Consider the following 70871-nt stretch of genomic DNA (forward strand, 5'->3'; position numbering starts at 1 on the left):
ATAGTTTAAGTACAGGCCGAAAATTTTTAAAACTAACTAAAAATTTGTGCATTGTGCAAGAAGAGAACTAAATGTTCCATACTAAAACCTTAAGACAAAACTTAAACTTCAATTCAAGTTCTTTTACCCAACAATTTAAAAACAATTAAAAAAGATGAATTTGAGTTAGAGACACCCCCAACAAACTCAAAGAATATTTAAAGAAAAGGTAAGTTGAAATTAGAAAGTAGAAGGAAAAATCAAGAGACAAGGAAGAGAGATTGAAAGAGAAGTTTTTTCCACAATGATGTTTGGTTACAAAATACAACACAAACTAGAAAGAGAAAGGCTTTGGTTTGGCAAAGAAATTCAGGCCATCAGGTGACAGAGCAACACAAACCCATGATGAGTTCAAAATCTCTTTCTCAGATTTTAGCCTTTTCTTTCTCCTTCTTCCATTATTTTTGGCAGAGGCTGAGAAAAGTTGCAAGTGTGGCAATACCATACAATACCCAAGAAGAAAAAAAGGGGTAAAAAAAAGGAGGAAAGAAAAAAAAAACCCTCCTTGGCTGGCAATGGCCCATTTTCTGGTCTCTCTACTTTTTGCTGTCCCCACATCACTGCCATTTCCACCATTTCTTTCTTCTCTCACCTTTCTTTTCCCATTCAACCTTTTAACCCCATTTCACTCTCTCCCCTTTTTCTTCTCTGTTCTCTCTTTCCCTTTCTCTCTACCTCTGTGTTTGTCTTTCTGTCCCTATCTTTTGCTTTCCCTTTCTTTTTCTTACAAGAGAGACTCATAATGACGACCCCTCTTTCTTAGAACCTTAATGGAAGAGATTTAGAGGGGTTTCTGTTCTTTTTTCTTTCTGATGGAAATGGATTGCAGCACTTTGACTGAGTCTGGTGGGTCTTCAAATTCCTCACCACCAAATTCATCAGCTGAATCACTCAATGGTCTCAAATTTGGACAGAAAATTTACTTTGAAGATGTGGGTATTGGAGAACTTCCCAAATCAGGTGGGGGATCTTTCTCATCTTCAGCTATAATTGCATCAACACCAACCAAGAAACCTAGGGGAGGAGTTGTTCAGGCAGCTCAGCCCCCTAGGTGCCAGGTTGAAGGCTGTAGAGTAGATCTAAGTGATGCTAAGGCTTACTATTCCAGACACAAAGTTTGTACTATGCACTCCAAATCCCCTAAGGTCATTGTTGCTGGTCTCGAGCAAAGGTTTTGCCAACAGTGTAGCAGGTCAGCTGGTTTCTCTCACTCTTGGTTTTACAAAATCTTCTTTTTCATCTGTTCTTATTGGTGGTCTGTGATTTTTTTTGCTTATGGTTGTTGGGTATCCTTTTAGTATATGCTGGAACCATCCCTTTGGTTTTCCTGTGATCTGTTAGTTGGTGGGTTTAATTTATAAAATATTTTGTACTTCCTTTCGAGTCTTATGAGTGGTGATTAGATTTCTCTCTAGTAAATATGACTGAAGGATTCGTTTCACTGTTTTTTTTTTTTTTTGTCATTTCTATTTGTTTCTGTCCTATTTTGAGTTTCGTTTTTGCTATAAGCTTAGATTCATCTTGTTCCTTGTACCATTTTGGTCGAATCTGTAGATGCATATTAATTTGGAGCTGTAGCATGGGGTTGAATGCAGAGTGCTTTATGTGTTTATAGTTGGTTTCGTTTCTCTTCTATATTGACAAGGTTTATCTTCTTGTAATTAGAATTCTAGGGGTTTGGGTGGGGCCAACCACAATGATTTTCTTTCTTTCTTTCAAATATTTTAATTTTTTTTACAACATCCAAATTCTTGTTTTTGAACCAAGCAGACCCTACAGAAAAGGTTATGGAGCCAAATAGCATCCAAGACTAATATATCTGTTTTTGATGTCTTTAGCTATGTTCTAATGGGATATTGTCAAATCCACCTTTAGCTTGATATCAAATCTGGAGCGGGGATGCCAGTCAGTAGACTCAATACAATGGCCTACCCCTCATCATTCTGTTTATTCTTTTTTGTGCAACTGCCTGTTTTGCTTTTCCCCCTTTAACTTTTTGAAATTCTCATTATCCAGAAAACCATACATGTTTTTGTTGCAGCCTCCTTTAGGACGTTGGAAACGAATATTTTAATTTATTCTTATTGTTTTACAAACAGTTGTATGATAGGAATATTAATACAATAGAAGCAAGTGAACTTGATATTCTACTCAATCCCCTAAAGGCCAAGGAGGTTACCAAACTTCCTTCCTCTTGGTCAATATAAAAACAGAGGAAAGGAACAAATACCCTTTGGAGTTGGACTTCAGCGAGATACATCAAAGTCAAAAGGGTTTTGATAATATTCTTCTGCCGATGGCAGTGGTGTCCCTCTGGACCTCTAGTCTGTCTCTATTAAACTTCATTTGTGATAGAGACAAGGGGTCTGTTTCACGAAGAAAAACGTAGTGGATGTGGGATTTTGAATCTGATATTCCTTAGGTAAACATAATTGTTCTGAAATTATTTTCTTAAGACCGGTTGAAGGAAAAAATTATCTCTAGGGCTGTGTTGATAGGTTAGGTGTAGTAATTTGTATGATGTTTTTAAGTGATACCGATGCCTGTGGTAAAAATTGAAAAACGTTCGTTGGTGCCTGGGCACAAAGCATTGAGCCAGATAGACTTAGGGACTCATATACACATATAGTATATATGATTAAATAGTATTACTTCGTAAAAGTCTTTTGTGTTCATGGTTGTTTCCAGTTGTAAAGTTCCAAATATATTAGGTTGCTAAGAAACAGAATGATAAGAAGGAACAGGAGACAAATGCTTAGAGACGAATACCGATGTGTTAGAAAATGAAGAAGAAAAGTATTAGGGTGATGAAAAGAATTTAAGAGTTGTGAACTCATCAGTGCTTTTCTTTAAGTGCTTGGAGTTGTAGTCGTTGAAGCTTAACCTTTGTGCTCCTTTCCATGTATATTGACCTCTCCTTGAACTTGATGCTTCAAAGAATTTTCTTCCTGGGTCATTTGAGCAATAAGCCTTTCTTTCTGTTAGCTATGTTTCCCAAACTTAGACCGCACAATTAGTTTAATTCCAGTTAACTAGGTGAGATCCTCTATTGGAATCCATCTCTTTCCTAACAAATCTCTTATCAACTTCTCAATGCTTCCATAGTAAAGCTAAAAGTCCATAATGCATCTGTAGAGTCTCTTAGCTATATATTTTGGTTTAATTTTAACGAAATGAATTCCTGGTGTCAACTTTTCTATCACGTAACAAAAAACCTGGGGCAAAATCAAACTTCGAGAGTCATGCCTCACTACAGTAAACCCTCTCCCCTTTTTGTTCAAGTACCTGATTGCCTTAGTAGGCTAACTTTCTGGATTCTGGTTTTGTTGAAAACTTTCTTGATAAGTTTTCTTGGGGGGTGGGGGGGGGGGGGGAGCGATTGAACTTGTTCAATATTTCAAATTTTTTGAAGTAGTTTAAGGGCTTCATAATAACTTGTTTAGATATTGTGTTTTGGGGATCGATAATTTGATGGAAATTGGAAGAATTTAGGCATCTCATAATTTATGGAGAGAGAGAATATAACGTAATGAGCTATAAGATAAACCAAGTAATTTGAGGTATATGAACACTCCTCTCTTAATATATCACTAAGGCCTAACTCCTCATTCACTCACCAATTGCCTAAATTTCTCATTTTCTACTCTCTCTCTATATAACCCGTAGGAAATCAAGCTAAATGTAGGAAATCAATCTAATTATGCAATTGTAAATTAGAGAATTAATTTAGATTATTTCCTTTTAGCTTGTAATTTTATTTTTTCTTTATGAGTGTAGATTAGCTTAATTTCAGCACACTAATTGATAATCCTCTTGTATATATTGAGTCTTTCTCAATCACTCAAGTAAATAAGAGAAAATATTTTTTTCTATACCTAGCTTCATGGTATTAGAGCCAAGGTTCTAACCTAACCAACCGTCTTCCAAATCAATTTCGCCGTCGACCAATTTTTTCGTCAGCCCTTTGTCATTTAGATCAATCCGAAACTGGTCCGCTCGTGCTGTTCAATCCGATTCACGCTGTTTGCATCACAGATCACAATCGGACCGTTTGCATCACAGTCGTGCATCACCTATCACTGTTGCCCTTCATCCTCACCATCCCTGTTCATCCTCGCACGAAATGACCATCCCTACAAGGTTGAAGCCCACACCGTAGCAGCCTTCGCGCGACCTTCATCCTCCAGATCTGGGCCGATTCCTACGCTTCAGATCTGTACCTCAACTCCGGTGCCACCGCCGATTTTAAACTAATAAAGATTTTAAACTAATGACAAGGGAAGAACTTCAAGTTACCAGCTTCACCGAGAACAACAATACTCAAATAACATGTCACAAACTCAAAGGCCCTAATTATCTTCAATGGTCCCAATCTGTGATGATGTTTATATATGGTCGTGGACGAGAAGGCTATACCATGGGTAAGGCAACTTCACCTAAATCCGAAGATCCAATGTTTCGCATATGGAGGGCTGAAAACAATCAAGTTATGAGTTGGTTAATCAACTCCATGACTACTGAAATCAGAGAGAATTTTCTCCTATGTTCAACCGCCAAAGAAATTTGGGATGCTGCTCGATACACTTTCTCAAATCAAGAGAACACTGTTGAACTTTTCCAGATTGAGATCACTCTTCAAGATCTCAAACAAGGTGACTTATCAGTTACAACTTATTACACCACTTCATCTCGCTATTGGCAGCAATTGGATTTATTCGAAAATCATGAATGAAAATGTTCTACTGATGGTATTCTCTTTCGAAAAATTATGGGGATAAAAAGGATTTTCAAGTTCCCTATGGGTCTTAATAAATCTCTGGATGAAGCTCGTGATTGAATCCTCGGTACTAAGCCATTACCTAGTCTTTGAGAATTTTTTTCTGAAGTTCGAGAGAAGAGAGTCGAAAGCAAGTAATGATGGGCCCAACTGAGCATCCTCTTACTCCAAGTGGATCTGCTCTTATTTTCCAGCAAGATCCTAATCCACTTGCTCTTGTTGCTCGAGGTGATAGTCAACAAGGCAAAGGACGACTATGGTGCGACCATTGTCATAAATTGGGATATACCAAAGACACTTGCTGGAAATTACATGGAAAACCTACAAATTGGAATCCAAATGCCGCAAGATTAGACTGCGAAACTAGGGCCAATGCTGTTGTCTCTGAAACTTCAAACCAATAACCACTGACGAAAGATCTGTTGGACATGCTTCATCAATTGCTGAATAAAACAGATCAACCTTCAGTAAGTGGTTCTGAGACTGGGCAACTACAAGGTAATCAAAAGCCCCGTGCTCTCCATACTCAAACCCTTCCATCTGAATGGATAGTGGATTCTGGAGCATCAGATCATATGACAGGTGATGGATCTTTATTTTCATCTTTTTCTCTCCATACGGGAAAACTTTCCCTTCGAATTGCTGATGGTACACCTGCCAAAGTAACTAGGATTGGCAGTATTATTTGTACCACAATTGGAGTATGATTTGTTATATGTGAGTAAGTTGAATAAGGGCTTGAATTGTGAAACTAAATTCATTGCCAACTCTTGTATTTTTCAAGACCTGGGATCGGGGAAGATGATTGGCAATGCTGAATTATGTGCCAGATTGTATCTTCTCAAAGGAATGAGTTCCCCACCAACAACAGAATGTAGTAAACTTGCAGTTCAATCTAATAATCAGTTTGCGTATGTTTCTGAGTCTTTAAATAAAGAGAGTCTTGTTATGATGTACTATCGTTTTGGTCATCCCAACTTTGTCTACCTCAAGCATCTGTTTCCAAGTTTATTTCTCAATAAAAAAAAGTCAGTTTTTCCAATATGAAATTTGCCAACTCTCCAAACATACACGTGCTCATTTTTCACTTCATACTTACTGCTCATCTCGACCGTTCTCTCTCATCCATGGGGACATTTGGGGACCTTCAAAAGTAAAAAATATCAATGGGGCACGTCGGTTTCTTCTTTTTGTTGATGATCACACACGTTTAAGTTGGAAATTTCTCATGAAAGATAAATCTGAGACTAGCCAACTATTCACAGTCTTTCATAAAATGATTCAAACCCAGTTTCAAATCGATAACAAAGTCCTTAAAATTGACAATGCTCATGGTTTTTTCAACTCTACTCTTGGTCCCTGTCTTCAATCTCATGGTATAATTCACCAAAGTTCTTGTGTTGACACACCCCAACAAAATTGTGTTGTTGAACGCAAGAATTGCCACCTTCTTGATGTAGTTCGATCCATATTGCTCACTTCTCAAGTTCCAAAAACTTTTCGGGATGAAGCTGTCTTAACGGCTACCTATCTCATAAATTGATTGCCCTTTCGCATTCTAAAATTCGACACACCGTTACACAGTCTACTTAAACTATACCTTATCTCCCACCTCGTATCTCCTCTACCACTGAAATTTTTTGGATGCAAGATCTATAAAATGCATCTTCCTCAGGTACTCTCCAAACAAGAAAGGTTACAAATGTTATCATCCTCCAACTCACCAATTCTTTCACACCATGGATATCACATTTTTTTGCAAAATAGTCATATTTTCCCAATTCTGCGATTCAGGGGGAGCATTCTGATCTGAATCACAAAATTGGGACTGTATGCTTGACTTTCCTCTAATCTCATCTTTTGAAAATGATCACGTGCCTTCTTTTGAGTAAATTCCTTCTGAAAATGCTCACGTGCCTTCTTCTGAGCAAATTCCTATATCTACCTCTAAGCCTGAACTACAAGTATACTCACGAAGAGCAAGGGAACCTGAGAGAAATGAAGTACAATCTACATAAGTTCAGTAAAGCCAAGATCTAAATCAAAATCCTAGTGTCTCTGAAATGGTACACGAGACTTCAGAAGATGACATGGACATACCTATTGCTCTAAGAAAAAGTGTTCACTCATGTACTCAACATTCTATACAGTACCACTTATCTTATACTAATTTGTCACTACTTTTTAGAGCATGTGTGACGTCACTAGATCAGGTACAAATTCTAAAAACTATACAAGAAGCATTACAGAAACCTGAATGGAAAACAACTACTCTAGAGGAATTGCAAGCCCTTGAGGAAAATGAAACATGGGTTCTTACAGATTTGCCCCTAGGTAAACGCACAGTTGGATGTAAATGGATTTTTTCAACCAAACATAAACCGGATGGCAATATAAGGAGATTCAAAGCTCGCCTTGTGGCCAAAGGATTCACCCAAGCTTATGGGATTGACTATCAGGAAACCTTTGCTCCAGTCACCAAGTTAAATACCATCCGGGTACTTCTTTCTATTGCTGCTAATTGAGATTGGCTATTATTTCAACTTGATGTAAAGAATGCATTTTTAAATGGTGATCTAGTAGAGAAAGTGTACATGAATATACCCCCGAGATTTGAGGACAAATATACTAGAGCAAAAGTATGTAAACTCAAGAAGTCTCTTTATGGATTGAAACAGTCACCTCGAGCTTGGTTTGAAAAGTTTACCACTGTGTTAAACAAGATAGCTATACTCGGTGTCAATCTGATCATACTCTATTCATCAAACATTTCTCCCCAAGTAAGATCACCATATTAATAGTATATGTTGATGATATAATTCTTTCAGGAAATGTTTCTAATGAGATAACTCGATTGAAGCAACTCCTGTCAAAGATATTTGAGATCAAAGACTTAAGATATTTAAGGTACTTTCTAGGGATGGAGGTAGTAAGATCAAGCGAAGGAATTTCTGTCACTCAACGAAAATACACTTTAGACCTTTTAAAAGAGACTGGAATGAGTGGTTGCAAACCAACTGATACACCTATGGATGTAAATTCAAAACTTGGAGTTAATCCCGAAGATGAATTAGTTGATAGCGATAGGTATCAACGACTGGTGGGAAAATTGATATACTTGACTTACATCTGACCAGATATTAGCTTTGCAGTTAGCGTGGTAAGTCAATTTCTAAACAAACCTTCTAAGAAACATATAGAAATTGTGTATAGAATATTGAAATATCTCAAATGCGATCCTGGAAAAGGCCTTACGTTCAGAAAAACCATGACTAGATCACTAGAAATTTACACTGATGTAGATTGGATTGGATCCCCTATTGATCGTAAGTCAATGTCGAGATATTGCTCCTACGTATGGGGAAACTTAGTAACCTGGCGCAACAAGAAACAACAAGTTGTGGCTCGAGTAGTGCTGAAGCTAAATTTCGATCATTAGCATATGAAATTTGTGAAGTAATTTGGCTAAAATGCCTTCTCACTGAACTTCGAATTCAGACTGAAGGTACTATAGAAGTACTGTGCGATAATCAATCTGCCATAGCCATTGCAAAAACTCCAATACATCATGATAGAATGAAGCATGTCGAGATAGATCGTCACTTTATCAATGAAAAGATTGAGACAAATACTATCAACTTGAGATATGTGTCGTCCCAACAAGTCGCCGACGTATTAACTAAGGCTTTGCATCGAACAAACCTTGGTGGACTAATTTCCAAGCTTGGAATGACTTGCATATACCATTCAGCTTGAGGGGGAGTGTAGTCAAGCTAATTATACAACTGTAAATTAGAGAATTAATTTAGATTATTTCCTTATATCTTATAATTTTATTTTTTCCTTATAAGTATAGATTAGCTTAATGCACACTAATTGATAATCCTCTTGTATATATTGAATCTTTCTCAATCACTCAAGTAAATAAGAGAAAATATCTTTTTCTATACCTAGCTTTATAACCAAACCCCAAAACAACATTCCTTAGTACCAATATACCCTTATAATATCCCTAATTTTCTTTTAATTGCATCCTTATGAAAAATCCTATTAGGACTCTCAGATTTTACAAAGTTGGTGACAGATGAAATGTAACACCCCTGGCCCAGGATTTAGATCATGATTTGGAATTTGGATTCGGCATGTGATAGCCCTGATATCCCCTTGCATCCCTTCTGTTCTAACAACATCATCCTTGCTTATCTTGAATTGCTTCTAAGAGTGAAGATTACCCCCACAGATCAACATGGGTCATTTCAATATACTTTGTCCTCACTCACTTGCTTCCTATGATTGAGCCACTGAAAAGAAAGGTGCTTCTTGTTGTTATGGGTGGTAACTTTCAATTCTTTCAAATCTTTCTTAGTCATACTTTCATATCCCCAGGATCCCTTTTCTTCAAATGTGATCCCAACTCTAGCGTTACATGACAAAAAAATGGCTAGCTTCATACTTGAACCTTGGACCACTAGTGACTAGTAATTGAGCCCCTCCAAACCACCGAGGCTACTAACCTATTTGGCTGGTTCTTGACATTCTTGAATCATACTTAGTCCTGTCAAATCACCAATCAATCCAAAATTGTAAGTCGATGAGTTTTGATAAATTTGATTACATCAATACTTCGACACTTCTCTCACTTGTGGGCTTGAAAATATATAGGATGCCCAACATGTAGAAATCAATGTTAGATCACCAATTAACCCGAAAACTTGAGCTAATGAGTTATGGTAAATTTAATTATATCAATAATTCAACAAGACCATCTCTTTCTTTCCAGACCCTAGTTTAAGGATAAAGGTAAGATTTTATGGGCTAATGGTATTAGAGCTTCTTTCCGAGTAGTTTGATTCGAAAGAAATTGGAGGTTATTCAAAGGGATGGATGACCCATGAATTGGGTTGGGTATAGTTTATTCTTTATTACCTCTTTTTGGACTTCTAATCGTTGACACTTTTTTAATTCGATCACACTCTGGCGTAGGCTTTGTACCTTTCTTCGTTTTATGCAATCTTATTTCTTATTAAAGAAGAAAAAACACTTATATTCAAATAAGATCCATCACAATGAAATGTAATCCTTTTTTAAAAAAAATTATTATTATTATAGAAAGCACGATATTTCAATTAATCAATGAAATATACAAAAGAAAGGGGACGTAAAAGCAGCCCCACATTTAAGAGAGGTTAAAAGAAAGACCTCCAATTAGTCAAAGTATCTGCGATAAGTAATTACAAGAGGATTTACTAAGCCAACGCTGTAACAAAAAGAACACTGTCCATAAAAGATAATTTCTTTCTATCCTAGTACACCACAGAAAAGAATGAAGCTAAGCCAAAGAACTCCAGCCTTTTATTTGAACGAATGATTGAGGATGTATTTAGACAAATCATTGAGGAGAGAGAAGAGGTTAGCTACAATGAGATCAAAAGCACAAGACCAACCTTGTATTTAAATGGACTATCAGAAGCACAAGATTAAGGCCCTATATTTTTGTTTTCATATGCTAATAATGTACGAATAATGCTAGATTACAAGGAGTATTCAGTACTATTAAGGGATCAATTGGCACAACTAATTGGAGCATTCTTCCTTAATAATGAGAACCAAATGGAGTAATAAAAGATCTATCTTTAGAAGTGGACAAGTGACTTTGGTAGGATGAGATCTTGGATCTTTACGTCATTTGGAGGAGCTTTTTGGAATCTGTTGTGGCTCAGGGTTTGGCATTCCTCCCCTCTTTGAATTCACTTTTTCAATGAAAATAGTTTCTTACTGAAAGAAGTGATGTAGGATGAGTAGTTGTTCATCCACCAGATTTTGGTTTCTGACTCGTTATAAATGAAGGATATGGTTGTACAAGCAATAAAACAGATCTTGTTCAAGTAAGGACGTGAAATACGTGAGTAGTGGTAGATGGAAGAAGGAAGCGATACAATATAACTATATATGGGAGAGGAGAGGATGTGAGTCTACCAAATAAGCTCAAGAAATACCAGATCACTCAATCATTTTAATCTCAATATTGAATCAAATTGATGAAGCAAAGCCACAATTATAGTTAAAGAGTTCCAATACATAAATAAAAATTATGAAATTCAAAGCTTGGGTGAATTCAACCTGACTACAGTGTGCGGTTTCTTTTTCTTGTGGGGTTAGAGGGTTATCCGAAGAACTGGTGAACCACAAAAGCCAGCTTTTGGTAGCTATTTTCTTATTTATTTATTTTTTAACATTTTTATTCCATATTTTTTAAATATGTATCAAGAACAGCTCCTTGGAGGCTAATCACCTAATGGTCTGGATAATTTTTCTCTATGGTCTTTATTATCTTTATCAAAATTTCCCCTCGTCTCTGATATTACTTAGAATCTGAAATTTTAGTATATCTGATGTGTTATGTTTTTCTTCTCAAGTAATTTACCGAAACTGATTGCTGACTTGGTTTTTGCTAGATTTCATCAGCTTCCTGAATTTGATCAAGGAAAACGTAGTTGTCGCAGACGTCTGGCTGGTCATAACGAGCGACGTAGAAAGCCTCCACCTGGGTCACTATTATCCACTCGTTATGGCCGCTTCTCTTCATCTATCTTTGGTTAGACATTGCCATCACCATCCTTTCAGCTTCACCTACCAAATTTTTTTATTAACTCAAGCTTTGTGCACAGACTAACCATTTGTTTGCTGCTTGTAATGATAGAAAACAACAATCGAGTTGGAAGCTTTCTAATGGATTTCAGTGCATATCCAAAGCTAACAGGAAAAGATGTATGGTCATCGGGTACGAAAACATCTGAACGGGTACCTGGAAATCAAAGCATGACTTCCATGGGGAAATACATCCCACATCCCTGGCAGAGCAACTCTCAGAACAATCCATCTGAACTTCTCCTGCCAGTTTCTGCAGGTGGAACCAGTTGTTCTGGTCCTGGGAATCCTTCTGGAGAATGCATCAATGGAGTTACTGACTCATCCTGTGCTCTCTCTCTTCTGTCAAACCAAACATGGGGCTCCAGAAACCGAACAACGGCTGTCGAGGTAAATGCCTTGTTGAATGCTGAAGGTGCACTTGTGGCTCAAACAACAGCTCATGGTGCTGCCAATCATTTTCCGACCATGTCGTGGGGTTTCAAGGGGAATGAAGCTCCTGCTAGTAGCTCCCTGGACCTGACATCTGATCTGGGTCTCAATCAAATTTCACAGACTCTCACCGGTTCTTTCTCTGGTGATGTCCAGTTTCCTCATCAAGGTAGGAGGCCATACATGGAACTCGGGCATTCAGGTGCTTTCGACTCGACCCAGCATCTACATTGGTCACTTTGAAGTGTTGTACCTCTTAAGTCCCCAATGAACTCACTCCTCTTTTAGGCTTTGAATAATTGGCTCGATACGTTGAAGTCGAAGTCATTGTCTATGGCATTTCCATCTTGTTGGGTTTAACAAATCTGTCTATTTATGTGTTAAGACATACATCAGCAAGGCTTGAAACCTTTACTTTACCGTTGAATGTTTATTCTGGAACTGCTGGAGCTATTTTGTTTAGTCTCTATTTATCAACTGCTAGCTGCTAGCTACAAAAAGACCATTTTAGTTCTGTCCATGTTAATCCCTTTTTAAGATACTTTCATTGTCTTTTAATGTGCATGCTAGTTTAGTTTAGTTTCCTTTTTATAAGTGTAGGGCTCTTCTCTACTTGCAACATGTAGAGCTGACACATTGAATATGCCTCAAAATGTACTATGGAGTAAGACTAGTTATCAATCATGTCTATTTTTGGTTGTAATGCTAATTAAGCTTTTGTTTGTCTTTCATGTTTAAGTCTACAAAAAATATTCTGAAATACTTTTCAATTATTTCCAAAACATCTTCCCAACTTGATAGATTAGTTGTGCTACTGGTGTCTCAAGTTTGAGTTGCTTGGACTTATTCAAGGGTGAGAGCAAATGCCACATAATCATTTTGCGAGCTTTTATGAAGTATATGATTGCAATTTACAAACCAATTGGTTAAAATATATCTTCTAATTGACAAGTCGAACATTTGGAAATAGTACATCTTTGTATCTGCTTATTGTCCTCGTTAAAAACACAATACAAACTAACTTAAAAAAAGATAAAATTGGTACAAAATTTCCATATCATTCTTCTTAAAACAAACTCAAGTAGTACAATGCATAAAGCATCACATTTCTATGATAAAGGCAGGGAGGATTGTTAAATTCAAAATATGGCAAGAAGATTAACAAGCCACTAAATTTAAATAAATGAAGATGTTCTCTGGAAGAGTATTCAACATATACGTCACAGCATTTTAACCGTCAAATTTGTGCAAGCCGCTGCCAGGTAGGAATTCAACATTACCGTTCAAATTCTCTCGTATTTTGCACTCAAAAGGACACAGTATGAGGGATCTTGGCCCAAGTATGATTGTATAAAGCCGACTCGCTGTTGTGAACTCCTACTTCTATGCCTCAATCTGAACAAACTTGTTCTATATCTGGTTGTCCATTGACAAGGATAAATCATTCCAAAAGTGAACAATTGCTATTCCGATTTCTGAACAGCATCTTCAGATTGGATTTCTTTCTGAGAGACTATATCGTTTGTGTTGAGAACATTGACAAAAAAGGCATACTAAAGCACATGACGCAACCCTAGATATGAAAGGGAGACTCGTTCAACAACAGAGGACCTTAGGAAATTTTGCGCTGTGTCCTTTATTTTATGGTGGTTCTTCCATTGGACCGACTTCCAAAAAATCCATCTCCGGCAAAGCGTATGGAGCAAAAGGAAGTTAGTTCAGTGATCATCTTCACTTATTCCAGGGCAGTTAGATAGGAGGGAATCCACTGAGTCGTACTGGCATCAGCAGCCGAATGATATTAGGGTAAGTAAAGTGCCTCAAACTTGAACAATTCTCTTTAAAGATTGGTGTAATACACTCACCTGGTATCCGCAGAAAAGGCAATATCGATGTTCTTCTCTCAATTTCATCAAAATATTCTCCAAATCCTGCATCCATCACAAAACTATTTTATTCCAATTCCCAAGCAAACTCATTCGAGTAAAATAGTGCGAGAATAATGTGTAACGGCCTAACAGGCAGGCCATTAGGTCTAGAAAAAGAGCCTCATCATAAAAGATATTGAATACACATAAATGATAAAACTTAAAGGGGTGTCGCCAACTACATAAATCGGTGTTAAATAACTCAACTCCACTGAATTCGATAGTGTTCACGATTGAAGTTTACACACTTATCGAGAAACTCCATCTTCACAACTCTACACCCTAAACATAGACTTCCTAACTCCAACATATGAACTCCAAGCTTCATAACCCAATTTGACACCCCAAACACCCCCTTAAAGTTTTATGGTATCATGCTTATTTAAACAACATGTCATTTGTTATATAGGTTGTATATTTTGAGTTCTAAAGTTACTAAGGTGTAGAAGTGGAAAACATGTGAAGGTCAAGGAACCCGTGTTAGGGGAAATAAGTAACGTGTGTGGGCCTCTTTGGTATTAGGCTATTTAGATGGCCAAGTCTGTGGAGGGCTGTTTAGCAAATTAGTTGTGAGAGGACGGTTCTTTTTTTTTGGGCAATTACTTGGTCATTCATTCTATGTGGAGAAGAGTGGTGGGAGGCTCTCAAGTCTCCCAGCCGTAAAAATTGTTACAAATCATCAGATAACTATTTGATTTTTGAAAATTGTGGCTATTTTTTTACAACTATTTACCATTGTTTTCATCCTTTCGAACTATATATTTTTATTATTAACCAAATTCCGAAAATAAAACCAAGTTTTTAACAACTTGTTTTCTCAGTTTTCAAAATTTGACTTTGTTTATGAAAATAGTCCCAAAATGTAGATAACAAAACAAATAAGGTGGAAGTAGTGTTTATAACTTATAAGTTAAATTTTCAAAAATAAAAAATAAAAAATTAAATGCCAAAAACCAAATAGTTATCAAATGGGACCTAAATAAGATTGGTTCATTCCTACTAAGATTTTCATCCTATAGAAATAATTTTTCTTGCTTGATGTTTCTTTATGAGCATCCACCACGGACGGTCTAGAAATAAGATCCAAGAAATGAAAATCACGAAAGGCATTCAATTGATTGGAGCATTTGGCAATGAAGTACCCTGTAAACCTATTTAAAAAAATATACCATGGTTTGATAGGCCTGCCTTCCCCAAGACACTGCAGCTTAATTCATGCTAAATGTGCAACTCTCCACAGGCTACTAAATTTGTCTTCTCGTACTTTAGATAGGGTAATATTTTTTAGAGTTTACAGGATATGAGGGAATACAATGACATCCAAAAACAAGCCAACAAAAAAGAAGCCCCATTAAAGAAAGGGACTCCAACCAAGAACAATAAGACCTAACAAGACCTAACGTATACTTACAGAAGAATTTTGCCACCAAGGCCTAGAGAGAAACATAGAGCTTGACAGAGAGACCAAACATCCCTCTCTATACCTCATATCAATGTCAAACTATGCAAGCCAACGGTCCATTATAGGGTAATATGATGTTAACTAACTCTAGCTTCAGAATGCTAATCAATTTCAAACTATGAAAGATCAATTATCCTCACTTTTAGGCCTACAAATATCATAGAAAATAGAGAAGCTTTATTTGAAACTACAGGTGGGTGGAGAATGGTAAAATTTGCCGAATAGAACTGTACCTCTTCTGTTATAATCTCTTCCTCTTCTTCTTCTTGTTCTCCTTCCTCCTCATTGTCCTTCTCTGGCTCCACAACTTCCTTATTCTCCAACTGATCAAGTGCTGCCTTCGCCCTGTTGTAATTGATCACAATTCTTCGACTTCGCCATTGCAACTTCTGTCGAGACCCAAATTCCTCCATCAAGGCCTCCTGATGGCTCCTCTTTTTCTCAGCTCTAATCTCTTCTTGCTTCACCTTCTCCTTAATCGGATCTTGCCTGCCAATTCCAGCTCGTGACCGTCGAATCTCAAGCCCCACAGGCTCTGCCAGTCCGGATCCCTCCTTGCCTAAAGCTGCGCCAGGAGTGTACCCCATTTGCTTCAACAATTTAAATCCAATGTTCGATTGTGGAATCGGAGCCTCTATTCTGGCCAATGTCTGTTCATCCTCTTCGAGTTGCTTCCGTTCTCTATCCCATTTGCGCTGTTCTTGCCAATTGAAGGTTTTGAGCTTCTTATTCGATGATTGAACAGCAGGGGTTTTAGTAGCAGGAACCTGTAATCAAGTTTCCCTTTAAGCCCTAGGAAAAATTAAAATAAATAGAGTATCTAACCCTAGAATTTAGATTAAATGAGGCAGAAATCCGTTCGACAACTCAATAATTAGCAGAAGAACTAAGCAAAGCCATCGATGGTTACCTTTTTGGACATGGATTTCGAAGAGCTCGTATCTTCTGGAGGAAGCAACTTAGAGAGATCGCCCATGTAGTCTTCTTCTTCATCATCAGGTTCATTGGTTTGCCTGAAAGTTGATTCCGCCATAGCTTGGGAGTTTTGGAAGCTCGGACACATACGCTGCAACAATTTTCGGCTTCCCTAAATTGAGGCCAATATGCACAAGGCGCTGTGCCGCTGTCTACCCTCCAGGCGAGATTCCTTTTAATTAAATCTTTCAAATTAACAATTTAGTCCTCAACGTTGGTTTCTAAAAATTTTAAAAATTTTGTCTTTAATTTTAATTTCGTGACAGTAATAATTTAATTTTTATAATTTTAAATTTGTAACAATTTTAATTTTCATGGTACAAATTAGTGTAAATATTTAATAAATTTTCTTACCTAAATAAATCGATAAGCTAATTGATATGGGATGTTCATGGATTGGGTTAGGTTGAAAGACCCGACTCAATTGTTTGGATTGCCCAAATAATCTTTATTAAAAAATAAACCCAATCCAACCTAAATATTTTATGGTTAATCGGGTCATTTATTTAAAATTTTGTTATAAAAAGAAGCAAAACATAAATATGTAAAAATCTAATTTAATTATTTTCATATATTAAATTAAGATTAACTACTCAACTCCAATTTATATAGGGCAAGTTTTCTTTCTAAAATGCAAATAAACTATTTTTAAGAGTTGTTGAAAAATAAATTATTAAAAAAAATATTGAAATTAAATAAAATTAAAATCAATATATGTATAAATAATTATGTTATAAGTAACAAAAAATATATTTTAAAATTAATAATAAACTCAGGTTGGTTCGAGTTATATTAGATAAACCCATGAACCAATCTAATCCATAAAATTTTCATTTATTTGAACCAACCCAATCCAAATGAGTTGATAACCCAACCTAAATCACATGGGTTGGGTTGGTCGGTTTTTTCAGGTCATCGGGTTTTTTGAACACCCCTACTCAATATTCTTATTAAATACAAAATCTACATCATAAAATAATAAAAATTGACATCAATTTTTTATGAATTCTTTTTACATTAAGGATTAAATTGTTACAAATTTGAATTTTTTTATGAATTCTTTTTACATTAAAGATTAAATTGTTACAAATTTGAAAGTAGAAAAACTAAACTATTAATATTAAATTCAGAGACTAAGTTGTTACAGATTGAAAGTACATAAACTAAATCATTACAAACTAAAGTCTAAGGACTAAATTGTTACTTTCACAAAAAGGTCAAGGACCAAAAATATTTTTAACCTAAATTTATTTAACTATATTATATAAAATACTCATTTATCTAGAAAAATCTCACTGTTGTTTCAAAGATTGTAATATTACCTATGAATCTATGATAAAAATAAATCATTTGTGCCACTAACTTAAAAGCTAACTTTCATGGATCAAATTTACAGACTAAAAATAATATATTAACATGATTAATAAATATTTCAATGGGATGGATTGTTTATAATGTCTTTGCAGAAAATTAACACAAGAAACTAAAAGTTAAGGGTAAGAATTTAGGGTTAGTTGATTTTTTTTCCATCTATTTTTTTTAAAAAAAATATCTTAAACTTGTAGATATCAATTTCGACCATAAACTTACATAAGTTTTGAAATTTTGGCCCTCCTTTCAATTTAAGTTAATTCATAAATACCTTAATTTCGATGAAATAAAGTTTTCGCACAAAATGAAAATTTACTAAGAGATAAATTAATTATTGAATCACATTTCCAAAACTCATAAAATTCAATAAAAAAAATTAGTTCTATTGTTGTTTTTATCTGAAAAAAAAGATTATTAACTCCATATCACATATGTTGAGGTTACCTCAGCTAAAGTCAATCCTAAGGTACCATTAGGGTATGTATAGGAGCCAACGCATCCTTAAGAGAAATGTCAAAACCTTTAGTATTGGGTCATCAGATCAAAGCTTGATCCCTATCACCAAATGGAAAATATTTGAGTTGTTCTTAGTCACGTATAGTTTGCTCCATCGAGGAGTACACCAACATCGTGGGTATGACATATATCCCAAGTGGATGTTAAACAAAAGACTCTATAAATAGTCTTTAACTACCACCTTAAGGGGTAAGTAATATTTCTGATGTTTAGCCGAACTAAATATTTTTTGTACAAACTTATGTGTCAGAGTGTGTTCGACTCGACACCACAATGGTGTGAGTTGTCTTGCAGATTTGCCTAGACACACTTGTCCAAGACCGCTAATAGAAAACTTTCAGGAAAAATATATACTTGGTCCTCTAGGTTTTAGATTTAGTTTCCATTTTGCCTCTAAGTTTCAAAATGTTATACTTTTAATTATTAACTTTTGAAGTTAATTTTAATTTAGTCCAAAATTTGAAGTGTGTATTTAGTGAAAAACAAGGGTTAAAAGTATAAATCTTGAAATTTAGGGACTAAATTGAAATAAAACTCAAAATTTAATGATTAAAAATGTAATATTTTGAATCACAGGAACTAAATTGAAATAAACTTAAAATCTAAAAACTAAAAGTGTAACATTTTGAAATGTAAGGACTAGATAAAAACTAGACTTAAAACCTAAGAATGAAAAATGTATTTTTCTCAAATTTTTTTTAATGATATTTAAAGTGGAAGCTCGTAGATAGTTAAAATTGTAACATTTTTTAAAGTTTAAGGTTAAAATTGTAACATTTACTTAAATTAGAGTGAGAATCGATGAAATTTGTAATTTAAAGTTTGTGATAAATTTTGGATGATTATTTATTATTATCACTATCTAGATCATGTACCTCAACTTTCCACTATTACGCATCCTTACAGCATTTTCCAACGGCCTAACCGTTACAGCCGACGTGGACGCCAACTCATCAAATTCCCTCAATTGCAAAAACTTCGTCGTCTTCATCGCCGCAGTATTGTACGTTTTTTTGCAGGCGATTTTTTCACTCTCTACTCTTGTTCGGACAAATTCCTTTTCTCTCTGCAAGAACCAGTCGGGAACGCCTTTGTTTCGCTCTCTCTTTCTCGAAGGTACAATTTCCAAACCCTAACTTTCTCTGAAGAACTTTTCCGGTGCCGCCATTTTTCCTTCTGGAAGTACTTCCGGTTGCAGACAAAGAGTAACAAGAAACAACTCTTTCTTCGGCGTTTACTACTTCACTATAATGTCTTAATCTTAATCTTTTTATAGTTTTCTATTCTTACTTGGAATTTCGTACTGGTATTTCTCCTCTGGTTTAATTTTTTTGATTTCTTGCTTGTGTTCGATTCTTTGATCCATGGAAACAGAGAGATATCAAACTACACAGTGATTGTTTTTGGAGAAATGCTCCAACAGTGTCTGCTTACGCATTTTAGTGTTGTCATCTATTCGACGATTCTGACTTCACTGGCTTGGGCGTTCACTAATCCGCCGGATGGTAACTATTTCTAATACATCTTTATTGCCTGAATGCAGGCTGTTAATTTGAGTTTCTTGGCTTTGAGTTAGGAACAAGATTGGAAGTGTACGCTGGTTTTTCTGGTTATAGTTTCTTGAAATTTCTGATGGCTTCCTGATCATAAACTATCTTGTGGCGGATTATATGAAAATTGTAGTCGGTTAACTAAAATGTAGTTTATGAGACATCGCCTTGCTTGCGAATCATATCACGAAGCTTTCTAGTTATTTTGTTACCCGTTATTGATGAATCATACTGTGTACTGTACAGTTATAGCTCTTCAGGATCTGTATAGTGCTATGAACTATCCACTAGAGCTTAAAGGATGGAGAAAAGAAGGTGGAGATCCTTGTGAGGAATCATGGACTGGAGTGTCTTGCTCCGGTTCGTCTGTAATATACCTGTAATGACATAATGTTGCCTTGAACTTTATATCATTAGCATATTCTTGACATCATGTTTCCTTCTTTGATCGAAGTGCTTCTATGAATATTGTCGGGTTCTGCAGTAAACTCCATGGACTAAATCTCACTGGAAATCTCGGAGGGCAGCTCAACAACCTAATCGATTTGAAGCAACTGTACGTTAATTTTTGGTTAAAAGAAGAATTTCCAGTGCTGCTAATTACTCTGTGATTACGTCTGTTCAATTCTCTCTTTAGGGATGTTAGCTCTAATAGACTTACGGGTGAAATTCCACACAACTTGCCTCCTAATGCGACTCATATGTAAGTTGTGTGTGTTGTTTTTTCATTCATAGTTTGTTATGTTCTTAAAATTCTTATATGTTGCAGAAATATGGCATTCAACCATTTAAGCCAAAATATTCCACATACTTTATCTTACATGGGAAATCTCCGACATCTGTAAGTTGATATTTGACTATCATTGGGTTAATGTTTAATGGTCCTTCATTCTTTATCCATATTCTTTTGCATGCAGAAATCTGAGCCATAATACTCTATCTGGTGTGATTGGAAATGTTTTCACTGGTTTACAGAATTTGAGAGAGATGTAAGCTTCCTTCTTTTCACTACTAACGCGATTTCTGCCTTTAAATTGAACTGATATGAACAGACAATTCTATCAAGTGAACTGCTCATTTGCATCTTGCTGCATGTCGTTCTAATTTGCCTCAACAAAATTCCATCGACTTTTTTACAAGTCGAGTCTTGTATTCAGATTAATTCATAATACTTTGGGGGTATTTAAAATTTTACATACAATCCTGTTTCGGTCAAGAGATTCAACCAATGATATATTCCTCATTCGCAGGGATTTATCATATAATGACTTCGCTGGAGATTTGCCAAGTTCATTTGGTTCCCTGACAAACATCACTAGACTGTGAGTTTCTTGCATTTGATTATTTCTTCTTCTTTCGTAATACACCAATTTGAACAAATATTTATCACATTAATGCTATCTAGACTAGGTTCTTGCAGAAAAACAAATTCACTGGATCAGTTGCCTACTTGTCTCGTCTTCCATTAATTGACTTGTATGTTATCCATGGCTTCCTCTTCTCCGTCCTGTGTAGAATCTATGACTTATTTCATCAAGCTATTTTTTTATTCACTCATGCATCCCTTCTTCTTTCAGGAACATCCAAGACAATTGTTTTAGTGGCATCATTCCGGAAAATTTTAGAAATATTCCAAATTTGTGGTAAACTTTTCAAATTTCGTCTGATTTCTTTTGCCTAAACTGACCTTGAATTTTACTCAAAAGAAAATTTCACTTGGCCTCTGTTTAGGATTGGGGGCAATAGGTTTCGTCCAGAAGTCAATTCTCCACCTTGGGACTTTCCCCTGGAAAAAGCACCGATGGAGCAGAACATCAGTGGTCCTCCAACAACCAAGTCGAACGCCATCCAGAATTATCCCTCTCGGGGTGTAGTGAGGCATGAGAAGAAAAGGCTTGGTCCGGGTGGAATTGTTCTCCTGGTAGGCGGGTTAACATTAGTAGTTACCTTTGCAGCTCTCTTTTTCGTATTTGGCATGAAGAAAGTTCATGAAAAGAAAATAAATTTGAAGATTGGCAATATGTTACCCCGTTCTCTTCCTCTGGGCAAAGCTGAAGGTGAATCCTTCTCCTTATAAGGTTCTTGCAGATTTTTGCTCTTTCATTGCCAAATGTCTTCACTTTGTGGTATTGGTGATGTTTAACTATAAATAGATCGAAGCTTATTAGCTAATCCTTATAACTAATTGAATGTTTAAAGAAAACCCTACTATACTGGTAGATATCTGACATAGATTAGCCCCATAGGTCTTTGTTCTTTCCTAATATCTCGACAGATATATTTCTGATTTCAACATACTACTTTGGTGTCTTTCGAGGTCTCAGAGTTAATATGTCGCAGTGGAAATGGGAATGTTGATACTTGAAAAACGTAATAGTTCAATCATACAAAAAACATTGTTTTTTTTTTTTTTAATTCGTCTAAGATTTGAAACGGAATATTTGTACTTTGGGTACCCATTTTTTTAGTATGATGAAAATGCAAAAGCTCTCATAGTAACATGGGGACTCGTTTCCCTTTGTGAGTTTGGCTCCAAACTTTTGATACGTGCCGAGGTAGTTACAAATATTGAAATTCATTTTCTCAGTCTCTGACTGCTTGTTCTGTCAATGTCAAGCACGCCTCTGCCTCTGGACTAGGATTTTTTCCCAGATCTTAAGCAATTCTTTTCTGTGGTAGATGGTTTGTCTACTGCAACAGAAGAGAGCTCACAAAGCTTTCCCCTGAGTTCTCTACTCATGGGTGGTCCAAGGCCTATACCTTTATTAAATCACACGAGAACCGAGAAAGTTTCTGGAAAAAAAGGTTTTTCAAAGAGATGCAGGCTCCCAGTGAGAACAAAAATTTACACTCTGGCAGAGTTTCAATCCACTACAAACAACTTTAGTCAAGAGAATCTTCTGGGAGAGGGATCTCTTGGTGCTGTTTATAGAGCTGAATTTCCTGATGGCCAAGTAAATATAATAATTCCAATACGAGCAAAGTTTGACCTGACCTCCACAAACTTTTTTCTGACTTTTAATCTCTAACCAGGTTTTGGCTGTGAAAAATATCAACATGGCAGAGCTCTCATTTACAGAAGAAGAGCAATTTCTGGATGTGGTATGGACGGCTTCCCGTTTGAGGCACCCAAACATTGTTACACTGCTTGGATATTGTGTAGAGCATGGACAACATATGCTCGGATATGAATATGTTCGAAATCTGTCTCTTGATGACGCTTTACACTGTGAAGCATACATGTCTCTCTCATGGACTGTCCGTCTCCAGATTGCTCTTGGAGTTGCTAGGGCTTTAGAGTAAGTAAATTATTTGATCATCAAGTTCATATTGTCTGACCTTGGACTAATTAGAAGTCCCCCAAACTTAAGAGAGCCAAAGATTTTTAGTTCATCTGCGATTTTATGTTATTCTCTGTGATGTATAAAAACTTGTGGTTCATACCTTAAAACCAGTTTCTCTTACCTTGAGACAATGTTTTCATTAATAGTTGTATTCTTGAGGCTTTTAACTGTTTTCCTTTCGGGTTTTCAGTTATCTGCATACAAGTTTTTTCCCTCCATTTGCTCACTGCAATCTGAAGGCTGCCAACGTCTTACTGGATGAAGAACTGATACCTCGTATTTGTGATTGTGGGCTGTCTGTTTTGAGGCCACTTGTGACCAATAGAGTTAAAACGAAGGTATAATACTGATGAGAATATGTTTTTTGGATTAGAGACCTTGTTTATAAACTGGACAGGGATGCGGTAAATATCCACTTCTACAATTTTAAACTTCTCATTGTTTGCTTATGGTATTTTTCTCATGAAAACAGGCTTCTGAGATTGTCAGTGGCGATAGAGGCTACCTTGCACCTGAACATGGTCAGCCAGGATTTGATAATACCAGAAGTGACGTGTATTCTTTTGGAGTGTTGCTTTTGGAGCTCGTCACAGGGAGAAAACCATTTGACAAGTATAATTCATCCAAACTTCTCTTTGTTTTCTCTTCCTATTCATATTCTTGTTGCAGTCTCAGTATATAATTTTGTTCTTCTTACTCAGTTCGAAACCAAGGAAAGAGAAATCGCTGGTTAAATGGGCTTCATCTCGACTTCATGACAACGAGAGTTTAGAACAGATGGTTGATCCAGGCATCAAAGGAACATTTTCCTCCAAGGCTCTCTCACGCTTTGTCGATATTATCTCCCTTTGTGTGCAGGTAATTAGCAGTGAAGCACAGGCCATCTAATGAATTTTTAATGTGCCTTAGTTTATGTCTAATATATGTCTACCATAGTTTAACATTTACATAGTAAGGTGGCTGTATTATTTGAGGGTTTTGGTAGACTTATTTTAAGTAGCTTCAAGCATTCGGTGGTATAAATGTTGAATTGACATAATTAAGGATAGATGAGACAAAATTGAAAGTTAAGAGTTTTATTTGAATTTTTTGGGAGGCTTAAATAGGCATAACCTAAAAGTTTAAAAGCCTATTGATATTGTTTAGTTTAAAGACTTAATAGACACCATTCTAAGAATTTAAAGGTCAGTTTCTTATTAAATTTAAAAATATAAACCTGATAGATTAAAAGTATACATAGTTTCTGATGTATATATCAATTTCTTCTAATAATTCTCTTGTGTATTTCAACTATGGATGATCAGCCTGTGAAGGAATTCCGACCACCAATGTCTGAAATAGTGGAACATCTAACAAATCTTCAAAGAAAGATGGAAATGGTGAAACGTGCTACAGCAGATGGAACTGAAGTGGATCATTTTGAGAAATCTTTTCGTTCTACCAACACTGGCTTCGTAAGTTCACCAGCATACAGCTATGCTTCCACCTCATTTTAGAAGGTTAGTCGATTTTTCATCGACTAATATTCTTCCTGTGTATAGACTCTCTAGTAAGAATCTTCTCTGTCGTCTCATGTACAGACAGTTTTGACTTCATGGTTAAAGAGTAAATCAATTTTGTATTCTTTGGAGAAATTGTATATTCACTCGAGCAAAGTTTTGGCGTCTTATAATACTTTTTTCTTATTATTTTGTGACGATTGAAATCATAAAAGCAAAAAGCGCAAAGTGAAAAAAAAGACGTTTATTCTTGGGATATGGGATTTAACTATCAACTTTAATATAGTAATTTAGTGTTTTATAATTAAGTCATGCTAAAATTAGGATATAAATGAGATATATGTCCCAAAAATTCATAAGGAAAAGTGAAAGGTTTTAAAGATTTAAAATTTTAAAAATCACATATTTTAAAACTTAAAATGAAAAAGTGTGTCCGTTCCAACGTGTTTTTGTTCCCATAAAACGTTGTCGAGTTTTTTTTATTTTTAAAAAATAAATAAGATTATTCCAACTTTATATTTCTTCAAACACGATTGATTGTGTTATGGATTATGAATTATTTGTTTGAAAATTGATTATTTTTCAAACAATTTTTACATTCGTAAACAATTTTCAAGATGTCTAAATTAACATATCTCAAGTATATGCGATTAAGTGAAGCATGAAAAATTGTTTGAATGATAAAATTTTTATAAACCTGTTTGTTTTTTTAGTTTGGTGAAAAAAAATTCTTGGATAAATGAAATCAAGAGAGAACTCCAAAGAGATATTTTATAAACTTGTTTGATGATGAGATTTTTATAGCAAAAAGGAAAATTATTTCAAATGATAAAACTGTTGAAAATATTTATAAAATATAACAAAATTTTAGAACTATTAATGATAGACGCTAATAGACACAATAGACTTCTATCAGTGTCCGTATCTATCATTGATAATTTTTATATTTTGTTATATTTTGTAAATATTTTGGTTCATTTTTCTATATTTAAAAACAACCCTAACAAAAAAAGTAGAAACCATATAGGAACAAACAAAATGATAATTTAACATAAAATAAATAATTATTTATTATTTATAATCATTAAATTCCATGGAGTTTGTGGGTTGCACTATGGTAGTTTGTGGGTTGCACAATGGTAGTTTGTGGGTAATTCATGTACTATGGTAGTTTTTGTGACAACTTTTGAGATTTGAAGTACATTGTGAGCTAAATTTGCTTATTGATGTATGTGTTCTTGAATATTCATTTTTCAAGAACACATACATAAGTTTCTATCACTGATAGATGCTGATAGAAGTATTTTTTTTTTTTTGCTATTTTTATAAATAGTTTGACATTTTTTTTTTCTATCAGTAAAAATTTTGCAAATTTATGTTTTTTTTTCCCTAGATCTCAACAATATCACAACTCCATACCTTACAGAAAAAAAAGTATAATTGTATATATATAGAAAAATAAATTAACTTATTTACAAATATAAGTGGTTTCAACCACTTAACAGATATATAAGAAAATAAGTTAACTTATTTACAAATAAATTTTTGTTAGTGGAGGGAAAAATGGGTGCATGAGTAATACACGTGGTCTCAACGACTTAACGGATTTAACTTACGTGGACGCCAGCTCATCAGTTGTTCTGTACTCAAAGAACTTCGTCTTCTCCATTGCCACTCTCAGTTTAAACTCCGCTCTGCTCTGCTTTCTGGGACCAAAGTAAGAATTCTCGATTTTCTTTGTTTTCTTCTTCAATTTCTTTTGACCTTTTCACGTTCTTTATAGTTTCTTTTGACCTTTGTTTAAATTTCTTCAATTTAAATTAAAAAAGAAAATCTAAGAAAAGCATTTCCCCTAAAAAAGATAACTCAATCAATCACGTTCTTTACAATAACTCAATCAATCACGTTCTTTACAGCTTATTTCCATTAGGGTTTACTATGAATTGTCTCTTTGTTTTCTGAATTCTGGTCATTTTGTTTTGTTTTAGTGATTAAAGCAAAAAAAAAAAAAAAAAAAAAAAAAAAAACGTCCAAACTGGTGATTAGTGATCTCTCAAGAAATGGCCCATCTCCGTCCCTTACTGTATTTCAGTGTCCTTGTCTTCTTCGCAATTATGACTTCAGTCGTTCAGTGCTTTACTGACCCGCTCGATGGTAACCCTAATCATCATCTTCTCGTTTTTGTATTCTTGATTGAACTTTTCTCTGTTAGTTTCTTGGAGAATTAAATTAGGAATTACGAAGGGGGAAAGAGGGATTGAAATAAAGAAATGATCTGACTATGTGGGTTGACTATTTAGGGCATGTTTTGGGATTGATCCTGAAACGATCAAAATCACTTTTAAACGTGTAAAATTAAACATTGAATTGGTTTTGAGTGATGAAAGGTATGTTTCGAGGTGATTTTAAACATAATAAAAGTGATTTTAAACATTTCAGAATCATTCCTAAACATGTACTTAATTTGTCAATTCTGAATTATATCTGGCTTTCTAATGTCCTGTACTGGAAACTTAATTTGTCAATTCTCAATTATATCTGGCTTTCCAATGTCCTGTACTGGACTTAACTTCTACTTTGTGCTGTACAGTTATAGCTCTTCTCAATCTATATAGTACCCTAAACTACCCACCTGAGCTTATAGGATGGAGAACAGATGGTGGGGATCCTTGTGATGGAACGTGGACTGGGGTGTTTTGTGTTGGTTCATCTGTAATAAACCTGTAATCTACTTAACTCAACCCTCATTGTTACTTTGACTTTGTCGTCGCACTGGCAACTTAGAGGTTTTCTTTTTATGCAGTAAGCTTAATAGACTAAACCTTTCTGGGAATCTTGGAGACCAGCTTTATCTTCTCCATAATTTGAAGCAACTGTAAGAATGTAACCACTTTCTTCGATAATGGCTCAAAAGAAAAAATAATTTTTTTGATGGTTTTTTTCCGTCAGGGATGCTAGTTCCAATACAATTCTGGGTGAAATTCCTTCTGGCTTACCTCCAAATGTCACATATATGTAAGTTACATGTCTTGCTTTAGTCACATGCCTGTTTTCTTAGAGATTATGTCGGTTTCTTTAATTATATGTAGTAATATGGCATTCTACTATTTGAGGCAGAATCTTTCATACTTGATCTAACTTGAAAAATCTTCCACATCTGCGAGCAACTCCTAGACCTGTAACTGCCTGTCCTAATGTTTATTTCATCTGAACCCAAATTCTTATATGTGCAGGAACCTAAGCCATAATGTCCTATCTGGCCCCCTTGGGAATGCTTTTTCTGGCTTACAAAATCTTGTGGAGATGTATGTTTTTTTTCACTATTCATCTTATTTCTTCTGAAATGGAAGTGTGGTTAATTTTCCATTACCAAGAAAGAGGATACAGACTGGATATATTTTCTCATAGTGAGTGAAGTCAATGGAATGACCTCCATAATTGGCATCTTGAACTAACATGTTGATGGTGGTGGATATATCTCTTTCTTCTTTTTTATCAGACCTTAATCTTTATTTATTTATTTTTATTTTATTATTTTTTTTATGTAATGAGATTGAAGGTAATAAAGTATAAGTATCTGTTGAATCTTAACCAACAGATACCTTTTGGTCAGGCTGGTTTAACCGTTGACTGTTCTTATTGTACAGGGATCTGTCATACAACGATTTCACTGGAGATTTATCAAGTTCATTTGCTTCTCTGACTAATCTCAATAGACTGTGGGTTTTTTCAAACCGATTATTTCTTCTTTTTGATACATCACTTAATACAAATTATTAATTTCATTAATATCTAGCGTATTAGGTTCTTGCAGAAAAACAAATTCACAGGATCAGTTTCCTGCTTATCTGACCTTCCATTAACTGATTTGTATGTTTTTCAATTACCTTTCTACTGAATTTCAACTTTTGTCACTATGTAATCTTTTAACTCGCATTACACTTTACTAGGAATATCCAAGACAATTACTTTAGTGGCACTATTCCAGAGCATTTTAAGACAATTCCAAATTTATGGTGAGGTTTTTGATCTCTTACCAGTTGGGGACTTTCTTTCACCTAAACTAGGCATTAATTATCTCTAAGATTCTTCTCTTATGTTGCCTCTCAATCCCTTATTAGGATTGGGGGAAATAGGTTCGATGTAAGTAACTCTCCACCCTGGGATTTTTCTGTGGAAACAACACCTTTGACAGAAAACAATAGTAGCCCTCCATTAACAGAACCAATTATTATTAAGAAATGTCCCTATAAGAAAAAGGTTGGGAAAGGGGAGGAAAGATTGGGTCCTGGTGGAATAGCTATGGTGGCCAGTGGAGGTGGTTTTGCAATAATCTTTGCAGCTCTCTTTATTGCAATCTGCAAGACACAAATATGTGCAAAGCAAAGGAGCATGAAGCATGTCGACGTGTCTCTTCCAGTCAGCAAAGCTGAAGGTGAATGATCTTCTCATATTGTATTTGCTAATTGTGCTTGCATTCTTGGGATGAATAAATAGACACTAACTGCCACGTTCTTGAATGTAACTTTGGGATGTATATGGTGAAGCATAATTACACTAAACAAGTTACATAAATATCTTAAAATGAAGGATCATTTAATGAAACCACGGAACATTTGATCACTATGTTTTCTCCTATATTTGTACTACCTTTCCTGTTGGTATTTTCCTGATTCCAACATTTTTTTCTTTTTTAATGTTCTGGAGGGCTCAATATACTGAAGTTTATGGTTTTACCATCATGATTTCTAAAGACATGTGAAGATATTCAACGAACCCAATGATTCAATTATTTCCGCTTCATTATTTTCTTGAGGTTTTTAAATTTTGAGAACAAAGATTTACGTTTCAGTGAAATTTAGTATTAAATGTTTAATTCTCACCATAGGAGTAGGGGAAAAAACTCTCATTGTATATATTTATCTACTTGTTTCCGGTCATTTGGTTAAGTATGAATGTCATTATCTTTACAGATATTATTTAATTTCGGTATCAATCTTTTACTAAGAAATTAAACCAATTTTGGTTTCAAACTTCTGCATGTGCCTTTTGCAATTAATGTCTTCTTTACACGTTTTATGTTTTTCTCTATTTGTGTTGTGATGGATGGTTATTCCACTGCACCAGATGGCAGCCCCCATATATTGCCTCTCAGTTCTCCAGTCACAGATGGCGGTCTGAATCATGCCTGTCCCACTCGTCATGCTAGAACTGAGGGGGTATATAGCAGAAGTTTCTCTAAGAGATCCAGGTTCCCAGAAAAAACAAAAACTTACACTGTGGCAGAGCTTGAATCCGCTACTAACAAGTACAGTGAAGAAAACCTTCTTGGAGAGGGATCTCTTGGGTCTGTCTATAAAGCTGAATTTCCTGATGGCCAAGTATAATGAGCACACTTGAATCAGTATTACTAACTTACTTTTCAAAATGATACTCATATTTGATGCAAGTTACATGAAGGGAAAATCTAAATATATTTATCTTTTGGACTAGATTTTGGCTGTGAAAAGGGTTGATATGGCGGCACTCTCTTTCACAGAAGAACAACAATTTTTGGATGTGGTCTGCACTGTTTCTCGTTTGAGGCACCCCAACATTGTTAGCCTTCTTGGATACAGTGTGGAGAATGGGCAACATTTACTAGCCTATGAGTATGTCAGGAATCTGTCTCTTGACGATGCTCTACACAGTGTAGCACACAACCCTGTATCGTGGAGTGTCCGGATCCAAATTGCTCATGGAGTTGCCAAGGCTTTGGAGTAAGTACATTAATAGTCAGGACTGAGACTTCTGATCTAAAGACTTGCTTGGGGAACGTGGCTTCCTAACCTCTGTTGTTGAAAAATTTTGAATTTTCTTGAGTGCATTTTATATTTATACCACTAACTTTTGATGTGTCTCTTTGTCTAATGAGGCTCCAAAACAGCTTATATTTTCTGGGGTTATAATCGTTGTCTTTCTGCATTTTCAGTTACTTGCATAATGCCTTTTCCCCCCCATTTGCTCACTGCAATTTGAAGGCCGCCAACATCATGCTTGATGAAGAATTCATGCCAAAGATTTGTGACTGTGGTTTGTCTGTTTTAAAGCCTCTTGTAAGCAATAGAGTTAAAATCAAGGCACGCTACATCCTGAATATACTTGGCATTTCTTTTTTTCTTTTTTCTGAAGAGTAATATGCTTAGCATTTGACAAATGATAAACCGCCTTAAATTCTTGAAACGGTAATCTGGGTTACAACCTTTTCATAAACAAAAATTAATGCAAGGGATGTTCAATTTTACCTTTTAACTTTTAGCTGATGAGTTGCTCATAGACCTCTAGAAATGCTGTCTTGGGAACTAATTTGTTATCTATTGATGTGGAGATCTACGTGTTTTAACTGACTTTTAATGAATATGGAAACAGAGAATTATCAGCCATTTTACTAATTAAATACTAATGAAAACAGGCTGCTCAAATTGCTTTTGCCGACACTGGCTACTTCGCACCTGAATATGGGCAATCTGGGATTGATTATACCAAAAATGATGTGTATGCATTCGGAGTGTTGTTTCTGGAGCTTATTACCGGAAAGAAACCGAATGAGTATGCCATATCCTACCTCTTGGTTGTCTCTTCTATCTTTTCTCATCCCTTAGCTAGTTCCAAATTATGAATAGTTTGATTATTGTCACACAGTTTGAGACCAGGGGTCAAGCAATCTCTGTCGAGATGGGCTTCATTTCAGCTTCACGACTGTGGGAGTCTAGATGAGATTATTGATCCTGACATTATAGGAACATTATCCTCCAAGGTTCTCTCTCGCTGTGCTGATATTATCACCCTTTGCATACAGGTAAATAGCAGGTCACTCGTGTGTGAAAAACTCCCTTTTGAAGTGTGTCATTAGTTGAATTGTTTTTGTAACCAACTGCTGACCTTTACATTTGTGTGTGTGATTCAAAACTTGAGCAGCCTGTAATGGAACGTCGGCCGCCTATGTTTGCTATTGTTGGATACCTGGCAAGTATCCAGAGAAGGGTCGAGATGGAAAAACGTGCTGCCGCAGAAGGTAAAGTAGTTGACACTTTCGAGAAATCATTCCATACAACTAACACAGGGTTCATAAGCTCCCCAACATATAGTTGCTCATCCATATGATTTTGGACACCAATCTGACCAGCTTGATTGGTCATTTCCATTATTTTGTTTCTTAGATGACAAGGAAAAGGTTCCAACATCAGCCAGAAATTTTGTTGACTACATTCTCATGTATAGCAGTCTGAGATTAATAGAATCGTTACTCTTTCTGTTGGTGTTTTTTTAATTAATGCAGGCGTTAGCCATGAAACTCACTTGATCAAGAAATTGACTGAATTAAAAGGCAACATAAATGTTTGTGATAGACCCAATATAAATAATCAACAGAAATGTTTGTGATAGACCCAATAACCTATTAGTTTATTAAAAATCATGTTGTGGACCCTATAAATGACACATTTCAGTAAAAACAAAAAAAAAGTGCATATTTTTAGTAATTAGTTTCAAAATTACCTGTTTTTCTAATTTTTTTAATACAAAAAAAAAACTACAGTTATATTGTCCTATAAGCCCTTGGACTCGCGCAAAACAATTAGGTTAAATTATATCAAATATTTTCAAACTTTATACTTTATGTTAAAATTATATTTGAACTTTCAAAAGTTAAAAAAGTAATCTTAAAATTTCAAAACAAGTTCAAAAATACCTTTTAGATGAAAACCGTTAGTAAAAATATCTTTAAAGTATTTAAAGTTTAACAAATATCTTTAAACTAAAAAAAATATCATTACTATTATATGAATACAAACAATTAATATGGCCTTATTTCTTTATTTTTCATCATTTAATGATTTCTATCGAAAATTAACCGTAGTTATATTTTTTAATTTTTTTTTTAGAGTATTTTAGAAACTTAAAAAATTTAGAAAAGAAAGTATAAAGTTAAAGGTCTTGAACAATGATTGAATTATTGGGTAGAGTGAAATGGGAAAACAGAAAGCCCTAGAATGAAGGCCCACCTTGGGATAAGAAGTTTGACCAAGCCAAAAACACCACCAACAACCTCTTGTATTTACAATTAATTTAAAGAGAATAGGAATAGGAGTGGGGAAGCCAAGTGTTTTGTTGTGTTCCATTTTTGTGAGTTCCACTGCCACATCCATATAACAACTTGAGTCATCATCAACACAATTCTTTCTTTCTTTATTATTTCTGCATTGATTCTTGGGGTTCCTATCTATCTATATACATGCTTTTTGTTGTTGTATAGTGTAGTGGTAGAAGAAGAAATAGCATAAAAAGGGAGGCATTATTATTGGAATGGAAAAAAAGATAGTTGATTACATTTTGGTATCATCAGGAGTGGGAGTAATGGTGGGATATCATATATGGTTGTTTTATAGGATTATCACCCATCCTAATAAGACCGTCATCGGTATCAATGCTATCAATCGTCGCTTCTGGGTTCGTGCTATGATGGAGGTTTAACTAACATTTCACAACCCTACTCTTTCTTTCTTTTCCTTTTCAAAAAATTACTCTTTTTTTTTTCTTTCTTTCCTTTTTAGTCCTTTATAAAGCTTTCCAAAACTTATAAAAATGAGGAATGATTAGTTGCACTTTACTCCCATTTATTAACCAATATTATCTTTTAATAAAAATACTATAAATTTGGGTCATATATTGTTCTTTCAAGTTCCAATTTTTTTTTAAAAAAATTTAAAATCAAGGGTTATATTTTAGTTTTTTTAATATTTTTTTTTATAATTTAGGGTTTTTTTTTGTTTAATTACAAATTTATCTATGAAGTTCATATCTATTTAGTGTATGAATGTTGAGAATTACAAATTTGCTTTTCAGATTTTTGAATTAGTCGAGGATTTATTATACATAAGATATAAGATTAAAAGTTTAGGAAATTAATAGATAGTTTGAAAGTTCTTGGTGCATCTGTCCATCTCACTAAAGTGTTTCAATTATAAGCTGTATATGATAAACTTTTTCTTTTTAAATAAAGATATTTTATATATTTTCTTTTTCATTTGTGATTGAAGGGAATGAGTGGAAGAGTATCAATGTATCACTCAAAATTTAAGCTCACTCCTCACTCTTTTCTTTCTTTTTTCTTTTTTCTTTTTCTTTTTTTTTTTGTTTGTGTTTTTGTGTTTTTGTGTAGATTAACCTAAAAATTTGTGGCCAAAACCAACTTTCTCTAAAAAAAAAAAAAACAAAGTTTCCTAACTTTTTGGGCAACTTTGTTTTTTTTTGGTTTTTTCACTATTGCTTTCTCACAATAAGGGGAGACAAGAAGTACTTAGAGGTGAAAAATGTAAGAAGAGTCGGGGCAGAAGAAAAAGAAATATTGAAAAAAATTATAATTTCCTTATTTTGAAAAAAATAATTTATATCTCAACTGATGTATAAAAATTAGGTCAAATTTGTAACAATTTTTTTTATCCCAATATATGAAATTGTTATATATATATATAAAGAAAAATTAGGTGGCAATTTATTTTTGTTGAAAAGATTATTAAAAAGTCATTTTTTTGGTGTATGTAGGAAAAGGAGGAGAGCTATTGTGTTTTTCTTTTTTGACCTTTATATTGCAAAACTAAAATTCGGAATTGGTGATTTAGGATGCATCAAAGAACGGCGTCCTCGCTGTCCAAACGCTAAGGAACAACATAATGGCGTCTACTCTTTTGGCATCGACGGCGATAATGCTCTGTTCTTTAATCGCCGTCTTAATGACAAGCGGCGGCCATGGCGAATCTCCATTAGTAGTACTCGGTGATACAAGTCAGTTCAGTTTCTCAATCAAATTCTTCGCCATTTTGCTTTGCTTTCTCGTGGCGTTTTTGTTCAATGTTCAATCCATTAGGTATTATAGCCATGCCAGCATTCTCATCAATACACCTTTCAAGAAAATTGCAATCGACGATCACCATCAACGCCTCACAGCGGAATACGTGGCAGCGACGGTGAATAGAGGCAGCTATTTCTGGTCCTTGGGATTACGAGCCTTCTACTTCTCATTTCCTCTGTTTTTGTGGATCTTTGGACCTATTCCTATGTTTTCCTCTTCATTTCTGCTTGTTTTTATGCTGTATTTCCTTGATGCTACTTTTGAATTCTGCTGGACGGAGGGGAATTTGGATTACCTTCCTCAAAGAGACGAAGAAGAGGAGATTGGGAAATAGGGTTTTTCTATGTCCGTCGTTATATTACTGTTTATTTGAGATATTTTTAGGTGGCAAATCCTCATAGCGTCCATTTTCAACTACTCTCGACCCGACCGATCAAAAGGAACCGACTTTAGTTTAGGGTCATACTTATACTAGGCTCGTTCAAGTCGGTATTCTACCCGATCGGTCGATTTGAGTCCGCTAAAAATTTAGGGAAAAAAATTTGTCAATGATGTCTTTAGTTGTGAGGTTCTATAATCACGTGAATAGAGCTATCTATTCCTAGCCAAACTTTTTGATTTATAGTTAGTTAGCGATGTCTAAATTAACTTGTATATTTCTAATTTGTCTTCAATATTTTAATAATTTTTATTAGTGCTTACTTTGATTTTAATTTTTTTTTAGAAAATGTAAAAATATAGTGACAGTTGTAATTATATTTTCAAACTTTCAATTATAAAAATCGAGCTCTCAAATTTATACAAGTATTAAAATTGGACTCTTGAACTTACAATGGTTGTAGAAATTTTAATAATTGTATAAGTTTGATAGTTCATATTCTGTTAGTGGGAGTTCAATTTCTACAACTATTGTAAGTTTGAGGGTCAATTCAAATAATTATATAATTTTTTTTTTTATAGAAATTACAATACTGTATAAGTTTGAGAGTTCAATTTTTATCATTAAAAATTTAAGGGTTATATATGGTAACGGCAACTAACCACCCTAACCACCCTATTTTAAAGATGCTTTTTTCAATCTGTCCTTGTGTTTTTATTAAAAAATAAAGGTAGTTTTCCAGAGAGACCTTTTTAAATATAAAAAATATTTAAAAGTATTTACCCTTTATAGCAAAAAGTTTCAAAAGTAAGCACTTTTGTAACATTTTGTTAAAAGTATTTTTGAAACTTTTTGCTAAAAGTATAAATATTTTAGGAATTTTTCTATTTATTTAAATATAAAAAAATATTTAAAAGTATTTACACTCTATAGCAAAAAGTTTCAAAAGTAAGCACTTTTGTAACCTCTTGTTAAAAATATTTTTGAAACTTTTTGCTAAAAGTTTAAATATTTTAGGAATTTTTCAATTTATAAGAGTTTTTTTTTCTCTCCTCCCAAATTGTCAGTGGAATTTTGTGGAATATAAAATTTTAAACTTTTAAACTTGAAAAAAGAATGAGAGAAATGTAAAAAATTATGACATTATAGAAACTTTATATTCTATAATTTAATATATTTAGATAAGCATATTGACTTAAGAATTAATTTATCTACATATGAGCAAACTATATATATGTATTTTAAGTAAAATAGAAAACATATTAAAAAAGAAAAAACTTAAAAGGAATGTGTAAATCAGAAAGGAGAGCAAAATTCACTCATTTGTGGATGATCATCTAATCGAACCACTAATATCTAAATCTTTTGATAGTGAAAAACTAAATGATGCGCAATAGAGTTACACTTGCAATATTGATAAGGAGAAAACTTTGTAATGAATCGCTATGCTATAGTTGCAAATCACGAATGGAATTAATAAAATTTTGAACCTCATAAACTCAATAGAACCATACATGCATTTGTAGCTCCCCATAATTAGTGTCATCAATATATTCATGAATAATAGCTCAAATTCCTACACTTCTGTTAAAGACAACTACATTAAAATTCACCTTGAAAGATTCTTAGGAGGGGTGAACCATTTTCTAATGACACCCTAAGTAGTTTTGTGAATTCTCTTGAAGGATCACGAGTCATTTCATTGGCTTCTCCTTTAATTAGCTTGAAATAACATTGGAACAAACTCTTGACTTTATAGCATCTCACATTCCATTCATTCTTTTGATATTTAATGATATGTGGGTTGATAAATTTGAATATCTGATTTTGTGATTGTATTTGAATTGCATTATCTCATGATACGAGATAATAAATTTTTTTATTCTTTGTATTTTCATTTCTTTATACTTTGAAAAAGACCGTTATAGTTACGGCAACCGTTCACAGGGGCTTCGGTCGTTGGCTCCCTTGTCATCAGGTCACCAACTTCCTTGACTTTTTTGCATTGGACAAGCGTCAGTTTGACCTAATTTGACGATTATCTATTAAACATAAAATTGAATTTTGTGTCTAATAAAACTCAAAACCTTCAACTTTTTTATACATTAAAGTTTTTAATTTTATAAAATGTCAAAAGTTGATAACATATCGCACAGTGATGCGTTATTTTATGAGTGGAATTGTGGATGAAATGTGATGATGGAAATGCGTTGAGCACTCAAGTTTTCTTAGCGGAATCCAAGTGTAAACCCCACTGAGTTTCCTGGTAAGTCCAAGGTCGAACTTAGGGACTTGGGAAAATAGGTTGCGATGGTAATTTTTAGGAAAACTTTGCGATAACCAAATAAATAAATAGTTGTTGAGGTTGTTGTTTGCAGTAATGGAAAATAAATAAATGCGGCGGAGTTTGAAAAAAGTTGAATACATGGAAGATGCAATGAGTATGCGATGAACGGGTTGAGAAAAGTTTCGGCTAACACTTCCTAGGATGCGTTCATGCTATGCGATCATGTAACATGCATACAACAGTAAACCACCTCTCGGTGCGAATGCCACGACTTCTAAGGCTAAAACGCATGCGATATATGTGATAAGTCTATTGGACTTACACATAAGCCTCTATTCTTATTTATACGATGACAAAATGACACACAAATAAGGCGACCACATAATATCATTCTCATTTCTAGGATGCATGCGATGCAGGTTGACACATAGAGCTTATCTCTAAGTCCCTATCTCTTGTTTATGCAGTTCTAATCTTGCTCTCTCGAGTCTAGATTCTAACCTAGCTTTTTCGAGTCCTAGGTTCTTTCTTTAGACTCTCTCTCGAGTAGCTCTAAAGGGGTATTTAGCACAGCATAACATAAGACAATTGCAAGCAATGAACTTTCTAGGTCATGTTAGCTTAGTTCTTCTCAACCCATTCGACTAGTTTAGTTACTCATGCATGCTAAGAGAGTGAACAGATGTAGAATAAGAACTTCCATTGTATAAATATAAAGATGAAGTACAAAATAACAATGCAAGGATAAAATAAAGAGCTTGGTAGCAATATCTTGCTGCCTAGGATTTTACACTGCTTTTCTACTTGTGTTCAAGAGATAATATCGCTCTCGCAAGAGTCGGCCTGCTCTCTGCTTCTACGCCTCAAGGTTCTCTTTTGAGTTGCCCTGAGCAATCTCCAGCGTCTTTACTCTTCTCTTGCTCAACCTTAAAATAAAAGGAAAAACTATGGACAAAGGCGTGCTAAGCTAACTGGTGAATCCCTTTTCTGAAGGATGCCTCTGGTATTTATAGAGTTTTGGAGTGAAGGTGGCTTCTCTCTTATGATTGCGCAGATGGGATGGCTTTAATTCCCTAACTGATGCGCTAAATATTTGTCACCGAAAAGCTAAATGTACTTGTTATCGTTAGCGGCTGTCAGCGTAATTCGAATTCGACCATCATCAGCTTTCTGTCCCATCGCGATTAATTATGACTTTCACCTAGATGCACCCACCAAGTTGTGCCGACTAAGTTGCGTCGATCCTTCTTGAGCAAATGTTTGCGAACACAATCACCGCAAAGTCTTGCTGTAATGCTATGCTCGACCAATGATTTCCTATGATCGCAATTTCTGCCTTGTGTCAATGCATATTCTACATAAAAACACAAAAATCAACTGTTTTTATGCGATGAACGTATGCGACCGCAATATAATAAACTTAATGCTTTTTGGACGCAATCTAACACATTTTATCAATGCAAGTCAGCATTGTTTAAGAACTTAGCACTATGATAACGTGCATTTCTGTCCGTTATCACACCCCCAAATTTAAACAATACTTGTCCTCAAGCATAAGCTAATATCTCCTTTAGCAAGTCGACCACAATATTCTTTTCCTAGATTTCTCAAGGATACTTCGTTCAAATCCTATATACCAAAGTTTCCTTAAGTCTTATTCAAGTCTCCTCTAAAAATATTTCTAAGACTTAGGGATTGCAAGCTTAACCTTCAAAAGAACTTTACTATATTCTGGAACATCACATGATTTATTTCAAAAAGAAAACTTTTCTACTGGGGTGCCAAATGATTTTATCCTTGCATATTTCTTGACATTATTTTTTTTTCTGACTTTGCGCTGATCCAAGTTCCTTGCCTTCGTTTTGGCTTGCCCCCACGTGTGTCATGCAGACATCCAACTACGAGCAATGCACTCTTCCTCAGACTAAACTTATACCTATTTTGCAGTGGAGTTGCGGTCATTTATTTATGCATTGATCCAGGTGACTTACTTTCGTTTTGGCTTGCCCCCACGCGTGTCATGCAGACATCCAACTACGGGTAAGTGCCCTTCACAAATTAATTCTTATCAACATGGATTTCCCCATTGCGTTGACAGTGGAGTTGTTATTTTCCTCTTTACTTCTTCTTTTTTTTTTCCTCAAAATAGCAAGGTCGAAATAAATACCTCACCCCCAAATTTAAAATGCAACAATGTTCTCATTGCCAAAAGATTGAAATAAGTCATGCGATGTTCTTAGAGCTTCGTAAAGAGAGTTTGAAAGAAAGCTAGCAAACCCCTAACTTCTAGAAATATTTCATGAGGTGACTATCTTAAGACTAAGTTGACTCTAGTATATACGAAAGAAATAGAAGCATATTTTTCATCATTGAAATCATACTTGGCAAAGAAACAGAATGTGGTAAACTACTAAATTTATCTATGTCACATGATTGCGGTAATCAATCAGGGTACGGTGATAAGACTTTTTAAAACTAACATGTGATGTGATAGTGCAAAATTTGAAATAAAGTGAAGGAAGAATACAACTCCCAAATTTTCGCCGTCGCCCGCATTATGTATTGATGCATCCTTCTTTGCGGCAATCTATCTTCTTTGGATTGCGGTGATGGAATAAGATAAGTTGCTTCTTCGTGAAATACCTCCGCAATCATGTGCCTCAATCAATGCAAGAAAATAGAGAGAGGGTCAAATAATTTTTAAACAAAATAATTTTTTTTTTTTGGGTATTGTAGACTAAGAACGGTGCTGGTAACAAAAAGGTAATTGCGATAATAAATAATGAGATGATAAAAGTTCATGAAGTATTTGATGCAGAAAAAAGGATATTCAAAAGGATTGCGTCCCTGATGAGGTTGAATTATATAATAACTCAGGGACCGCTTATTCCAAGCTGGGTTGTTCACGTCCACGATGGCTTTTCCCTCTTTTCTTTGTCCTCTGGGATCTTTACTACCTTAATCCAGAGTTTTTCCCCATGAATATTCATTACAATTTTCCCTTTGCGCACATTAATTTGAGCACGACCGATCGAAAGGAATGGTCGTCCCAATATGATGGGTGCATCTTTGTCCACTTTATAATCCAAAATGAGGAAGTCTGCCGGCAGGATGAATTTACCGATTGAGATTGCAACATTTTTCAACTCTCTTTTAGGGTGTATTTGAGATCTGTTCGCGAGCAGGAGAGTTTCCTTTGTGGGTGTGAGTGTACCGACATTCAATTGTTTGAAGATTGATAGTGGCACTATGTTTATACTTGCCCCAAGATCACATAGCGTTTGGCCACTGTAGACCCCTCCGATGGAGCATGGTATCGTAAAGATTCCTGGGTCGTCCATTTTCGGTGGGATCATAACATTTTGCGTTGTGGCCACTATTGCGATCTTGTCTTCATCATTTTGTTTCTCTTTCAATATTTGCAGAGTTGCTGGTGGTTGGACTTCTTCTGTCTCAAGATCTAGAGGTTTGAGGGTGGACGCAACTTCAGGGTCCATTTTCTCGGGCTTTTTCGAATTATAGGTCAACGGGTCTTCGATTGTCACCGCATTCAAGTTGGTCGCAATGGGCTTCTCCCCTACTTCCGCAGTCATGTTGTTGCTTAGTAAGGAGACTGCTAAAAATTGTTCCTTCCCAGTACCTCTAGCATTGTGAGGAAGCTCAGTTGAGCTCGGCAACGCTTCTTGTGGTTTATTTTTCAGTTGGCCTGCAATTTGTCCCATTTGAATTTCGAGATTTCTAATGGATGTAGCTTGATTCTAAAGCACTGATTCGTTTTTCTCAATGTACTGCTTCAACAAGCTTTCTAAGGACGAAGATTACGGTGTTTGTAAGCTACTAGCTTGACTATGTGTTAGGCCGTTGTTTTGTGGGAAAAATCCGGGTGGTCCTTCTTTTTGTGCCACAGTTTGAAAGCTTTGTTGTTGATTTTTCCATGCAAAATTTGGGTGGTTTCGCCACCCGGGGTTATATGTATCGGAATAGGGATTATTTCTCATGAAGCATACCGTCTGCGGGTTTGTTGGACATTCTTCCATCGGGCGAGCATCTCTACAAATGACACAACTTGCGGTCGTTTGAGTAATTGCGCTGACCTTCCCTTTCTTCGCTCCCGTATTATTAATTGCGATGCCTTGTATCAAACTCATCATCGTAGTCATTTGATTTTGCAGGGATGCGATGGCCCCGTTGTTTGCATCATTATCTTTAATTCTAAATCTTTGATCACTTTCTCACCAATCCTCATGATTTTTAGAAATGCGATCAAGTATACTCTTTGCCTCCTCATATGTTTTGTCTAGCAGATCACCAGCGGCTGCCGCATTGATAGTAGTCTGCGAAGAGGGATTCAGTCCCTGGTAAAAGATCTCCATCTGCAGGTAGTCTGGTAAGCCATTATGTAGACAATCTCTTACTAGCTGCTTGAACCTCGCCCAGGCATCGCTGAGCGATTCTTCATCTTCTTGTTCAAAATTTGATATTAATTTCCTTCTCTTAGCATTCTCGGTTGGTGGTAAATACTTCTTCATAAACTTTTCCACCACCTGTTCCTACAAAGTTATCTTCCCCGGTTCGAGAGAATATGCCCATTTTCTTGCTTGATCGCATAAGGAAAACAGGAACAAAGTGAGTCGAACTTCCTCGATGGAGATATTTGGGAACACAAAAGTGTTGCAGATTTCTATGAAGCTCCGAAGGTGGGCGTGTGGGTCTTTGCCACGCCTTCCTCCAAACTGCCCAGCAGCCTGGATCATCTACAACATTACCGGCTTCATTTCAAACCTCGATCCATCTAACGCCGGCCTCATGATTCCTGGAGAGAAATCATAGAGGTTAGGCGATGCATAGTCCCGGATGGGTCTATTGCGGTCATTCACCAGAAGGATGGGGTTGGCCACAATATTGTTCGCGTTAGCGACCCTTGCTTCCGGTTGCTCTGCCATTCTTGGTGTTCTCTTTTGTTGTTAGCAGTTGTCTCTTAATCTACATCGAAATGTTCTCTCAACCTCCGGGTTGTAATTCACCAGAGATTGAGAGTTTACAAAGAAATCAGAAAAATTACCGTTAGCACACTATTTTTTCGAAGTCCCCGACAACGACGCCAAAAAACTTGATGTGTTATTTTATGATGTGGAATTGTGGATGAAATTCGATGATGAAAATGCGTTGAGCACTCAAGTTTTCTCAGCAGAATCCAAGTGTAAACCCCACTGAGTTTCCTGGTAAGTCTAGAGTTGAACTTAGGGACTTGGAAAAATAGGTTGCGGTGGTAATTTTTAGGAAAATTTTGCGATAACCAAATAAATAAATAGTTATTGAGGTTGTTGTTTGTGGTAATGGAAAATAAACAAATGCAGCAGAGTTTGAAAAGAGTTGAATACACGAAGGATGTGATGAATATGCGGTGAACGGGTTGAGAAAAGTTTCGACTAACACTTCCTAGGATGCATTCATGCTATGTGATCATGCAGCATGCATACAACAGTAAACCACCTCTCGGTGCGAATGCCACAACTTCTAAGGCTAGAACGCATGCGATATATGCGATAAGTCTATAAGACCTACACATAATCCTCTATTCTTATTTATGCGATGACAAAATGACACACACACAAATAAGGCGACCACATAATATCATTCTCATTTCTAGGATGCATGCGATGTAGATTGACAAACAGAGTTTATCTCTAAGTCCCCATCTCTTGTTTATGCAGTTCTAATTTTGCTCTCTCGAGTCTAGATTCTAACCTAGCTCTCTCAAGTAGCTCTAAAGGGGTATTTGGCACAGCATAACACAAGACAATCGCAAGCAATGAACTTCCTAGGTCATGTTAGCTTAGTTTTTCCTAACCCATTCGACTAGTTTAGCTACTCATGCATGCTAAGAGAGTGAACAGATATAGAATAAGAACTTCCATTGTATAAATATAAAGATGAAGTATAAAATAACAATGCAAGGATAGAATAAAGAGCCTGGTAGCAATATCTTGCTGCCCAGGCTTTTACACTGCTTTTCTACTTGTGTTCAAAAGATAATCTCGCTCTCGCGAGAGTTGGCCCGCTCTTTGCTTCTACGCCTCAAGGTTCTCTCTCGAGTTTCCCTGAGCGATCTCTGGCGTCTTTACTCTTCTCTTGCTCTGCCTTAAAATAAAAGGAAAAACTATGGACAAATGCGTGCTAAGCTAACTAATGAATTTTCTAACTGGTGAACCCTTTTTCTAAAGGATGCCTCTGGTATTTATAGTTCAGGTGAAGGCGATTTCTCTCTCATGATTGCGCAGATGGGATGACTTTAATTTCCTGACTGATGCGCCGAATATTTGTCACCGAAAAGCTGAATGTACTTGTTATTGTTAGCGGCTGTCAGCTTAATTCGGATTCGACCGTCATCAGCTTTCTATCCCATCACGATTAATTATGACTTTCACCCAGATGTGCCCACCAAGTTGCGGCAATTCTTCTTGAACAAATGTTTGCGAACACAATCACCGCAAAGTCTTGCGGTAATATTGCTCTCGACCAATGATTTCCTATGATCACAATTTCCGCCTTGCGTCAACGCATATTCTGCATAAAAACACAAAAATCAATTGTTTCTATGCGATGAATGCATGCGACCGCAATATAATAAATGTAATACTTTTTGGACGCAATCTAATACATTTTATCAACACAAGCCAGCATTGTTTAAGAACTTAGCACTATGATAACGTGCACTTCTGCCCGTTATCACGCAGAAACTTGAAAATTTAAGGGTCTATGAGATGCAAACTTGCTGAATAATTTATTAAACACGCAAAGATTTAATAAACACAAAATTGAAGGTATTAGACACAAAAATGAAAATTTAAAACTACGATCTTGATAGGTGTATATTGCTTATAACTTTAGTGATTTTATTATTGATAAACATTCTATTAGTGATAGACAAGAAGAAAAGGAAATGTTTATGATTTTCTTAATAGGTATGCAAATTTTTTTAACTAATGACATATATGTAATTAAGTTTTTTTTGTTAGGGTTCTGTCTAGCCTATCAACCATTTATTAAAATTAACAAATCTATTTTACATGAAATTAAATATTTTTATAACCTAATTTATTAACCATTTAGGGTCTGTTTAATAAAGTTTTTATTTCTCGTTTCTCGTTTCTCGTTTCCTGTTTCTTGTTCTTGTTTCTTATTTTTTAAGAACTAGAAACAAGAATATGTTTGGTAACTATTTTTGTTTCTTGTTTTTTAAGAAAGAAATAGAAATAGAAATTTGTTTGATAATCATTTCTAATTTCTTGTTTCTTGTATTTTCCCTTACCTTTTCTCTTATACATATTTTAAATATAATTTAGTTTTGTAAAACAAAAATATAAAACATGCATCAAATTATAAAAAAAAAAAAAAAAAAATTATAAAACATTTACATAATCAAAATGAAAATAATAATTATAGAAAAATTTACATTATCAAATACAAATAAGTTTAAGCAAAATTGACAACAACAATACATTTATTGTTTTATCTTTTAAATGTTTCCCATATTTGATATGCAATATTATTTTCACTTGAGCTATTCGTCTTAAATGATATCAGGTCAAGTCTAAGTCAATTATATTATTATGTAAATGTTTTGGTTGTAAAATATTAAACTTAAGCTAAATGGATGTCTTATTGAACAAAATTTATACCTCGTAAAATTCTAACCAGTTTCAGAGCCGATTTCAAATGTATTAAAATATTAAAATTAAAATAATATATAAACATGCATATTACAAAATTTAAAATAAAAAAATTATATATATATATATATATGTTTGAAAATTGAAAATTAAAAGAATATATAAATCTATGGGAGAATTTTAAAATTCAAAATTAAATTAAAGTATAATTATTGCAACAATTTTTTTTAAGAAATAGCCAAACTAATAAATAAAACGAATAAAATATAAAAGATGGTAATAAAATAAAAGAAATAAAAATACCTTATATAAAAGACCAAGGATGCTTTTTGACACATGAGGGAAACAATTTTATATAAAAGAAAAATAAAATAAGGAAAAACTATTTTTTGTAATTTCTTAAATTTGATCCTATTTTTAGAATTTTTTTTTGAAATTTAGAAATAAGAAACACGATGGATTATCAAACAAGTCTGTTTCTAAAAAAAAAAAAAAAAAAAAGAATGGATCCTTAGTTTATATATATATATATATATATTTAAAACAAAGCTTATTAACAAAACATACTCCCACTTGTGAGTTCCTTTATTTGGTAATATGATGTCTAATCACATGTTTTTTAAAACCCATGCCAAGTTTGAAAGTTAGACAAAACAATGTTGATTTTTTTTATTTGGAAAAAAAATTCAAATGTTTTTTTTTCCTAAAGAAAGACGAAATCCATTACAAAGAAATTTAAAAACTACCATTTTCGAAAACTAAAAAACGAAACATCAAATTGTTATCACATAATGCTTACAATTTTTCATTCAAGAAGTTGGTAAACTTAAAAAATGTTGAATATGCAACAAGAGTTATCAAAATATAAAATTGAACCATTTAAGAATATATTAGAGACTTGTTAAAATTATCAAACTTTTTTTTAGTGCAATAAGATATGAGAAATCGAACCACAAACTTAGGGCATGTAAGGTAGAGAGTTCATATTCAATTTTATGTTTTCAAGTTCACTGAGTTCAATAAATATGTGTTTGGGAGACAACCTAAATTCTATTTCTGAAAACTGTTATTAGGTTATGTGATGAAAATTTTGAAAACAACATTTTTATGTTTTCATTATATTCGAATTTCGAATATTAAATTTTAAAATTTAGAATTATATTAAAAAAGAACAAAAATATTTAGAAACATAGTATATCATGTTATAAACCCTATCCATATTGATTGGCTCATAATATTTTCTTTTATTTTGGATATTTTGTCTCTGACTTGGCGTCAATATTCTTTCTTTATTGATGGCAAATTTTGTTTGGCTAATATTTTTCTTGTTTGTTTTGTTGTCATTGGTGATTTTCTTGCCTTATAAGGATTGTATTTATTTATGTCTCATATGTAGTTTTAGGGTAAGTCATAGTTTGTGTTTTAAGGGTCGATCAGCTAAAAGAAAGAGAGAATCTTGTGGGTTATGTGTGCCTATCTAATCAGTGTGATATTCAGAAGTTGTGCGGTTCTTATGAAGCTTGGTCTATCTAAGTAGATTCCTCGTAATGTTGTGGTAATTGTTAGTTAAGTGTTCTTTCAACTAGCAGGTGAAAAAGGGGATGAATGCGTTGCTATGACATCAAATTAGGGGAGTTTAAATATATAGGCTCATTAGAAGCAGTATCAGTGTTAAAGGGAGCCTAACTTGCTCACTAGTATTCAGTCATGTGTAGACTTATTCTATGTAATCTTAGTTGAAGTGTATGTTGTAAAACTAAGTTACATTCTAATGAATCTCTTTACCTATGGTGAAAGCCTTCCAGACCTAGGTGTGATTATACTGAACTGGGTTAATAAGTCACTATGTGTATCTTCTCTATCTTACTTCTGTTTATTTTTCTTTACTTTTGTCAATGACATTTTTCTTAACTATTGGTATGATTGTGATTCACCTAATTTTCAGTTGGTATAAGAGTAAGTTGACTATTTGTTCATTGAATCCTCAATGGAGTTGATCAGAAAAAGTGGATCTACAACACGTCCACCAGTTCTTGATGGGTCAAACTACTCCTATTGGAAGGCCTGATTGACTGCTTTTCATAAATATATTGATAGCAAGTCTTGGAAGGTAGTTCTTAATGGCTGTCACATTCAACAGTTACTGACGAATATGGGGTTATCGGTCAAAAGCCTGAAAAGGACTGGTCTGAAGAGGAAGATCAAGCCTTTCTTGGAAACTCGCGACCTTTAAATGCTATATTTAGTGGGGTTGATCAAAACATTTTCAGGTTAATCAACACGTGTGCTACTGCTAAAGAAGCATGTGAGATACTTGTAGCCTATGAAGGAACATCAAAAGTAAAGATGTCAAGTTTGCAGTTGTTGAAAACTCAATTTAAAACTCTTAAAATGTGTGATGATGAGAGTGTGTGGAATTTAATTTGTGCCTTCTCGATATCGCTAATGAATCTTTTGCGCTTGGAGAAAAAATTTCAGAGGAGAAACTTGTTCGTAAAGTGTTACGGTCTTTCTCTAAAAGATTCGATATGATGGTTACTGCTATAGAAGAGGTGCAAGATATTAGTACCATGAAAATTGATGAATTATTTGGTTCTATTCAAATGTTTGACATGATTGTTGATGATAAAATTGAAAAAAAGGTTAAAGGAATTGCTTTATAGGCTTCGGTGAATGATGATAACTTGTCAAGTAAAGTCAAAGAGTCTAATGAGAATCTAGCAAATCTATATCTCTCTTGGCAAAACAATTTGGCAAAGCTCTCAGACAATGAGGCAAGCACCCTGCCTCTTGTGGCCCCTATGTTCCCCCACATGTTAAAGATATGAATAACATCAACAGTAATAATATTTCAAGATAGGAAAATCAATTTGCCAAAAAAACTGAAAGTGAAAAAGGAGGCAGTGGCGGACGAGGTGTTCATGAAAAGAACTTTAGGTGTTGTGAATGTGAGGGTTTTGGGCATTTCTAGATAGAATGTCCTAACTTTCATAGAGGGAAAAAAAGGGATTTTCAGCTATCTTCTTAGATGAGGAAACAAATTATTTCAGACGATGAAGTACGTACACTAGTGGAAAGTCTCTCCCTTATCTATCTTGAAGACTGTAAGGCATTCTATCATGATGATTCTGTTGCAAAAGCCTAGTCTGACAAAGCTATTACTTCTCATGATAAATTGTCCTATGAGGAAGCCCATCAGACGTGGCTTGAAGATTTAAAAGCCTTAGCTGTTCAAAAGAGAGTTGAGAATCTTATTGAAGACAACTGTCAACTGCTAAGCATTGTATCTGACCTAAAGAAAGAGTTACAAGCTACTAAGTTTGAACTTGAGACTGATGGAGTTAGCATGCAATTAGCGGAAGCAATCAGGATCATTAAACACTCTAATTCATCAATTTTAGCAACTAAGAAAACATGTTCATAAACTTGAAAGAGGATTTTGAAGACATACCTTTGAAAAACTTTTCTATCTTCAAAAACCAACTTGAATCTCTATAGCAACTCTTTGTAGACCACTACTTGATCTTCCCTACTATTCTCTAGGACATTTGATTGGGTGGTGGATCCTAAAATGAGCTTGAATTATGAGAACTTTGAGTTGTAGTTCCCTGGTTGTTTTTCTGAAGTTTTAGGAAAAATTGAACAACAATCTTCTTCAAAATTTCAGACTTTGCATGAATTTTTTTTAATAAAACCACATATATATCTAATAGCCTCATGCAATATCCAATCTCATAAGAGATTAAGACCAAAGAGCTCACCGATCTCATGGAACTAGGAGGTGGAAGTCAAATTGAAGGAAGTGGGAAAAACCCAATTTCTCCAAATTTTGGTTTAAATTGAATATAATATAAATTTTAATTTGAAATTAAATTTCAAATTATAAAATTAATTTAATTTATTCAATTTAAATAATTATTTTTAACAAAAATTAATTTTAATGATTAATTTTGAATAAAACTAATTTTAACTAAACTATTTTAATTAGTTAAAATTTGATATCAAATATCAAATTATTCAACTACCAATTCCAGAATCATGAACATGTAATTTTTAAATCAAATTTAAATATTAGATGATTCTCTAATTTTATTTTATTCGATAATTAAACATGTAATTATATTGTATATAATTATTCATTCCCTTAATTCGTATTTGAATATTTCAAATTTACTCATCACTTTATTCTAAGGTTTAGTCCATTTGTGAGTTAGTAAGGGGACCCAATGGACCTACAAATCATGAGCTTCAAGGATCTGAGATTAATTAGTTAAACTCTTTAAAACGAATTAATCAACATTCGTTAACTACCGGTCACTCCAGCCCAATAGTTGCACTCCCATCATTGTAGATATATTTTTGTCCGCTTGATTTAACCATAATCAATAAGTCGACCCTTCACAGGTTGTTCCTAATATCGACTAGGTCAAATGTTGTTTTATCCTCGAGGTTATATCTTACTCTTTAAGTCCCACTTATCCTCTAATGAATAATTGGTTGTGATCCAATCACCAAACCGAGTTGTTGAGGATAAATTGTTTTGTTGATATGCGTTAATGGTTATGCGATGATCATGCAATGGTTTGAAGAATATGTATTATGCGTCAAGTGAATATATGATAATAGAGCATTCTTGTCACAGGTTTTCTCGCTCTCTCGCCAAGTATAACGAGATCGCAAGTTTCTCAGAATGATTCAAAGTCGAACACGGGGATTTGATGCAATATTGTTGAAGTAAAGTGAATCATGTGAAGGTGTAAATATGCGTTGTTTGTTGCGATGAAAATAAAGTAAGTACAAATAATAAATTTCTAAATAACTGAGTAGCTAACAATCATGAGATTAAGATGAGTGAGTAATGTCGTAGACTGAAAAAGGGTCTCTACGGAGAAGGAAGGGATAGAGGGAAGGAACTAAAGAATCAATAAATCTCATTGCAGATACTACCACGGTTCTCATTTCCGATTGGTGCACACCTTTCGGTGGTTTCCTCCATGGTCATATTTCTATGAGATGTAAATGGGAATGCTATAGAATGCAAGGTTGTTTCTATGTCTAGAAATACTTCTTGCTTCGCTTAACAGGTTCTATTAACTTTCTCTTTCAAGAAGTTGATTGTATAACTCAACTCTGCTCTCGTAGGCAAGTATCTTTTGACATATGTTAAGCGAACGTGGTAGTGTCTTAAGATGTGATTTAAATCATAAAAGTTACCTTCCTCCTTACCCTAAGGGTTTAGTGATTCATGAGAGAAGAGATGAAGAATGCATGAACATAGAGTAAAGTGAAGATGAACATAGTGATAATATTAAGATAAGAGAATCTTTCAAATACAAGTTGTTTAAGAAATCAATCAAGCAAATTCTACAACTCGTTAATACACAAGGAATAGAATGGATTCACGATCAATATCAATCTCTTGATATGATATGATGGTGGTAATGACTGTCGGTTAGATGTGATGAATAGAGTGGTGAAAGCCCTTTTTTAAGATCTTTCTCTAGTGAGCCTCCTAGAAGGAATGAAATTTTGGAATAAAATGTTCTCTCTCATTGTCAGCCTTCAGATCACTTCACTTGATCTGCTGAGGTTCTATTTATAGAGTACCGTGTTGTTCTGTCTTGAAACTCCTACTCTAATTGGTTGCTATCATTTATCAAGGTAGGTGAGAACATCAATGCTGTATCATGGTCAACGATCAGGGAGTACGTCAGAATATCTGCTGTATGATTTCAGAAATCCCGAGGCATACGTTGATTGTGTTTCTTCTTAAAGGATTGGTACATGTGATGATTCCTGTTTTCCTGCAAAACATAAACTTTGGTGCACTTTGACCATGAAATGTGGTCAGCGGGTGTGTTTTAAGTACCTTAGCACAATTTGGATTTTCTTATATAATTTCACCTTGATCGGTGCATTTTTTCCTTTTTGTTGTTGCTTATTTCTAAGAAAAAAACACAAATAACTTGTATTTCTACAAGTTATTAGGCACTAAATGAGCCTCGTTTTCAAAATCGTCTGCACCAACAGCTTTCTCTTATCGTTCTGAACCCCTGGGCATTTCGCCCGCTAGAAGGTTCACGCACCAAAACTGGGCCTCGAGTAGCCCCGTTGGGCCCGAAGGCCATTTGGGGCACCAAATGAGCTCCGTTTTCGAATCTGTCTATGCCAACAGCTTTCCCTCATCGTTTTGAACCCCTGGGTGCTTTCTAAGCATTTCGTTCACCGGAAGGTTCGCGCAACAAAATTGGGCCCTAGGGTAGCCTTGCCGGGCTTGGGGTCGTTTAGGGCACCAAATGATATCCATTTTCGAAATCGTCTGTGCCAACAACTTTCTCTCATTGTTCTGAACCCCGAGGTGCGTTTTGGGCATTCCGCCTGTCAGAAGGTTCGTGCACCAATATTGGGCTCGAGGGCCTTTGGGGCACCAAATGAGCTCCGTTTTTTAAACCATCTGTGCCAATAGCTTTCTCTCATTTTTCTGAACCCTTGGGTATATTTCAAGCGTTTTGCTCGCTGGAAGGTTCATGCACCAAAATTGGGCCCTAGGGCAGCTCCGCGGGGCTCAAAGATCGTTTGGGGCACCAACTGACCTCCAATTTTGAAATCGTCTGTGCCAACAACTTTCTCTCATCGTTTCGAACCCTTGGGTGCATTTCGGGCATTTCATTTCCTTAAGGCATTCAATCCTAATGCATGCTCAGAATCATTGAGGTTCATATATGAAACATACTTAGTAGCATTCTAGATCAATGCATAACATTACATTTAAGAGATGCGTTATTTCGAAAAACTATTGGAAACTAGTTATCATGAATAGCTTTTAGTAAACATAGATTACTAAATATTTTCGTAAAAAATTTGCAAAACATTTAAAGCATTTAAAGTAACTCACGGGTCTTGATCTTAGTTTCCACAAGCTTTGTAAGCTTTTCCTATAGGTGTTGCTCCTACACATAAGAACAACAACTTAACTACTACATTGGTCCCCCTTTTGAGACTACTCTTTAAACCAAATTCACATTTATTCTCATCGCATTTAACTCTTCATAACCTACCTTAGGACGTTGGGTACTTAGTCAAATTTAAAGGGCTTAAACTTCAAATAATCGCCTCATTCTGCATGTCAACCGATCAAGCTGCTTGCTTATTCTTGCCAAGCAGCTGCCTGCTTGTTCAATAGATTTAAGATTCAACTTCTAACATAAATAACACGAATTTCGAACTCATCTTAAGAAAATTCCTTCTACATACTTTCATAGAATCGAGTTCATTACCTCAAAATTTCAGCTTAAGAATCTTCGTGGTTTGATCTGGAGCTTCAAATCTTCATCATCGGCCTCAATTCAAGTAGCTGCTTGCTTGTTTAACATTTTCCAGTTTCAACTTCCAAAATATATAACTTGACTTCCATTATCTTACAAAAACTACTTCTACAAACGTGTTATAATGGTGTCAAAAAACATTACCTTAAAATTTCAGCTTAAAACTCCATGTGCTTCGACCTAGAGCTTTAATTCTTCATCGATGGCCCGGATTCACCTAAGAACTAAACCCTTCGTCACTTTCTTCCTTTTCCATTCTTCTTCCAGCAAGATTTTCTTTTAGTAGCTCAGCCTCAGAAACTAGGCTCACACAGCTTTCCAACGACACCAAGATCACTCAATTTGCATGGCAGAATTGTCCAAAACAGTCTCTTGAAGTTCATCTTCTCTTTTATACCGCCGGCCACACACTTGCATGAAATCCTATCATGCCACCTTGTCCACTAATGGCTTATGGCCCAAGATTAAGCCAACTCTCCAGATTTATTAGTGCATAAAGCTGATCGCTCATGTAAAACTCAATGATCGATGGTATTTTGGTAATTACTCGATTGAAAACTTAATGCTCGATGGCTTACTCGATGCAAGATGGCATACTCGATGCTCGATGGCTTACTCGATGCATGATGACTTTTACTCGATGATATTTCTGTAATTACTCGATGATAGTCGATGGCAAACTCGATACCTGATCCCTTCCTCGCTCACGCATACTTGATGCACGATCCTTTCCTCATTCATGCATGGTTTTTACTCGATGCTTATCTAATGTTTACTCGATCTTACCTAGTGTTTACTCGATGCTTGCTTGGTGTTTACTCGATGCTTAATCACCCTTTTCACGACCAACACTTAGCCAAAATTTCTTCTTGTTAGGCCTAACTTATAAAACACCCGAGAGTCAAGTTTCTCATACTTAAGCATTTTCCTTCTTCATTTCCTTATCCTTTACCCATTTCCCTACAATTCCACATTTTTCTTAAATATTAAACCCCTCATTTTACTAATCTCAACAAGAAACATATTTAAATAGGGAAAGTAGGGTTCGGGTTTCACAATTATTTCCCCTTATGAAATTTCGTCTTCGAATTTGCTTGGACCTACTTCGGATTAAGGTTTCACAATGACCTTTTTGTTGTCAATCGTTATAACCTATCCATCACTATGCTTCCATTGCACTAGTCAATACTAACTTGTTTCTTACTCTATTCAATCATTCTAATGGAATGTAGTAAAACATGTCATAGGGGTTAAGTAATACTAACGTATAGCAATTTAGTCATATCATTCATTTTACGTGACTCTACTTCTGTGGTTGTTTTTTTTTCACTCCCTTCTATTTGGCTCCTCTGGAATCCTTTCCTTTAGTCCCGATTTGTTTCATTTGTTCCATTGTCTGAGATATTCGTTTTTGTTCTACTTGAGCTTCTCTGACCTGTTGGGAAAAATTCCTATTAGTATGTCCTGCTTGACCACAAAAATAACATATGTTTGTACCACTACAACATGTTCCCCAATGATACTTGCTACAGTTTGTACATAAGCGTTTCTCAGGTGTGCTAGCCGTCAGTTTACTAACACTTCCAATCTTGTTATCTTATTGTGTTAACTTCTTCTCTTTATCTAATTCCATTGTATTTGTCGTCTTGTGATTACTTTTACCTTTCTGTTCTCCTTCGGCTAAACTCTTTTCAATCCTAATAGTTGTTTTAACTAGTTGGGTTTTCACCCAGTGAGCTGTCGATGTGACTGGAGTATGGATTTCCTTCCTGATACTATTCTCAAACCTTCTACATCTGTCCTTTTCCTCTGCTATGATTGGAAAAGCCTATTGTGACAACATTGTAAACTTCTGTTCGTATTTAGCTACTATCATGAACTTTTGAACTAACTTGAGGAATTCTTCCCTCTTAGCCTCCCTAAAAGAGCTTGGATAATATTTATCTTCAAAGATTCTTCTGAACTCAGGCCACGACAGAATCTCTTAACCACTTCTCCTTATGGCTATAACCTCCCACCACTTATTGCGCACCAAAATTGGGGCCCAAGGCAACCCCGCGAGGTCCGGGGCCGTTTCGAGCAATAAATGACCTTCATTTTTTAAACTGTCTACGCCAATAGCTTTCTTTCATTGTTTTGAACTTCTGGGTGTGTTTAGGGCGTTTCGCCTGTCGGAAGGTTCGTGCACCAAAATTAAGCCCTAGGTAGGCCCCCTGGGACTGGGGGTCGTTTGGGGCCCAAATGAGCTCCACTTTTTAAACCGTTTGCGCCAACAACTTTCTCTCATCATTCTGAACCCTTGGGTGCATTTCAGGCATTTCCCATCGGAAGGTTCACGCAGCAAAGTTGGGTCCCGAGACAGTCCCATCGAGCTTGGGGGACGTTTGAGGCACCAAATGACCTCATTTTTTGAAATCGTTTGTGCCAACAAGTTTCTCTCACCGTTCTGAATCCATGGGTGCGTTCCGGGTGTTTCGCCCACCGGATGGTTTGCACACCGAGATTGAGCCCCAGGACAGCCCCGTCAGGCTGGGGACCGTTTGAGGCACCAAATGACCTCCGTTTTCGAAACTGTCTGTGCCAATAGCTTTCTCTCATCATCTACACCTAATGTGGGTGCAAGCGCACACGTCAAATTATAATATAGTAAAATAGTCAAGAAATCGAGTATTTTCCTATGAGGAATCAGTTTGATTCTTTTAGCTATTTAGAGATCTTTCTAATTTTATTTAGGGGATTGAATGTGAAGAGAACCTAACTATTCTAATCTTACAAAGCAAGATAAAACTGGGGTGAAACTAGACAAAGACACGTTCTAAGGTAAGATTTCGTTAAACAAATTAACCAAATTAATTATTTTGACCTTAGATTGATTCATGCAAATTATAAATTTAGGAGTCTTTTATCCAGGTATCCTCTTTCGAGCTCAACCCTTTCTAATGACTAACCATCGACTCGAATCTCTTCTATCATTTGACTAGCCACAACATTAAGTTCCTCCATCAACAATCTCTATTAATCTCTTATCATCCTCGTGCATACTCGATTAACAGTTCAACATGCTAGATCTAACTCAACATCTTCTCTCTTGAGATAGACATTAAGTAAAGAACATTCAATTAGTGATCAGTTTATCAAAAGCATTAAGAACAAACATGCTAAAATAATTAATTTAGTTTTCACAATCCATAAAACTAAAACAACTCCTTAGAAACACAAATCAGTCACTCATGGTTACAACCCAAACATAGACCATTGATGAGGTTTCCAAACACAAAGGGCAGAAAATAAAAGAGGGAAGAAATTGCAAGTCGTGTTTTTGACTCTTTCCTAGAATCCGAAATTGCAACCCAATGAACTCTTCAAATATTTGATCCTTTGAAGCTCCGCGATGCCGCCTCTATCTAGAATATTGCTTTACCTCATCGAAATATTGCTTTACGCTCTCAAGATAGCCCTAAAAGTGCCTCAATTCGCCTCATCCAATCAGTTCGCCCGCAAACTACTTATATAGGTAGTAGTCGCAATGTTGCAACGCACAAACCAGCGTTGTAACTTTGATGGTGAATCCACGCCTTTTCTAGTCGTAGTGTCCAGCGTTGTGATGTTGCCCTGTTTTTCAATCTTCTCTACCTTTCAGCATCACGGGGAAACGTTATGACGCTTGTTCAACATTGCCCTGCCTCTAATTTTCAAATTTTCTTTCCTTTTCCTCCATTGATTAATGCCCTAGGTCAAAACTTTGACCTTATTGGGGGTTATTTTTTCATTAACCTTCCAAAATTGCTTGTTCTCATCCAATTGCTCGATTTCCTACAATCAAACAATAAAAGCATCAAAGATCACAAATTAAGCATAAAACTAACCAAATTATAAGCCCAGAAAATTCAGTTTTTGGATGCGTTTAAGAACCCTTGGGTGCATTCCGAGCGTTTCGCCCGTTGGATGGTTTGTGCACAAAAATTAGGCCCCAAGGCAGCCCTGCTGGGCCTAAGGGCCGTTTGGGGCTCCAAATGAGCTCTATTTTCAAAACCGTCTGTGCCAACAGCTTTGTCTCATCGTTCTGAAACCCTGGGTGAGTTTGGGGAATTTCGCTCGTTGAAAGGTTCGCACACCAAAATTGGGCCCCAAGGTAGCCCCGCGGGGCCCGGGGGCCGTTTGAAGCACCAAATGACCTTCGTTTTTTAAATCGTCTGCGCCAATAGCTTTCTCTCATTGTTTTAAACCCTTGGGTGCATTCCAGGCATTTCGCCTGCCGGAAGGTTCGTGCACCAAAATTGGGCTTCGGCATAGCCCCGTCGGGCTTGGAGGTTATTTGGGCCACCAAATGAGCTTGATAACTTGTAGAAATATAAGTTATTTATACCATCTTATTTAGAATATATGGAAAAAAGAAGTAAAAAGTTGCGTCAAGCATATAGAAATTGACTTAGAAACGCAAAAGTCGTAAAATGTGGGAAGAACACCCGCTGACCCCATTGCGATGGAAAAAAGGGATATCCAAGTCTTTGTTTTGCAGGAAGGGACGATCGCTCAAGGACAAAAAAAGAAATGCATTCGCACCGAATGCGACGGTCGATCGTGGACGAAAAGAGAAACACATTTGCACTGCATGCGACGATCGATCGTGAACAAAAAGATCAACGCATTTGCACCACATGCGGCAATCAACGTAGATAAAAAGATCGACGCATTCGCGGGAAATTCTGAAATTGTACAGTTTTTCTGTTGTCCGACCTGAAAAATTGAATGTGGAGCAGAGCAGACATTTCCACCAAGCTGTGGCAAAAAAAATAGTTTTTTAGAGCGGGACCACTGACGAAGGAGGTGCCAAGGTCTATAAATAGCTACATCACTTCCAAAGAAAGAAGGCTGGTCTGAAGAGACTTCTAGAGAAAATCTAAGAAAAAGACGAGACAAGTCTAAAAGGGAATTCTCGGGAGCCAGAAATTCATTCACAATCCCAAAGAGAAGCTTTGTGCAAAGATCATTCCGACCTAGGGAACTATCCTGAGAAGGAAGTTTTCCACCTCACTCCTCCTACACACTGACAAGCAAATCAATTCCGTATGGGATCCGTGTTAAGATATTGACACGCTGCCCTTATTTGTTCATCAACTGTGATTCATTTCTAATATTCATTCATCCATCTGTAACAAACGCTTTATCGTTATATTTTAATATCATTATCATATTCATCTTCATCTCTCTGTTCACCACCATACATTCATCTTCCATTTCTCTTACTATGTGTAACTGATCCTTCAGGGTAAGGGGGAAGGATTAAGCGAGTAAGTTAATCCATGTTGAAGAAGTTAGCTAAGTTTACCTAACACATATCATCATACATACACATCATCATCCGTCTTTGCAGCGACATTACATTATGTTCCATCCGCCGCAATTTCGCCGAACAAGTTTTTGGCATCGTTGTCGGGGATTGACAATTTTAGTGCTGAATATTTTTGTGATATTTTGCAAGACAGATTTCTGGCATCTAGTCTGTTTATGTGAAGAGCAGACTGACGGTGCATGAGTACTTGAACAGAGCCAGAATTCATCGCCAACCCAGAGATCGAGCGAACCTTTCATAGAAGAGCACGTCAAAACCGTACTAGGCAAAGAAGAAATATAGCGAACAACAATGAGAGGCCCGAAGGGAATTAGGGAATGAATCGGCCGCCGCAAGATCCAGTCTTTCTGGCCGCTGACCATAACATTCCCATGAGGAACTATGCGGCACCTAATTTATACGATTTCTCGCCGGGTATCGCAAGGCCTACAATAGAAGAGAACGCCAGATTTGAAATTAAGCCTGTCATGCTCCAAATGATTCAAAATGTGGGTCAGTTTGGAGGTTTACATGGAGAGGACCCGTTTTGTAAAGATGTGTAACACATTCTTCATTCCTGGCGTGACTCCAAAAGGCATAAGACTATATCTTTTTCCATACACACTTAGAGACGAAGCAAAGAGGTGGGCTCATTCGTTGGAGCCAAATAAGATAAATTCGTGGGATCAGTTGGTTGAATGGTTTATGAAGAAGTTCTTCCCTCTTGCCGTCAACGCAAGAAGATGACGGGAACTGTCAAATTTTGAGCAAACAGAAAACGAAACTCTGAGCACTACATGGGTACAATTTCGACGATTGGTGAAAAACTGTCCGCATATTGGGATTCCCGACTGCGTCCTCATGGAGACCTTTTATAATGCCCTAGACAGAGTGACACGAGTAGTTGCAGATGCCTCCGCAGCAAGAGGGTTTATGGATAAAACGTATACTGAAGCAAAAGTCATTCTAGATCGCATCTCGTGAAATACGGATGACTGAGTTGATGACGGATATGGAGAATGAGGCCCAAAACGAAGGAAAGCAGAGAGCACCACTGTAGTAATTGATACAATGACCACATTGGCCGCCCAGATGGCCGCAATCACCTCGCTCCTCTAAACAATTGCTATAAATCAAGGAACTCTGTCTCAGGGTGCAGCGCAAGCCAATGCGCTGGCGCAAGTGGCAGCAGTAAGCTGTATACAATGCGGATGGTGTCATTAAGTGGAAGTCTGCCCGTCAAATCAACAGTCAGTATACTCTATCCAAAATAACCCAGGTTGGAGGAATCATCCCAACTTTAGTTGGGAAACAACGACCAGGGAGGCCAGAGAAATATGTATACCAATCATTCCGGGAATAGAGGAAATCCTCCAGGTTTTCACCACTAGGGTCAAGATTAGAGTAATTATCAGTACAGGCAATCGCACAACCAACCCTCTTCATCTACACCTCATCTAATTCGTCGTCCTTCGAAACACTACTCAAACAATACATAGAAAAGAACGACGCGATCATGCAATCGCAAGAATCTTCCATCAGGACTTTGAAGGTATAGATCGGGCAGCTTGCGGCCGAACTTTGAAATAGAACACTTGGTACGCTGCCCAAAAACTCGGAAGCACCTGGACCAAATGGGAAGGAGCAATGTCAAGAGGTGACATTGGGCAGGCAAGCCTGATCGCTTGCGGGGATGTGTTTGTGGTAACATTGAAAACTCTTTTTAAACAACATCCATATCAACTATCTTTACTGCTTTATTTACCGCTTTATTATTGCTTTAGTGAATTAGTTCCCCTGCCTATTTGAATTTATTTCCATTTCATTCTCAGCTTACATTGATTTTAATTTACTGTTGAATGAATGATTTAAGTGAACATCGCAATGTCTTATCATTATGGTTTTGGGATACACGTTGCGATGTTGGTGATACAATGCAATGTCAGGTATGCATTGCGTTGACGGGTGTATCTTACGTTGATAGATATACATTGCACCCGTCCTCCAAATACGCATTGCGTTGACGGATATGTTGCGTTAATAGATATACTTTGCGCTCGTTCTCCGAAAATAATAAATAAATAAAAAAATGATAAATATTCGCAGAGAAGGTAATTGAACAATCGTTTCAGCTCCCGAGGAGAATTATTATATAGCACACGAAAGGATGTCTTTTCCTGCTATGTCATCATTGGGAGGGGCGCAACAGGCTTTTTGGATTACCAAAGCCTACCAGCGCACCATCGATTGCATTGGGCCCATCAAGGCCCAACCTATAAATTCCCCCCCCAACTTTTTCTGGAGTCCATTTGAATTCTTCTTTGCGAAAACCCTACCAAAAGCCCTCTGCCTACCTTGACTGCCGTCTGCTCTTTCTTCCGAGAAAAGAAAAATCACCATTTTCTTCTTTCCCTTCACCAAACTCATGGCCAGACAATCATCACATTCTTCTTCCCAACCATCATCCCCTTTCCAAGCCCTCGTCACCGCGCGGGAGGCAGCTTTCCTCGCCGCCCAGCCCAAGCCAACTCCTAGAATCGTCGGAAAGCCCAGGCGAAAACCCTCTATGTCCGCAACACCATCCACCCACCAAGAGGGCCGAGCACGGAGAGTGCCCCTGCCACTAGACCTGGGGTGGCGCTCCCATTACCTTCAACTGAGAGTGAGCAGAAGAGAAAAAGACAATAAGGTGGTGTTTGGGAGCATCCTGAGTCATTTGGAGAAGGACAGGGGATTGCCGGAGGCAAGAGTATGTGCCGCAATGCGGTGTCGCAAAGAGAATGTGCCGCAAGGGTCCACAAGAGACCCAACAACCGATGAATGCATAGAGAAGGAGAAGAAAGAAAGAAGAAGGAAATTAAAGGAGAAGGAAGAAAATATGGCAAGGGCGCGCCAAATCATCGTCTCGGCCAATTTGGCCAGACGGCTTCATGATGAGAAGGTTCGCCTTGCCAACGCAAGGGTAGAAGAGGAAGAGAAGAGAAGGCTCGAGGATGAGCAGCGCATTGCACTCGCCTCTGAGCAATTTGAAAAAGAAATGCGAGAAGGAGAGAAGGCAGAGAAGAAGGAAAAGGAGAAAAAAGAATTGCACCACAAAGCCAACATCCAGCGCACCAGAGAGCTAAAAAGAAAAGAAAAAGAAGAGTGGGAAAAGGAAAAGCAAGAATAGCGCAGGGAACGGGAACGCATTCAAAGACAAAAATCCCGCCTTGCATCCGCTCAAGAGAAAGAAAAGTGAAGGTGGAAGGCAGCGAGCTTGCGCCGGCCAAGAGGCGCCCAAAAACCAAGAAGGAAAACGATGATTTATTGATGGAAATGGGCTTTTTTCCTGCACTGGTGCCACTACCAGATCTTGTCATCAGTATTGTGGTAGAGCATGGGTGGGAAACTTTCTGCCATTGCCCATCCATAGTCATTCCAGCGGTAGTAAAGGCCTTTTACCACAGTCAGCTCCACGACACCGAAGATGCAGTGATCGTTGACCGGAGGGTAGTGCCATTCAGCGTAGAGGACATCAATCAGCTTTACCAGTTGAAAAATTTCCCAGAAGCACCGGCCAACAAATTGATTGATGATCCTACCGAAGAGCATATGGAGGATGTGCTGAAAGTACCGACGCAATCGGGCACCAAGTGGACAGTGTATTTGACCAGCATCAAAACCCTCGCCTCCAACCTTCTGCTGCCTGAAGCACGCCTTTGGGTCTACTTGGTGAAGAGACAGCTCATCTGAATGTCTCATCATAAAACTATTTCAAAGGATAGAGTCATGGTCGCATACTCCATTGCGCTGGGCATTCCAATCGATGTGGGCCAGCTTCTTACGAATCAAATCAGAGATTATGTAGGCCGCGTTAGGGGCCAGTACTTCTTTCTGTGGATGGTCTTTAGCCCATGCCTATCTGTGGGCGCAGGCATTGAAGAAGAACCCATGTCAGAAGTCCACGGCCTCATCAGCACAAAATCCTGAGAGTTCTTCTCAAGGATTCGCCACATTGCCCAGAGCCTCCATCGAAGCGGCCCCTCATTGATCTGAATGCGCCGCAACCACCGAGACCCAAGAAACAACGCCGCAATGACAAAGGAAAGGAAATAATCCAAGGAAGTATATCACATCAGCAAACCAATTTTCCTTTGGAGAATCCCTTACCCTTAGTCATCCATCCACCAAGTCCAACCATTGAGCCCCTTTACCCTCTTCTCGAGCATTTTACAAACGTTTTCCTTGCGCCCGACTCCAACCCTGCATCCTCAACAGCATCCATCAGACGTACATCTCCACCCCACTTTTCCCTTCAAACATCACCGCATGTTGATGACCTACATGGTTTGGGAGCATGCCCTTCCGCTCAACCCTAAACCGATGCAGATGAGACATCAACGGCCCAACCCCCCAGCGCATCCATAGCTATTGCCTTCGAGGATATGCAGGGCTTCTTAACGCAAGAATTATCTTCCTTCTGCCATACATTGATGGAGTTACGAGAGAGCAACGTAGAGCCGCGTCAAGCGATGATAAACATTCAACGCAACATCTTTACCCTTTGCCTGAATCAGAGACAAATGGTCGAATGCAACCATGAGTAGTTTAATTTCTTGACCGCATATTTACATGGTCCCGTGGTGCCTCAACATTTGCAGCAACCTCTGTTCTTTCAAGAAGCACCGCAAGGAGCTCCTCCGCAATGCCCTCCTCACCACGAACGCTCGCTGCAAAGTTAAATTTGGGGGTGTAGCACCTTCTCCTTCACATTTTTTAATTCTTTTTGTGGTCATTCCAATTTTTTTTGTATATAGCTATACCTTTGTATTCTCTTTTACATGCTTAAAAGTTTTTTGTTTGCGATCATTATAATTCTTTGTGTACGTATACAATTTTTATATACATTGAGTGACTATTCTTTCCCTATGCCTTGGCCTTTTTACTTATAACATCCTTTGCCAGTTTAATGCAGTATTTCCTTTCTTTTCTTTTGCGTTGTTTATTTCCATTGCCATGACAAATCTTATTCATAATCTTAGCGCAATTTCTTTATATATTGCATTTTTCTGCCTAACACTTAGACAATTCATCACAATAGTTTCCACTTTACCTTCTCTCTCATAAGACTCTGCTCAAACACTTTTTTCAAATTTTGACTAAGTGTTTTGTCTTTTCTATCCAAAACAACGCAATGAGGACCTTGCGACTCTATAAATTTGGGGGGTGGGAAAGGTCTGAGCAGATGCGATCAAGTGGATGCGTTTATATAAAGTAAATGTGTTCTTAAAAAAAAAAAAAAAAAACTCCGCTGTCAGCACAAGAGAAAATCCTAACCTGATAAGAGTTAAGTCATGAAAGGAACCTGCTCGTAGTTGGATGTTTGCATGACACCCGTGGGAGCAAGCCAAAATGAAGCTAGGTTACTAGGATCGACGCAATAAAAAAAAAAGAAAAAAAAAAGACAACTCTACTGACCAGCTAAAGTGAAAACTTGGCTAAGGGTCAAGAGTTGAAGTTGAGCTTGGTACACAACCGAGTTAGATGTTCGCATGACGTGGGAGCAAGCCAAAACAAAGGGTATAATCATGATCAAGCTCTCTGTAGTAAGACGCAAACCAGACCACCACATAAAAGGCACACTTCGTTGTTTTCACAAGAATAGGAAAAACATTTTTTTTTCAAAACAAGAAGAGAACTTTGAGCAGAGGTTTGTCTAAGAAGTAGATACTGAAGAAATGTTCAAAGAATAGAAGGAATTAATAATTTTGAGAAATTATATAGAGGTGGAATATTCGGAGTAGCCGATCGATGCAAAGTTAGGATAGGACTTGAGCTGAATTGCCTTAGTGGAGGATATGCTTGAGGACAAGCATATATCTAAATTGGGGGGTGTGATAACTTGTAGAAATACGAGTAATATACCATCTTATTTAGTATATGCAGCAAAAAGAAGGAAAAATTTGTGTCTAACATATAGAAATTTACTTAGAAATGAAAAAGTTGTAAAATGTCGGAAGCACACCCGCTGACCCCATTTCGATGGCAAAAAAGGATGTCCAAGTCTTTATTTTGCAGGAAACAGATCACCACATGCAACGATCGTTCGAGGACAAAAAGAGCAGCGCTATCGCACCGAATGCGACGGTCGATCGTGGATGAAAAGAGTAATGCATTTGCACCACATGTGATGATCCATCGTGAACAAAAAGATCAACGCATTTGCATCGCATGCGGCGATTGATCGTAGATAAAAAGAGCGACGCATTCGTGGGGAATTATGAAATTGTACAACTTTTCTGTTGTACAACCTGACGAATTGAATGTGGAGCAGAGCGAACGTTTCCACCAAGTCGTGGCAGAAAAAGTAGCTTTTCAGAGCAGGACCACTGACGAAGGAGGTGCCAAGGTTTATAAATAGCTACATCAATTCCAAAGAAAGGAGGCTGGTCTGAAGAGACATTGATAGAGAATTCGTGGGAGGCTGGTCTGAAGAGACATCTAGAGAAAATCTGGGAAAAAGACGAGACAAGTCCGAAAGAGAAGTCTTGGGAGCCAGAAATTCATCCACAATCCCGAAAAGAAGCTCTGTGCAAAGATCATTCCGACCTGGGGAACTATCCTGTGAAGGAAGTTTTCCTCCTCACTCCTCCTACATGCCGGCAAGCAAATCAACTCCGTCCGGGATCCGTGTGAAGATATTGACACGCTGCCCTTATTTGTTCTCACTTTCTATTCATCAACTGTGATTCATTTCTAATATTCATTCATCCATCTGTAACCAATGCTTTATCGTTATCTTTTAATATCATTATCATATTTATCTTCATCTCTCTGTTCACCATCATACATTCATCTTCCATTTCTCTTACTATGTGTAACTAATCCTCTAGGGTAAGGGGGAAGGATTAAGCGAGTAAGTTAATCCATGTTGAAGAAGTTAGCTAAGTTTAGCTAACGCATGCTCAACAGCATCTTCACCTGTGAGAGCAGAAGTGAAGATGTTAATTCACCTATCGAAAGAAGGTTGATAAAATGCGTTAACTAAAGCAAGAAGTATTTCTAGAGATAGAAACAACTTTGCGTTCGCTACGTTCATCCCTGATTCACCATAGAGATATGGGAACGCGGCCGATCACTGAGAGGTATAAGCAAAGGGAAAGTGGAACCTTAGTGCGTCCTCAATAGGATTAACGAACTTGCGATGTCCTTTCACCCAATCCGTTCTCTTTCTGCTAAATTTCACAAGATTTGCGCATTCCATCAGATACTTGCACAACTTCACAGTTTTTCATTTGTTTGTTATTTATTTATTTGTCACCGCATTTTACTTTTTCAATACAATTCATTATTATTTGTTTTCGGTTGCATATATCACATTAATTTCACATTTATCATTGCAATCCTTGTGTTCGACCTCAGATCACTTTGAGAAACTTGGGTGGAATTATACTTGGTTCCATCGCAAGAAAACTTGTGACACGCACATACTACATGAACGCATACTACGAGCGCATCTCATCAGCATCGCATAAATTATTTTAGAACGTAGTATCACATTTATTATCGAGAAATGTGGTAATCAACGCATATCATCATACATACACATCATCATCCGTCTTTGCAACGACATTACATTACGTTTCGTCTGCCGCAATTTTACCGAACAGAGCTCCATTTTCGAAACAGTATGCGCTAATAGCTTTCTCTCTTGGTTTTGAACCATTGGGTGCGTTCCGGGCATTTCGCCCGTTGGAAGGTTTGCGCACAAAAATTGGGCCCTAGGGCCATTTGGGGCATTAAATGAGCTTCATTTTCGAAACCATTTGTGCGAACAGCTTTATCTCGTTGTTCTGAACCCCTAGATACGTTCTGGCCATTTCACCTGTCGGAGGATTAAAGCACCAAAATTGGGCCCTGAGGCAGCCCCACCGAGTCCAGTTGTTGTTTGAGGCACCAAATGTTCTCCGTTTTTGAAACCGTCTACACCAATATCTTTCATTCATCGTTTTGTACCCCTTGGTGCATTCTGGGTGTTTCTCCCGTCGAAAGGTTCGCGCACCACAACTGGGCCCCAGGGTAACCTTGTTTGTTCCAAGGACCGTTTGGGGCACAAAATGAGCTCTGTTTTCGAAATCGTCTGCACCAAAAGCTTTCTCTCATTTTTTGAACCCTTGGGTGTGTTTTGGGCATTTCGCTCATCAGAAAGTTCGCATACCAAAATTGGGCCCTAAGTAGCCCTGTCGGGCCTCGTTGCCGTTTGAATCACCAAATGAGCTCCATTTTCGAAACCGTCTAGCTAACAACTTTCTCTCATCGTTCTGAACCCGTGTGTGTGTTTCGGGCGTTTCGTCTGCCAAAAAGTTCGCGCACCAAAATTGGGCCCCGATGCAGTGATAACGGGCAGAAATGCACGTTATCATAGTACTAAAGTCTTAAACAATGTTGGATTGCATTGATGAAATATTTTAAATTACGCCCATTAAGCATAAATTCTATAATATTCCGGCCGCATGCGTCCAACGCATTAGAGCAGTTGATCTTTACATTTTTGTGTAGAATATGCGCTAACGCAATGCAGAGATTGCGATCATAGGAATACATTGGTCGAGCGCAACTTCACCCCAAGGCTTTGCGATGATCGTGCTCGCAAACATCCGCCCAAGAAGAATCACAAAAACTTGGTCAGCGCAACATGGTGGGCACATTCAGATGAAATGATAATTAAGAGCGATGGGACAGAAAGCTGACGGCAGTCGGATCCAAATTAAGTTGACAGTCGATAATGGTCACAAAGTACATTCAGCTTTATCGGTGACAATTATCCGGCACATCAGTCAGGAATTAAAGCTGTCCCATCCGTACAACCAAGAGAGAGAAGCCGCCTTTCACCATGGAAACTCTATAAATACCAAGTTCATTCTTCAGAGAAAGGGTTAAGCAGTCGATTACTTCATCAGTTTACAAGTTCATGCCTCTGTTCATAGTTTCTTTCATTTTAAGGCAGACGCGAGGAAGAAAGTTCATTCTTCAGAGAAAGGGTAAGCTTGAGAGAGCACCAGAAGCTTCAAAGACAGGGAGAGGGCCGACGCCTGCAGAAGCAGGAATATTTTTAGGCCATAATAGAGATTCCAATGTGAAAAAGCCTCGGTCAGCAAGGAATTGCTACCAGGCTCTCTGCCCTAAACTTCCATTGGCATTTTGTACTTAACGTATTTAGAAGAATGGAATTTCTTTCTCTATATCTGTCCACTCTCTGTGATTCACGCATGAGTAGCTAAATTAGTTGAATGGGTTGAGAAGCATTTAGCTAGCACAACTAGGGAGTCTTTATACTTTGTGATTATCTTGTTGTGTAAGCTTAATTCGTCCTTTAGGGATACTTAGGAGGGTAGTCTAAGGACAGGATCTAGACTTGGGAAGGTCAGGTCAGAATCTAGGTTTGGAAGAACCAGATTAGAACACATAAATGAGAGATAGGCACTTAGGAATGAGCACTATTTTTATTAACGTATCACATGCATCTTAGCAATAAGATATGATTGTATGCGGTCACCTTGCTTCATGCATTTTGCATCAACGCATAGGACAAGAGTCGAGACTTAGGGATAAGCTCTATGGACATTTTGCATTCAACAAATGTGTCCTAGACTTAGGAGCACCACCTTTACATTGGAAAATGATTTGCTGTGTATGGTAGTAACATGATCGCATGGTCTGACACATTCCCAAGTAACGCTAGCTAAAGATCTTCTCAACCTGTTCATTGCATACTCATTGCATCTATCAACGCAACTTTCGTTTCTTAAATCCGCCACATTTATTCATTGCTTTTTAATCAATGCAATCAACAACCAAACACTTTATTTATTTTCCCCATTACCGCATAGTTTTGATAAAAAAAATCATCAACACAATCTATTTTCACAAGTTTCTGTGTTCGACCCTAGACTTACCAGGAAGCTTAGAAGGATTTACATTTGAATTCCGCTGGGGAAACTTGAGTGCACAACACAATCCATCAGTGCATATCACCCATATTCCCACTTAATAAAATAATGCACCAAGTTTTCGGTGCCGTTGTCGGGGATTTTGGCTAAATAGTTTGTTAGCGATAATTTTTTTTTATTTCTTTGCAGGACTCTCAATCTCTGGCGAATTATGACCCAGAGATTGTGAGGACTTTTAGACGAAGATTGAGAGATCGCCAACAGTAACCACAATCTGATAAAGAAGAGATGGCGGAGCAGCCTGGAGGAGAAGCACCAAATGATAATAATGTCATGGCGAATCCGATTCTGTTGGCAAACGATCGCAATAGGCCCATTAGGGACTATGCATCGCCAAACCTCTATGATTTCTCTCCGGGAATCATGAGTGTCTATTTTTCGTTGGGGGTTTCCTAGAAAAAATCATCGAATCTTCCTCCGACGGAAGCAGATTCGAGATGAAACCGGTGATGCTGCAGATGATCCAGACTGCAGGTTAATTTGAAGGAAGGCGTGGCAAGGACCCGCACGCCCATCTCCGAAGTTTTATTGAAATCTGCAATACTTTTGTGTTCCCAAACATCTCTGCTGAAGAAGTTTGACAATGTTTATTCCCATTTTCTCTGTGTGATCAGGCTAGGAAATGGGCTTATTCGCTCGAACTAGGAAAGATTACTTCTTGGGAGTAGGTAGTGGAGAAATTCATGAAAAAGTACTTTCCACCTACCGAGAACGCAAGACGAAGAAAGCTTATTAAAAATTTTGAACAAGATATGGACGAATCGCTCAGCGATGCCTGGGAAGGTTTAAAAGGTTGGTCTGAGACTGTCCACATAATGGGCTACTAGATTGTCTTCAAATGGAAATTTTCTATCATAGTTTGAATCCCACTTCGCAGACCGCTGCCAATGCAACAACTGCTGGTGGTCTACTTGACAAAACTTACGATGAGGCAAAGAATATCCTGGACCGCATCTCTAAGAACCATGAAGACTGAAGGGAGAGTGACCAGAGAATGATACTTAAAGATTTTGATGCAAATAGCGATGCTATTGTTTCATTAATAAATCAAATGACCGCAATGATGAATTTGATTCAAGGAATGGCAATCAGAAGCCCAACACCACAAGGTGGGCAAATCAACGCAATCAGTCAAAACACCGCAAGGTGTACGACTTGCGGTGATGGGCATGCAATGGAAGATTGCCCGCAAAATCCACAATCTGTATATTTTGTAAAGAATAACCCCTTTTCAAACACTTACAACCCCAGGTGGAGAAACCACCCCAATTTTGCTTGGAAGAATCAACAATAAAATTTTCAATCTGTGGCGCAAAAAGAAGAGCCACCAGGATTCTTCCAACACAACAACGATCAACCGAGAAACCAAGAAAGTAGCTCACAACAACCACCGCAATCCTTTTCTTTGGAGAGCCTATTGAAGAAATATATAGAGAAAAACGAGATAGTGCTTCAAAGTCATGCTACGTCCATCCGCAAGTCGAATTGCAAATGGGCCAAATTGCGAGTGAGCTGAAAAGTAGACCGCAAGGGGCATTGCCAAGCTCTACAGAACTTCCACGCAACCCAGGGGGATCAGGTAAGGAGCAATGTCAGATTGTGACATTGCGCAGTGGGAAGAATGTGGAGGGAGAAAAGAAGGAGCATAGTAGAATAACTTCCATCGCAATTGAGCCTGAGGTTGCGGTAACACAAAAAGAAGAAAGAGAAAATGAAGTAGTGGAACCTAAGGTTGTGTCGACCTCAAAGTCAAATGAAACGGGAATTGTGAAAGTCTAGTTACCAACTTTCCCTTAGAGGCTAAGAAAGAAGAAAAATGAAGAGGTACAGTACCAACATTTCTTATCTATGTTAAAGCAATTACATGCCAACATTCCTTTTAGTGAAGCGATTGAGGAAATGCCTGCCTATGCCAAGTTTCTGAAGGACATGGTAACCAAGAAAAAAGGCATTGGAAAATTTTCCATGGTGGCATTAACGCAAAGTTCTAAATCCATTATCCCACCGAAGATGAGTGATCCTAGGAGCTTCACTATTCCTTGCTCCATAGGAGGAATCTATATTGGGCAAGCCTTGTGTGACTTGGGGGCCAGCATAAATTTGATGTCACTGTCAATTTTTTGACAATTAAATGTGGGGAAACTCGTGCCCACATCAATGACTCTCCAATTGGCTGACAGGTATCTGGTTCATCCAGAAGGTAAGGTGAAGGATGTGCTAATCACGATTGATAAATTTATTTTGTCAGCTGACTTCATCATCCTAGACTATGAGGCCGATAAAGATGTGCCCATCATTTTGGGGCGACCTTTCCTGTCAATGCGTCTCTCTCAAATTGATGTGCACAAGGGAGAAATCACTTTGAGCATAAACGGGCAGAAGCTTAAATTTAACATAATTTGTGCCATGAAATTTCTGGATGAGGAAAACCTGCAAGATTCTGATGATGATTTGAATTCGATTGAGGAAGAAAAGTCTGATGAAGAGTATGAAGAAGAGAATGCCAGTGCATCCATTGTTGCCTGCAATACGATCGCAACAAAAACAAACAAGGAAGAAGAAATGATCGCAACATAAGAAGTAGAGCCGACACTTGAATGAAAGACCTTACCAACCCATTTGAAGTATGCATTTCTGGGGAAGAATGAGAAGCTACCTGTGATAATGTCCTCTGCGCTCAACGAAGATCAAGAGAATGCGTTGATGAGCATTCTCAAAAAACATGTGCATGCAATTGGCTGGACTCTCACTGACATTAGAGGAATTAGCCCTGCGTACTGCATGCACCACATTCGTCTTGAGGACGACCACAAATAACAATTGAAAATCAACGCAGACTCAACCTTGTGATGAAAGAGGTCATCAAGAAGGAGATTATCAAATGGCTGGATGCAGGTATTATCTATCCCATTGCAGATAGCACGTGGGTCAGCCCCGTGCAATGTGTGCCGAATAAGGGTGGAATGATGGTAGTCCCAAATGAGAACAATGAATTAATACCGTAAAGAATCATCACTGGATGGCGCATATGTATGGACTACTGCAAATTGAATGTGTCCACAAAGAAAGATCACTTCCCTCTGCCATTCATCGATCAAATGGTAGACAGATTAGCAGGGAATAATTTTTATTGCTTCTTGGATGGATATGCCAGGTACAATCAAATCATTATATCTCCTGAAGACCAAGACAAGACCACATTCACCTGCCCATATGGGACGTTTGCTTTTCGTCGCATGCCGTTTGGCCTCTGTAATGTGTCAATCACGTTCTAAAGGTGCATGATGGCGATCTTTTTAGATTATCTCGAGGACTCCATGGAAATATTTATGGATGACTTCTCTGTTTATGGGAACACTTATGAAGTCTGCTTAGCCAACTTGGAGAAGATTCTGAAAAGATGTGAAGAGACAAATCTGGTGCTCAATTGGGAAAAGTGTCATTTCATGGTTAAGG

At 36.8% G+C, this 70871-nt stretch overlaps 5 protein-coding genes and 1 non-coding gene across 10 annotated transcripts; 5 read left to right on the forward strand and 1 right to left on the reverse strand.

Moving 5' to 3' along the window:
• Positions 1 to 587: 587 nt before the first annotated feature.
• Positions 588 to 12414, forward strand: LOC120091592 (squamosa promoter-binding-like protein 17). Its single transcript, XM_039049690.2, has 3 exons — positions 588 to 1231; positions 11272 to 11411; positions 11517 to 12414. The coding sequence occupies exons 1-3, from the start codon at positions 852 to 854 to the stop codon at positions 12137 to 12139; spliced, it is 1143 nt and encodes a 380-aa protein (XP_038905618.1). The 5' UTR covers positions 588 to 851; the 3' UTR covers positions 12140 to 12414.
• A 520-nt stretch (positions 12415 to 12934) lies between these two features.
• Positions 12935 to 16456, reverse strand: LOC120089735 (D111/G-patch domain-containing protein). Its single transcript, XM_039047109.2, has 4 exons — positions 16197 to 16456; positions 15520 to 16053; positions 13762 to 13827; positions 12935 to 13674 (listed from the first exon to the last, which is right to left on the reverse strand). Exons 1-4 carry the CDS (start codon positions 16347 to 16349, stop codon positions 13615 to 13617), a joined length of 813 nt encoding a protein of 270 aa, XP_038903037.1. The 5' UTR covers positions 16350 to 16456; the 3' UTR covers positions 12935 to 13614.
• Positions 16457 to 19060: 2604 nt separating this feature from the next.
• On the forward strand, positions 19061 to 24708 carry SRF2 (STRUBBELIG-receptor family 2). 2 transcript variants are annotated; one of them, XM_039049801.2, is made up of 17 exons: positions 19061 to 19264; positions 19523 to 19653; positions 19945 to 20077; positions 20183 to 20254; positions 20336 to 20401; positions 20468 to 20539; positions 20616 to 20687; positions 20949 to 21020; positions 21109 to 21174; positions 21276 to 21341; positions 21430 to 21755; positions 22378 to 22652; positions 22732 to 22997; positions 23233 to 23380; positions 23515 to 23654; positions 23744 to 23900; positions 24347 to 24708. In XM_039049801.2, exons 2-17 carry the CDS (start codon positions 19560 to 19562, stop codon positions 24536 to 24538), a joined length of 2217 nt encoding a protein of 738 aa, XP_038905729.1. In that variant the 5' UTR covers positions 19061 to 19264; positions 19523 to 19559; the 3' UTR covers positions 24539 to 24708. The 2 variants fall into 2 exon arrangements, with proteins under 2 accessions (XP_038905729.1, XP_090162822.1); XM_090306696.1 differs by having other exon boundaries at positions 19061 to 19653; positions 19945 to 20058.
• Positions 24709 to 26166: 1458 nt separating this feature from the next.
• On the forward strand, positions 26167 to 31833 carry LOC120089801 (protein STRUBBELIG-RECEPTOR FAMILY 2-like). Of its 4 annotated transcripts, none has more exons than XM_039047198.2 (16): positions 26179 to 26258; positions 26530 to 26695; positions 27132 to 27264; positions 27345 to 27416; positions 27491 to 27556; positions 27775 to 27846; positions 28189 to 28260; positions 28346 to 28411; positions 28492 to 28557; positions 28663 to 28976; positions 29669 to 29922; positions 30035 to 30300; positions 30513 to 30660; positions 30993 to 31129; positions 31223 to 31379; positions 31499 to 31833. In XM_039047198.2, the coding sequence occupies exons 2-16, from the start codon at positions 26602 to 26604 to the stop codon at positions 31682 to 31684; spliced, it is 2103 nt and encodes a 700-aa protein (XP_038903126.1). In that variant the 5' UTR covers positions 26179 to 26258; positions 26530 to 26601; the 3' UTR covers positions 31685 to 31833. The 4 variants fall into 4 exon arrangements, with proteins under 4 accessions (XP_090162658.1, XP_090162659.1, XP_038903126.1 ...); XM_039047199.2 differs by having other exon boundaries at positions 30513 to 30636; XM_090306532.1 differs by lacking the exon at positions 26530 to 26695 and having other exon boundaries at positions 26167 to 26258.
• Positions 31834 to 32702: 869 nt separating this feature from the next.
• LOC120091682 (TRP-like ion channel protein (Protein of unknown function, DUF599)) lies at positions 32703 to 35131 on the forward strand. Its single transcript, XM_039049794.2, has 2 exons — positions 32703 to 33046; positions 34201 to 35131. The coding sequence occupies exons 1-2, from the start codon at positions 32885 to 32887 to the stop codon at positions 34762 to 34764; spliced, it is 726 nt and encodes a 241-aa protein (XP_038905722.1). The 5' UTR covers positions 32703 to 32884; the 3' UTR covers positions 34765 to 35131.
• Positions 35132 to 41485: 6354 nt separating this feature from the next.
• On the forward strand, positions 41486 to 41592 carry LOC120092262 (small nucleolar RNA R71). Its single transcript, XR_005485972.1, has one exon. It is a non-coding gene; the product is annotated as a small nucleolar RNA R71 (small nucleolar RNA).
• Positions 41593 to 70871: the final 29279 nt, after the last annotated feature.

The sequence above is a fragment of the Benincasa hispida genome, chromosome 11 (assembly GCF_027475165.1).
Source record: "Benincasa hispida cultivar pf3 chromosome 11, pf3_genome.v1.1, whole genome shotgun sequence".
Taxonomy (NCBI): domain Eukaryota; kingdom Viridiplantae; phylum Streptophyta; class Magnoliopsida; order Cucurbitales; family Cucurbitaceae; genus Benincasa; species Benincasa hispida.

What these genes read in the sequence shown, in the direction of transcription:
- LOC120091592 (XM_039049690.2), top strand. Translation starts at nt 852, where the DNA reads ATGGAAATGGATTGCAGCACTTTGACTGAGTCTGGTGGGTCTTCAAAT. An exon ending in TTTTGCCAACAGTGTAGCAG is followed by an intron (nt 1,232 to 11,271) that starts GTCAGCTGGTTT and finishes GGTTTTTGCTAG; the next exon opens with ATTTCATCAGCTTCCTGAAT. An exon ending in CTTCTCTTCATCTATCTTTG is followed by an intron (nt 11,412 to 11,516) that starts GTTAGACATTGC and finishes TTGTAATGATAG; the next exon opens with AAAACAACAATCGAGTTGGA.
- SRF2 (XM_039049801.2), top strand. Translation starts at nt 19,560, where the DNA reads ATGCTCCAACAGTGTCTGCTTACGCATTTTAGTGTTGTCATCTATTCG. An exon ending in CCTCCTAATGCGACTCATAT is followed by an intron (nt 20,402 to 20,467) that starts GTAAGTTGTGTG and finishes TATATGTTGCAG; the next exon opens with AAATATGGCATTCAACCATT. An exon ending in CCAATAGAGTTAAAACGAAG is followed by an intron (nt 23,381 to 23,514) that starts GTATAATACTGA and finishes TCATGAAAACAG; the next exon opens with GCTTCTGAGATTGTCAGTGG.
- LOC120089801 (XM_039047198.2), top strand. Translation starts at nt 26,602, where the DNA reads ATGGCCCATCTCCGTCCCTTACTGTATTTCAGTGTCCTTGTCTTCTTC. An exon ending in CTTTACTGACCCGCTCGATG is followed by an intron (nt 26,696 to 27,131) that starts GTAACCCTAATC and finishes TGTGCTGTACAG; the next exon opens with TTATAGCTCTTCTCAATCTA. An exon ending in TTACAAAATCTTGTGGAGAT is followed by an intron (nt 27,847 to 28,188) that starts GTATGTTTTTTT and finishes CTTATTGTACAG; the next exon opens with GGATCTGTCATACAACGATT.
- LOC120091682 (XM_039049794.2), top strand. Translation starts at nt 32,885, where the DNA reads ATGGAAAAAAAGATAGTTGATTACATTTTGGTATCATCAGGAGTGGGA. An exon ending in GGGTTCGTGCTATGATGGAG is followed by an intron (nt 33,047 to 34,200) that starts GTTTAACTAACA and finishes TTGGTGATTTAG; the next exon opens with GATGCATCAAAGAACGGCGT.
- LOC120089735 (XM_039047109.2), bottom strand. Translation starts at nt 16,349, where the DNA reads ATGTGTCCGAGCTTCCAAAACTCCCAAGCTATGGCGGAATCAACTTTC. An exon ending in AAGAGATTATAACAGAAGAG is followed by an intron (nt 13,828 to 15,519) that starts GTACAGTTCTAT and finishes TGATGGATGCAG; the next exon opens with GATTTGGAGAATATTTTGAT. An exon ending in GCCTTTTCTGCGGATACCAG is followed by an intron (nt 13,675 to 13,761) that starts GTGAGTGTATTA and finishes TGCTGATGCCAG; the next exon opens with TACGACTCAGTGGATTCCCT.